Source organism: Phyllobates terribilis, unplaced genomic scaffold (assembly GCF_046119375.1).
Source record: "Phyllobates terribilis strain yellow unplaced genomic scaffold, ASM4611937v1 Scaffold_2__4_contigs__length_985480577, whole genome shotgun sequence".
NCBI classification, from domain to species: Eukaryota; Metazoa; Chordata; class Amphibia; order Anura; family Dendrobatidae; genus Phyllobates; species Phyllobates terribilis.
Genome location: NW_027362762.1, coordinates 947,525,772 through 947,586,719, shown reverse-complemented (window position 1 = coordinate 947,586,719; position 60,948 = coordinate 947,525,772). Strand labels below are relative to the sequence as shown.

Below are 60,948 nucleotides of genomic sequence, written 5' to 3'. Positions count from 1 at the left end.
TTTTGGGGGGGTCCCCCATTTTAATAGCTAGTAAAGGCTAGGTATTCAGCTGGGGGCTGATATAAGTAGCCTGGGAAGCTCCGTGGGTATTACCCCCTTCCCAGGCTTCAAACATCTGCCCCAGCTGTCTGCTTAACCTCCGCTAGAGCCTAAAATTACGGGGAACCCCACGCCAATTTTTTTTTTAATAAATCCTTTATTTTAACACTAAATGACAAGTACAGTATTCAACACTGTCACTGTACTTCATATATATGTGACTGACATGTTTCTATCTATCTAATCTATGTATGATTCTCTATTCCTTCTATTCTAAATTGTCGGGTACAGATGCTGAATTGCCGGCCGGCTTTTTTAAAGAGAAGGGTGCATGGAAACACTATTATATTTTTTAATAAATCCTTTACACTAAATGACAAGTACAGTAAGCAACACTGTCACTGTACTTCATATATATGTGACTGACATGTTTCTATCTATCTAATCTATGTGTGAAGCTCTATTCTTTCTGTTCTAAATTGTCGGGTACCGGTGTATGCCGCTGATGAAAATGGATGATAGTAATGTTGTTGTTGTATGCCTTATGTTTATGAGTGACAGTTTTCCTGCTATATACCTGCATGTCATAAGAATTTAAATTAAAAAAGGACCATGTTAAATTCAAATCTGTTTTTTTTTAATTTTTACCGGTGTTTGGTATGCGTTGGAAAAGGGGTAGTCTTATACGGTGAATATATCCTAAACTCTATATTTTAACAGTAAAGTAGGGGGGTCGTCTTATACACCAGGTCGTCTTATACGCCGGAATATACGGTAGCTTATATTCTGGGAGCTTAGAGTGTGGTTAATTACTCCTGCACAACCATACTGCAGACTAGGTGGAACTTCAGGTCCCAGTCACAATAGTACCTTAGGCTGGACAAAGCATATGCCGCCTAGACCATCTAGTCATGACATCTTCATCACCAGCACCACCCACAGAATGAATACAGCATTGCTGCTGCCAGAAGCAGATGTCACAGGAGCAAGTCTTGATGGGAATGTGACAATACCTTGAAGGGAATCTCCACCCAGACCTCCATGAAGGTGTCCAACTCATATATGTGGTGGTTTCTATTACTTTTAGATTTCCATTTCACTGGCCATAAAACACTAGTTTTTCAGTTACTTCCAGTTTGTGGATACGTCAGAGCTCTAGTGGGGAGTTCCCACAAACATTTAACTCTACTTCCTAAAAGATATAGTAATCGTCTACAATACCTGCTTTCTACAGTGTTACGGGCTCACCTGGTGTGGTAGATTCTCTAAGCCATATGATAAAGTGAAGGACATTTAGTATAATATAGTCAGTCAAAGACTTGCAGCAGTGTTGATAGAGTGAAAAGCTCAAGAGAAGTTTTTATTAGGCTGTGTGCCCACTATGCGTTTTTTAAGCGTTTACGCAGTGGCTCTTCCGCTGCAGAAACGCTTAAAAAAACGTTTGGTAGAAGGTCTGCCATGTTCCCCAATGATAATCCCCATGTGCTGTGCACATGCTGCGGAAATTTCCGCTGCGGATTATCATTGCGGAAAAATCCGCAGCACTACCAATTATTTTGCGGAAGCGCGGCGTTTTCGCCGCCATTGACTTGCATTGGAACACATGGAATCCGCATCACTGCATCTGTACATGCAGAATCCATGCGTTTAAATGTGCGGATGGTACCCAGGTCTGGAGAAGAGGAGACTCTCCTCTGGACCCGGGTACCATTGTACCTGTAAAAAAAAGAATAAATATACATTATACTTACCTTCTGATGGCCCCTGGTGTCCTTAGCGATGCGTCTCGGCTTGCCAGCAGCTCGCGATGGTCTGAAAAGGACCTGCCATGACGTAATTTAGTCATGTGATGGGTAACGCGACTGCTGACGTCGGCAGGTCCTTTAGTGTACCGCGAGCTGCCGGCAAGCCAGGATGCATCGGAAAAAGACACCGTGGGCCAATCGAAGGTAAGTATAATATTTATTTTTTATTTTTTACCATTCTTTCGGTCACACTATATAAATCCAGCTGTTTGCATGGATTTATATAGTGTGACCAAGTTGTCAAGCACTTTCCAAGTGATGCTAAAATCGCTTGGAAAGCGCTTGACAACCCACATGCGGAAATGCATATGAAGAACGCTTCACTTCCGCTTTTCCCTGGCAGGAAAAACGCATGTACAATCTGCATGCTTTTTTTCTGCCAGGGAGATGCAGAAACGCTCAGGAAAAATCTGGGAGCCTGGGAAGGGGGTAATACCCACGGAGCTTCCCAGACTACTAATATCAGCCCCCAGCTGAATACCTAGCCTTTACTAGCTATTAAAATGGGGGACCCCCCCAAAAAAATGACGTGGGGTCCCCCCTATTTTAATAGCTAGCAAAGGCTAGGCAGACAGCTGGGGGCTGATATTAATAGCCCAGGAAGGGTGCCATGAATATTGGCCCCCTCCCAGGCTAGAAACACCAGCCGTCAGCCGCCCCAGAAATGGCGCATCCTATGGATGCGCCAATTCTGGCACTTAGCCTCGCTCTTCCACGCTGCCCTGTAGCGGTGGCAGGGGGTAATAGGGCTGGGGTTCATGTCAGCGCCAGCTGCCATGAAGCCCAGGTTAGTAATGATGGGCGTCTATAAGACACCCCCATTACTAACCTACAAAGTGTTAAAAAGAAAAAACACACACTACACCAAGAAAAAAATAATTTATTTGAAATAAACCACACCATTTTATTTAATTCTTAGTTTACTAAAAAAAAATAGTTACCTGTCCACGTTCCTGCGCTGATCTCCCATGCACAGCTGTCACATCTGGAGATGGTGACAGCTGTGCATGGCTGCTGTAAGCTCACGCTGCCGGGAATACGTCCGCTCCCGGCAGCGGGAGCCACTGACTGAGGTCACCGGAGTGCATTCAGGCAGCGCAGCTCCGGAGACCTCCTTTACGGCACTGCTGTACCGTGGGAATTTCTCACGATACAGCAGGGCCGTAAAGGAGTTGACCGGAGCAGCGCTGCCTGAACTCCGGCGAACCCGCTTATGCAATGACGGGGCTGCTTTACGGCCCCGTCATTCTAGCGGCGGCAGCGGTTCAGAGCGGTCACATTCTATGTGGCTGCTCTGAACTGGAGATCTTCGTGGGACACTCGTGGACTACTACGGAGGGGTAAGGATAAGGTTGTGGTTTATTATTTTATATTTTATTACAGGAGCTCGATGGCTTCGGGGAATTAGGTGTCTAGGTGAGTATAGGTGTAGTTTTTTATTTTTTACTTTATTTTAGGTGGCGATCGGCGGGGACAGGTAATGTATGAACTAATTTATTGTAGGTAACCACTGGCCACCAATGACATGTATTTAACATTTATTGGGGACACAGTAGGGCAATTTATATAGCAGGATCAGGCTGATGGGAACTACTGCTCCCATCGAGCTGATCCTGCTGGCATGTGAGTTCATGCAATGCAGTCAAGCATGAACTCACATGAACCCTCCGAGGGCACCGCGGCTACTTCAAATGAACAGCTGATCGGCATCACCTGATACCTCAGCTGTTCATTTGAAATAACCGACGGGAAAGCGCAGCACAGAACGGGAAAGCCGGCGGTGAAGTCTTTTCACTGCCGGCTTCCCCGCCCGGGTCCTTCGCTCCCCGCTCCTTTGTGCTGCACTCCCCGCCCGGTCCTAACTTACGATCGGGATGGGAGGTGGCGAGGGGAGCGGAGGATCGGGGTGGGAGGCTACGGGGAAGCAGTATGGGGCTGTGTGATTGTTTAAAAGCCGGCGGCTTTTTACCGCCCGCCGGCTTTTAAACAATCAGGAGAATTCTCCCACGCTGGGATGGCATTCTGATGACAGGCTGGATCGCGCTGCCATCCAGCTTGTCATCCTTCAGAGACACTGCAGAGCGCAGGCATTATGGGAACTTCCGATTCCGGTATTCGATATTGTAAAAGTATCGGAATTAAGTATCGGAATTCCGATACCGCGAATATCGGCCGATACCCGATATTACAGTATCGGAATGCTCAACACTACTTGTCACAGAAGCGATGCGAACTTCCCAGCTCCGGACACAGCGCTGCGCTTCTGTGACAAGTGAAAGCTGTCGGCACAGAAGCCCTGCGCTGTGTCCGGAGCTGGGAAGACACTGTGATGTGTCAGAAAAGTTCGCTAGGTTCTGTCTGTCTCCGCTGCTGGGAATACGCTGCGCTGTGTCCCAGGCCTGAGAAGACACAGCGCAGCGATGTGTCAGTTTCAGCACAGAAGCGCTGACTATCTGGACCTACCGCCGCCGTATTTTAACTCCCTCCACCTTATATTAACTCCCACATGGCAGGGATACGGCCACGGCAGCTTATTAACACCCCCAGAGTATCCCCGCATGTCAATTTCTGAAAGTTCAAAAACATTACCGGCGTATAAGACGACCCCAGACTAGACAGAAGATTTTTCAGTCTTCAAAAGTCGTCTTATACGCCGGAATATACGGTAATTACAGTTTATACCTGCTCTGGTTCACTCTTGTTGTTCTGCTTTTGAGTCCTATTTCTGACTTCACCTCGTGTTTAGACTATTCTTCTGTGTGACAATTCTGCTCCTGTCCCTGATCTCCTGGTATTGGTTTGACTTTATGAGTCATTATGACCATTTACTGTCAGCCTGCTGCACCAGCCAGCAGCCACTCCAAGGATTCAACTCAGAGTCTTTGTGTAAATTCAAATCCCTGTAGGAAGGGGTGAAGGACAGGAACCTAATATATGGAGTTGCTGGCACAAAACCTGTCTGGGGAAGACTTATTTGGAGCTAACAAGTAGAGATGAGCGTTGTTCTACTCGAACTGTTCGTCAATCTCAAATTCGAGCTGTTTTGGGCGGTGTTCGAGCCGGTCGGCGAACACGAACAATTTGAGAAAAATTCGGCTGTTCGAGGTTATGTTCGATAACTGTTCGTGCACCAAAATCATAACTGGATTTTTTCTCAGTAATGATGAAAATTAATGTTAATACGCAGTTTGAGTGTACAGCGGGGTGGGGGGAGGGGCAGGGGATGGATCTCTGCAGGAACAATGAAGATCTCCATTTTTTTTTCTCTTTCCCGCATTTGCAGTGGGGAGGTGCAATCTGTTGCTGTGTGCGCTATACCTTGTTAATTTCAAGCCAATTTTCGCACAAATATACAGATAGCTTGGGAGTAGGGAATAGTTGTGATTGCAGTCCTTTTAAGGACTAGGTTACAGCATTTCCTACGACTTTTATCAGGCAGGTCTGTGCTCTTAAATAGATAGATTGTGGGAGTAAAGACTAATTGTAATTGGAGTCCTTTTCAGGACTAGGTTACATCAGTTCCTATCAGTTTTTGCCAGGCAGGTCTGTGCCAGTGCTGTGCAAGTTTTTTTCACAGCATTTGGCTGAATCTAGCAAAGCTAATCCTTTTTGGCCTATTGCAGAGTGTGTTAGTCAGTGGAGTAGCCTATCTGTGTTGCAAGATATACCACCTGTGTATAGAATACCAATTTTTTTACTGCACCTAGTGAAGTAAAATCTTTTGGGCATAGCATCATTCTATTAGTCCATCTATACAGACCTCCATCAGGTTGCAAACTGAATATAATTTTTTTCTGCATCTAGCTCTGAAAAAATATTTGGGCTTCTAGCGGTGTGTGGGACTTGGTCTATTAGTCCATCTATACTGACCTCCATCAGGTTGCAAATTAAAAATAATTTTTTTCTGCATCTAGCTCTGAAAAAATATTTGGGCTTCTAGCAGTGTGTGGGACTTGGTCTATTAGTCCATCTATACTGACCTCCATCAGGTTGCAAATTAAAAATAATTTTTTTCTGCATCTAGCTCTGAAAAAATATTTGGGCTTCTAGCAGTGTGTGGGACTTGGTCTATTAGTCCATCTATACTGACCTCCATCAGGTTGCAAATTAAAAATAATTTTTTTCTTCATTTATCTCTGAAAAAATATTTGGGCTTCTAGCAGCGTGTGGGACTTGTTCTATTAGTCCATCTATACTGACCTCCATCAGGTTGCAAATTAAAAATAATTTTTTTCTGCATCTAGCTCTGAAAAAATATTTGGGCTTCTAGCAGTGTGTGGGACTTGGTCTATTAGTCCATCTATACTGACCTCCATCAGGTTGCAAATTAAAAATAATTTTTTTCTGCATCTAGCTCTGAAAAAATATTTGGGCTTCTAGCGGTGTGTGGGACTTGGTCTATTAGTCCATCTATACTGACCTCCATCAGGTTGCAAATTAAAAATAATTTTTTTCTGCATCTAGCTCTGAAAAAATATTTGGGCTTCTAGCAGTGTGTGGGACTTGGTCTATTAGTCCATCTATACTGACCTCCATCAGGTTGCAAATTAAAAATAATTTTTTTCTGCATCTAGCTCTGAAAAAATATTTGGGCTTCTAGCAGTGTGTGGGACTTGGTCTATTAGTCCATCTATACTGACCTCCATCAGGTTGCAAATTAAAAATAATTTTTTTCTGCATCTAGCCCAGCCAATAGTTTTGGCCTAATACCACAGTTTGGCCACTCAGCTCTGCTCGGTTACCATCCATTGTTTTTTTGTGCAAACAACTCCAGAGTTGTGAATTAGTTAACCACCAAAATGAGTGGAAAAAAGCCTGCTGCTGGTGGAAAGGGGAATAGGCGTGTTGGGAAGGGGAAAAAAGGTTGTGTCCGTGGGGTAGGTGCAGAAGAAAGACCATCTTCCAGCCAAACTAAAATGTCTACTTCTTTTAGCGGACAATGTGATAAGATCCCTTTATTACGGCCACGCCAATCGCTACAAATTCCAGATGAGGCACAAAAACAGCAGGTGCTTCAACGGATATCAAGTGCTCCTTTAAGTGGGCTCTCCTCCACATCAACTTCAACATCACAAATACTCCAGTCCTCAAAGGTGTCACCCAAATCGCACTTGCTTCCTCACAGCTCCCAAATCTCCAGCTGCCCGTCTGAGTATGAGGTAGAACAGATGGTTGAGTCTGCAGAGCTGTTTACTCATACTATAGCCTGGGAATCAGAGGTCGACTCCAGCGCTTCTGTGAATCCAGACGAGGAAATGATCTGCACTGATGCCCAGAATCTTTATGAGTCGGATCCAGGACCAGACGCAGAAGGTTCTGACCATAATGTAGACCCTCATTCCCAAACTGTAACTCCTGTTGGTGGAGACAATGAGGAAGACGATGATAAGACTCAAATACCTGATTGGAGCGACAACTTTAGTTTTTTGTCAGGGCAGGAACAGGTTGGCTCTGAGGACGACGGGTGTGATAACGCACAGGGTGATGATGATGAGGTCGGAGATCCCACTTACTGTCAACCCACAGTCAGCCAAGAGATGAGGTCAGCAGAGGAGGTGGAGGAAGATGCTAGTGACGACGAGGTCAGGTTGCGCCTTCCTGGACAGAGACGTAGTACTGGAAGCACGTCAACAACTGCATCCTCAAACACAACTCTGCCTCTCACCACAAGTCGTGGTGGCTCTTCAGGTCGCATGGGTGCTAAGCCTTGCATAGCCTGGGCATTTTTTCAGATCGATAAAGATGACCCAACTCGTGTTATCTGTAACATTTGTCAGCAAAAGCTAAGTAGAGGCCAAAAAATACATAGTTTGAGTACTTCATGCATGAACCGGCACATGGACATGAAGCATAAGTTGCAGTGGGAAGCTCAGTGTGCTACAATGCGGCCTAGCCGGCCGGGCCAATCACCGTCTGCCATATCTTGTGCATCCGCGGCCTCTTCATCCTCTGTGACTGGGGGGACAGCAGTCACACCTGTTTTGGGGCGCAGACCTGCCACCTCTTTACCCGCAACAGCCAGCGTGATTGGCAGGTCATCATTTTCTTTGGAGGTGGTAACACCAGCTGGTGTTGAGCGCTGTCCGACATCGATAGCACCACCTTTGGATCAAGGCAACCTAACATGTCCGCCTGCATCTTCCTCACAGACCGGCAGTTTGCCGGGGACACCCTTATCAACCCCGTCTAAGCACAATAGCCAGCCCTCGGTCCCTCAGATGTGGACAAGTAAAAGACCATTTCCTCCTAGCCATGAGAAAGCTAAGAGGTTGAATTTCACCATCTGCAAGCTCTTGGCTACAGAAATGCTGCCTTTCCGCCTGGTGGACACAGAGGATTTTCGAGACCTTATGTCCGTCGCAGTGCCCCAGTACCAGATGCCCAGTCGGCACTACTTCTCAAAGAAAGGTGTGCCTGCGCTCCACCAGCATGTCGCACACAACATCACCGCTTCTTTGAGAAACTCTGTGTGTGACAGGGTGCATTTCACCACAGACACTTGGACGAGTAGGCATGGACAGGGGCGTTACATGTCGCTGACTGGGCACTGGGTAACTATGGTGACAGCAGGACAAGGGGCTGCTGTCCAAGTCTTGCCGTCCCCACGAGTTGTGCGTCAATCCTCTTTATGTCAAAGTTCCTCCACTGCTTCTGCCTCCTCAACCTCCTCTCGGTCTTCCACCTGCACCCAAAGCCTGTCTGGTCATGCCACAAGCTTTCTAACTGCGCAGAAGGGATCCTGCACACCTCCTTACTATGCTGGCAGTAGGGCTCAACGTCATCAGGCGGTTTTTACATTGAAATGTCTGGGAAATGTGAGTCACACAGCTGAGGAGTTGTGGTCAGCTCTGGAGAACCAATTTCATGAATGGTTGTCTCCACTGGACCTGAAACCAGGGAAGGCCGTGTGCGACAATGCTGCAAACCTGGGTGCGGCCCTTCGCCGGGGCAATGTCACACACGTGCCTTGTATGGCTCACGTGTTGAACCTGGTTGTCCAGCAATTTTTAGCCCACTATCCCAGACTAGATGGCCTTCTGCAGAGGGCACGGTCGCTGTGTGCTCACTTCCGCCGTTCGCATCCCGCAGCTCAGCGACTTACATCTCTACAGAAGTCGTTGGGCCTGCCACTTCACCGGCTAAAATGCGATGTGCCTACCCGGTGGAATTCAACTCTGCACATGTTGCAGCGACTGTGGCAGCACCGACAAGCCCTGGTGCAATACGTTCTGACGTATAGCCTGGGCCAACGAGATTCAGAGGTGGGGCAAATCACGCTGGAGGAGTGGTCTCAGATCAGGAACCTATGCACCCTTCTGCACAGTTTTGAAATGGCGACGAAGATGTTAAGTGCTGACGATGCCATTATCAGCATGACTATTCCGGTGATTTACATGCTGGAGCACATGTTAAACAGAATTCGGAGTCAGGTGGTGGCACAAGAGGAAGTGGAGGAAGTAGAGGAGGAGGAGTTGTATGCGGAAGGGCTAACATCTGCAAGGTCCAGACGGTCGGCAGCACCAAGGCGGCAGGCATGTGAGGGTGGGGGAGATGGTTTTACCAGGGCGCATGGTAGCAGCCAAACTAGTGAGGAAGGTGCAGGAGCCCAGGAAGAAGTGGAGGACGAACTGATGGAAGACTCATCAGATGAGGGAGACCTTGATCACATTTCTGTTGTGCGAGGTTGGGGGGAGAGGACAGAGGAAGGAAGCATGATTGTTACCTCGCCACCAACACAACAGGGACTTGGTGCTCCTGGATGCGCAACACACATGAGTGCCTTCTTGCTGCACTACCTGCAACATGACCCTCGAATTGTGAGAATTAGAAATAATCCTGACTACTGGGTTGCCACACTGTTAGATCCCCGGTACAAAAGTAAATTTGCAGAAATTATTCCTGCCATAGAAAGGGATGCACGCATGCAGGAGTATCAGCAGAGACTGTTGCAGAATCTTACATGTGCTTTTCCACAAAATACCAGTGGTGCACGTAGTGAATCTCACAGTTCCAACTTGCCAACCGTGGGACCGTCAAGTGTTCAGCACTCAAACCGTAACAGAACCACAGTATCTGCTGGTAACATCAATTTTGCGGAATCATTTCACCACTTTTTTAGCCCATCCTTTGCAAGGCCACAGGAGACAAGAAGTCTGACACATAGTCAACGCCTAGAGACGATGGTACAGGAGTATCTCCAAGTAAACATTGAAGCCACGACTGTGTCACTGGACCCTTGCTCTTTTTGGGCTTCCAATCTGGATAAATGGCCGGAGCTAGCCACTTACGCCTTGGAGATCTTGTCATGCCCCGCAGCCAGCGTTCTGTCTGAACGTGTGTTCAGCGCTGCTGGTGGTGTGCTGACAGATAAGCGCACGCGGCTCTCCACTGATAATGTAGACAGACTCACGTTCATAAAGATGAACAAATCATGGATCCGAAACGACTTTTCTACCCCTGTGTCATCCTGGGGAGAGTAAAAGCTTGATGATTGGTTAAAATCACCCTACCAACCGTTTTAAGCTTTCAAATTACTAATCATGTTTATCTGTATCTTGACTGGAAAATAATTTGGGCTTTGTAGCAGTGAGCAGCACTGATCCTATTAGGCCATCTATAATAAGCTTCACCAGATTTAAAATTAAAAATAATTTTTAGCTGCATCTAGCCCGGAAAATAATTTTGGGGCTCCGAGATGCGCAAGACACATAAGTGCCTTCTTGCTGCACTACCTGCAGCATGACCCTCATATTGTCAGAATTCGAAGTAATCATGACTACTGGGTTGCCACACTCTTAGATCCCCCAAACTTTTCGATCAACCTTTTCATTTTAATAAAGACCAAAAAAATGGTCATTTTTGAAATTATAAGCATTAGCAGGTTGTTAGAAACTGAAATCAAACAGTTTTCAACTCAAAACTTTATTCTAGGTGATGTTACATTTTCACATAGGACCCCTTGTTCGAAAGGAGCTTCTGAACTCTCTCGTCCATTGAATTTGTCAGGTTTTGGATGGTTTCTGCTTCAATTGTTTTGCATGAGGACAGAATACCCTCCCAGAGCTGTTGCTTAGATGTGAACTGCCTCCCGCCATCATAGACACTCCTTTTAATGATGCTCCAAAGGTTCTGAATGGGGTAGAGGTCAGGGGAGCATGGGGGTCACACCATAAGTTTGTCCCCTTTTATGCCCATATCAGCCAGAGATGCAGATGTTTTATGTGCAGCATGAGATGGTGCATTATCATGCAGAAAAATGATCTTGCTGTGAAATACACGGTTCTTCTTCTTGAACCATGGCAGGAAGTGCTGTTTGAGAAAATCCACATACATTATGGAGTTCATCTTTAGCGCCTTCAGGGATCCTAAAGGGGCCGACAATCTCTCTCCCCATGATTCCAGCCCAAAACATTACTCCACCTCCTCCTTGTTGGCGCTGTAGCCGTGTTTGCGTGGGGTGTCCATCAACCAGCCATCCTCCACTCCATTCATCTGGACCATCGAGCGCTGCACGGCACTCATCCGTGAACAAAACAGTTTTGAAATCAGTCTTCATGTAATGTTTGGCCCACTGGAGCCGTTTCTGCTTGTGTGAAGTGGATAGAGGAGGTCGACAGGATGGCATATGCACAGCTGCAAACCTCTGAAGGACCCTGCATCTTGTTGTTCGGGGGACGTTGGAGGCACAAGCAGCTTCAAAAACTTGTCTGCTGCTATGACAAGGCTTTTTTGCCGCTGCTGTTTCAACCTGACGTAATTGCCTGTAGGAAAGAGTCCTCAATTTGCCCTTATCAGCACGCACACGTGTGTACTGTGAATCAGCTACATACTTCTTGATTGCCAAGACACTTCATCCTGATCATCGCACAATGTTGATTGTAGTCATGCCTTGACCTAAACACTCCACAATTTGTTGCTTCTCAGCAGCCGACACATCCTTTTTCTTTCCCATTTTGGCAGAAAATGTAGGCTGCTTAATAATGTGAGAGAGCCTTCTTAAGTAGTCTTGCCTTTCATTGGACACACCTGCCAAACTAATTAGCACAGGTGTCTGCAATTGCTTACAGTGATATAAAGAGCCCTGACACACATCACCATCAATGAGTTTAACTGACAAACAAACAAATTCTTCCCTTATCACTCCTAAACACTTTTTGCATAATAATTTGGAACGCGGTGTACATGTGCTTTTCCACAAAACACCAGTGGTTCACGTAGTGAATCTTACAGTTCTAACTTGCCAACCGTGGTCTGTATGGAATTGTTCAATAAAGGGCCCAAAATTAAGATAACATAGATGGGAGAGGTCTCTATGAATAGGAATTCCTAAGTATTTGATACCCTGTGAGGGCCAGGCAAAGGGAAAGTTGGACTGGATGGAATCCTATATGGATTTAGGGAGGGAGACATCGAGGGCCTCAGACTTCGCTGCATTGATTTTAAAATTTTACCATGTAACAAAGTGATCTATTTCAGCCATAACAGCAGGGATGGATATATGTGATTGAGTGATATATACTAGGACATCATCAGCAAATAGAGAGCACTTGTACTCGGTGCCTCCCACCTCAATCCACCTAATATTGGGGTTATGGCGAATTGATGAGAGCAGGTGCTCCGTCACTAGGATGTATAAGAGAGGGGACAGAGGACATCCCTGCCTTGTCCCATTGGTGATTGTGAAAGGTGATGAAAATGTTCTGACGCACCCCCTGGGCCTTGGGACACCCGGAGCCGGACCCTTTTTGGTGGATGCTGGTGGTTGTAGTCTTCGTGGCGGCGATCCGGTTCCGTGGCTCAGGGCGGTCAAACCAGTGGCGGAACTATTTATGTGGTTTTGATGTTTAAATGTCCGACTACGCCACCCGTGGATTGCGGTCAGAGTGAACCGCCGCTACAGGGCAGACCGCTAAGGCTGGTGTTGTGGGTGCAGCAGAGCGTAGCATAACTCCCCACGGGAGGAGTATAGCCTCAGGGCAGTGTATGCGGAGGATGGGGGTGATGGTGCAGGGCAGCAGCAGTAACGACACGGAGTCAGTGATGCAGTTCAGGGCCTTTACTCACAGTTCTTATTATCCAGACCACGTCTGCAGGTAACGGCTGCCCACGTCGTACTGTGCTCACCAGGTGAGGGGCTCAGACAACTCCCAGATAACTTTGGAGCGCTTCACAGGACCCCCTTTGTGTGTCCTTTGTCTGGCCTTTCTTACCAACACTTCTGTCCGGCTGCCTCGGGCCTCCTCTTGGTAAACTTGGCGCCAGTTTCCCTGACCCTATGTGGTGCCTTCCTAGCGGGTGGAGCAAGGGGCTGCGCCACATAAAATGTCAGAGCCTCCGGTTTCTAGCTGAGGGTCGTTTCCTGCCTCCACTAGTTCGGGGACCGGTCTCCCCCTTTGGCCTGACCCCTCCACGCAGGTGGATTCGGGCGTGCGGTGGCGACTCGCCCGTCCGCACCCCTGGGATCCCTTCATTCCTCGTTCCTGGAGCCTTCTCCGCTCCTCTTCCTTCCTTCTCCCTCCTGCAGGCCTGGGCCTCTGTTACTAGGCCCGCCTCCGGAGCAAAGCTCATGCAGAGCCCCTGCTCCCTGCCACTTCTGCTCAGACTTCTCTGCACTGAACTAAGATGGTGCCCACCTTTTATACTCCCTTCTCAATGCACCCAGGAACTGCTTCCTCCCTGCTCCTGCACTGCAGGGTTCCCCTTCCTCAGTGTTCCCTCCCCCCACTCCAGCCAGGGACAGGGACTGTCGTGCCCATCTCAGGGGCATATTGGTCGCCCTGCCCCACGGCAATGTGGTGTAATGCATGCAGGTGTCGGGTCCTGATCCACACTCCATCCTTATCTGAGAGTGAGATATCACACCTCTGGGTGAGGTGCAATACGTCTGTAGCAACCGAGCCCTCGGTGCTACAGTTCCATTTATCTTCAGCCTAGGTGACGTATTGTGATACAGGGCCGTGATTTTGGCTATAAAAGGGTCCCCTAGACCCCTACCCCAAGCTTTTTAAGAGAATCATATATGGCGTGCCAGGAGACTCTATGGAATGCTTTCTCAGCATCCAACGAGAGTATCTACTTACAAATTTTTAACTGCATCTAGCCCAGGAAATACTTTGTGCCTAGTAGCAGTGTCTGCTAGTCAGCGGATTATCCCGGCTGTTAAGCAAGCTACACCACCTGTAGTTTGGACACTTAATTTTTTCAAAGGAAATGCTTCGGGACCACGGGATACTTAGTGAAGAGCATCAGGAGGCACCCCAAGGCATAGGGGCTGGGACTGGCACTAGGATGCCTTGCGGTGGACAGCCGAGCTCGATCCTTATAAAAGCTTTTTAACTGCAGCAGCTTTAGTGGACGCTACTGGAGCTGGAATTACGCGGCTGCTGGCATGAGACTTGCCCTCCAATAGATCCTTGTAAATGGATTTAAAGTGTATTCATTCAAATTAGAGGGACAATTTAAATTAAAAAGCTTAGAGCTGCCTCCACCACAGGGGGGCTCTCTCGACCCACCAGCGGACAGGCACCAGTATTGGGAGAGGGGGGCTGGCCGTCAGGGTTCACCGCGGCTCTGGCACAAACCCGGCGACACGGAGGTGGCACGGGCAGGAGCGGACTGGCCGTCTCGGCTTCTCACTTTTTGGATTTTAGAAGGGCATGACATGCCTATATCTGTGTCTCCCCCTCCTTTTACTCCTCCACCTCTTTTCTTTTCGCATGACTATATGTACTTGTCACTTTTCCATGTGTTAGTTGTGTCTTCTGAGCAGTTTGTCAGCTTTTGGACACCTTTGAAGGTGTTTTCTATGTGTTTCTATGTGTTTTTGTTTGCCTGCCATTGGTTTTAACGGTGTTCGAAGGTGTTCGACGAACAGTTCGACGAACAGTTCGGCGAACACACGGGTGTTCGACGAACCGAACCGAACTCGAACACTACGGGGGTGGCTCAACACTACTAACAAGCTACCACATTACAGGAACATTTACTTCCACATTGTGTACTGGAAACACCAACCAAAAGGTTTTTCATACAAATTATCCAGGTCAACAAATGAACTATTTACAGTAGAAACAATCACCCATAAAGGAACATCAGAAACTATTTCCTGTCCAGAGCTTTCTTCTGACAATGAGCGGTATTAAGAAACGTAGCTGCTGGTTGGGACTTCCCTATTCCATAAAGGTATTTTCCAAACATTTTCATCAAAACGTGAGAAAATGAATTCACATAAAAGCCCCCAAAGCTTATGATTTCAAACATTCCAGCTCTTTAGCAATTTTCTTTTACCATCCAGAGAAGATAGAACAGATTTGGCCAACATCTTATGTATGCAGAAGGACAGTGCCCCCCGTTAAAACTGAATGAGATTACATACAGCTACGCCATCTGCATAGTGTTTATGTGAGGTTTCTTCAACAGTAAATTCCTTCAACCATGCCTTAAAGAGAATATGTCATTATGTTTTAGCTAAGTAATCTGAGAGCTGCGTGAGGCTGAGAACCTGATTCCAGCGATGTGTCACTTATCAGGCTTTGTATTGCTGTTTCAATTAAATCAGTGTTTTATCAGCAGAAGATTATCACTACAGAACTAGTCTCGTGCCTCCTAGTCCTCTTGTTCTATGTAACCACTCCCCGCACCACTGATTAGCAGCTTTCTGCCAATAAACAGTGTACACAGAAAGTTGCCGGTCAGTTGTGTGGATGGGGTTATACAGAGCTCAGCATTCTGAGCATTCTGAACACTGCTACTTCTGCAGCAGAGAAAACAGTAATTGTATCAAAATGACAGCAAGCAGACCAGCAAATGATACATCGCCGGAATCAGGGTCTTAGCTAATACATTATGCTGCTCTTGAAGGAGGGTGGAGGGAGATGAAGATGCTGTGACAACAAAAGGGTTATGTGATTACGTGTGACGTGTTAATGCGTGATATTTATATAAAAGAGTGTTTTGTTTTATCCCTATGGCTGGTGTTGTGTGTTTGGTTCTCCTCTAGGCTTTGCCTTAAGGCTGTCCTGGGGAAAGCGGGAGGTCTGTCTACTAGGGGAACCATACAGTACATAGGGATACAGTTTTAGCCCACTAGTTGGGAGGGGTTAGGAGAGTTTTTAGAGAAAATGTTTTTCCGGGTTAGTGGTAAAGTTTAAGACTCAGCTCAGTGCAGGTTCAGGTTCGGTGAAAGAGAGTGGAGTGGAGGGAAGGAAGGCTAAACAACACAGAGAAACAGATTTTAGATGGTAGATACAGCAGAGCTGAAAGTGTTCCATCAGTGCAAGTTTTCTAATGGAATGAATACACTTCTAAAGCTCTATCTGGATGCCGGGACAGTCTTGGGCCTAAGGTCCGGAAGAGATACTGAGAAGCAGACCTCTGTCTCCCTGATGAGGAAGATATTGCAGGGGAAGAGGAAGATGGTGGATTGCATGACAGGATGGGGACAAAGACTGGTAAGACACAGAAGCAATGGAACATCACCACAAAAGGACTGTATGCTGCAGCCATGTGTAAATGAATTGCACAATAAAGCCGAACGTGTAAACCTGGACCCAAGGTCTCTTTTCTTGTTTGCAGCTGGAACTGGTCCCAAGGACAGGGAGCTAATGAGGACTCCTGAAGTAACAGTGAGTAAAGGATGAGCTCTACTACACAGTACACTCCACTCAAATTCCTGTTTAGAAGAGGGGTTTCAGGGCAAAGAGAACTCAGTTCCGGCCCACAGCAAACTGGCCATTTACCCTCCTTCACTCTCAGATTACATAGAAAAAAACTGATGCCAGATTGATTTTGATGGACCTTGCTTTGTGCACTGGGCACAGTCATAGGGAACAAAAAATGACCTTACCCAATCAGCTGGAAGCTACAACTGTCCACAAGGGGCGCGGGAGATTGCCATGACATACATGCACTGCATCAGTCGGGAAGTCCTTCCCGACTATGACATACAGTATATCTACTACAAATGTCGGGAAGGGTAAATACAAATTTTGTAATTGCTTAATTTTTTGAATAGCTAACCACTGGATACCAAAAAAGGGACAATTTTTTCCTCCTAGTTGAAAATACTACCCAAACAGGGATAATTGTTGCACTCTCCATCTTAAAAGCTGTGGCTAATTCCATTTGTACTGTATGTGTATAAACATCAGCAAGAAATGCATCTGCTCCCAAAAAGGGATAATTTTTGGACTGTTTATACTATTTAAATAGCCTACAACGTCTGAAACCTCACTGTGTTGTTAAATAGGATGTTGGTTACCACTGGTTAATATCTCTGCAAAGCTCAAAAACGGGTTCAATATACATCTCAACCAAGTGGAGTGCTAATGCACTTATTTTAATGGCAATTAGAGGCTTTTCATTCATGTGATTAACATTTTTGCAGGAAAATTCAGCAAAGACCGCTAATTTGAATTACAAATGATCTGCTCATCCCTAATCTCAACATTTTTTTTCATGTAGTACAGCTTCCCTGATCTCAAACCCACCAAAGTCTCTGGAAGGCACTGGCCTCTAGATGGCAGTACAGGGTCTTGCTTCTGAACTCCAGAGGAACTCGCTGTCAGAACTATGTGAGGCTTACAATGGAGAAGACGGTAAGATGTGAACTGGCTAAGACTTTTCTGTTTTTGTCGTAATTTTGTTTTCTGCTTTTGTTATTTTTTTGTAGTTTTGTGAGATAATGAAGCTGAACGATTGCGGAAAATGTCTGTAAGAAAAAAGTCTGCTTCATAAAGACTAGGAATGGAATTTATCACAAAGGGAATTTTTGAAACAACTTTTGCTTGGGGTGTGCTGCCCGTTACTTTTGTAAAATTTATCAAAGTATTACACTGACAAGTTTTGAACATATTTAGATATGAGACTTGTCTAAAAATGTTTAACCATTTATGACACCACCCTCCATGGGAGTGAGAATTGCAACTTTTTGTGTAACTTTTTAAAAAGTTGCAATTTATAAATCTAACTTAATAAACACTCTGACACTCCTATCCACATTTCAAAAGTGACAAAAATCGCAAATCAAACATTTTTTGCATAAAGTTTGACAACGTTTTTAACTTTTTGGTGCCAGCAAACTGATAAAAAAACATTATTTGAACAAATGTTACTTTTTAAATTAAATTTATAGTATTCACAATATGGAAAAGAATCAAAATAATTTTTGGTTAAAAACAACAGCCTGCAAAGCTTGTGATATTTCTTTTCTTCCATACATGCGATTTTAAGAGCTCTAATTTTTGTTCTCCTCGTTTTTGTTATTCAACTCGTTTTTGCCTCTTTTTTTTGTGATACATGGTGAGGCCTAACTTTTAGTTCATTTTTATATTTTTACTCTTTATTTTTTATTTCGATATTAGGGGACGATGTAAAGAAAGAATAGGAAATGTGTTTTTTCTTTCACTTTTTTTCTAAGTTTATTCTACACTAATTTATTATTTTTATTATATGGCACTGTATGAAATGCCCTGCAGATCGGTGGAGGATTAGGTTTTGAATCACCTGAGAATTGCTCAAAACATTTGTTTGATGTGCATTTCTCGGGAAGCAGGAGGACTAAGCTCCAACACAAACGTGCACACATATGTGTGTCAGTGTCTGTGTGTGCTCTCATGAAGAACACGCTTCCCAAGCGTTGCACATCTAACATGTGTTTTGAGCAATCAGTGGGGTCCCACCGATCTGCAGAGCATTTCATGCAGTGCCACGTAATACAAATAATAATTAGTGTAGGTTCCCTTTAAGACCACAAAAGTGGCAGTAAAATATTCTTTATCCTGTGTTCTATTAGAATATATGATGTAGATATGGTTTGTTCTTTCATGAAATGTGGGGCTCTAAATAGCATTTTGGATTGGCAGTGGCTATTTTTTATTTTTATGACTGATTTCCCCTGTACTTGGGGTTGGCATATTGGCCCCAGTTACAGGGGAAATAGAGATGAGGGAATCTCATTGCATTGCATTGAATCTATTCAGTGTGAATTTAATATGCAGTATTATCATCTGAAGTCTCTTCAGATCCAAGAGTATAGCAAACAGAGGTAAAAAAATATATACTCACCACTCCTGTGTCCTCACCTGTTACTCCACTCATCTCCTGTTTGGTTCTTCAGTATTCCTCTAGCTGCCACCAGTCCTCTTTCATGTGGTCTTTGATGCCTTCAGCACATATCATGACAGCACGAGGCCTAAAAACTAGGCCTCAAGCAAGGTCATGATGTATGATGGCGTACAACGCAAAGGCGTGAGGCCAAGTCAGTGGTTTAGGTGCTGAAGTTCACTGTGAAGATGGATGTCGACCAGTGGCGCCATGAAAAGGACCAGAAGGTACCTAAAAGAGAACTGAAGGATTGAGCTGAGAGCTATGTAGAGAGATAGATGACGACCTGGAAAGAGGTATTATCTTTTTTTTTCTTCACAACTTACCACCCTTTTAGAATCCAGCAATATTGCTGTCATCCTGTCTCCATTTTGCTGGATTAACCCCTTACTGACTTATGACTGACTATGTCCGTCATATGTCATCTCCCTGCCTTTGATGTCGGCTCACACGCCGAGCTCACATTTTTCACGGCAGATGATGGCTGTGATATTCAGCCATCATCTGCCTCTAACAGCCGCGGCCAGAGAAAAGCTCCACTCATGGCTGTTAACTAGTGATGAGCGAGTATGTTCTATTAATCCTTTCGCCGAGTATGCTCGGGCCGAGCTCCGAGTATTTACAGCTGCTCGGTGATATGGTTGAATCGCTCCCCGTGTGCATGATTTGCAACTGTTTGACAGCTTTAATACATGTGAGGAATCTCTATTTCTTACACATTCCTCACATGTAATAAAGCTGTCAAACAGTTGCAAATCATGCACACGGGAGCGATTCAACCTTATCACCGAGCAGCTATAAATACTCGGAGCTCGGCCCGAGTGTACTCGGACAGAACATACTCGCTCAACCCTACTGTTAACCTGCTAAATGATGCTGTGAATCTGTGACAGCGGCATTTAATGCTCGTTGGCAGGGGGTCGTGCCATTCTATCCCCTCATCAGTACTCCCGTGACGTGATTGCGGGATGTAGATGTGTTGCCATGACAGCCAGGGGTCTGCTGAAGACCCCTGTGGTCTGTCATTAATGTACACCTATGGCTGGCGTTCAAGGGAGGCCGTGATTTCTGCTATGTACAGCAATACTGTGGCATTACTGCATACAGCCCAAGAGATCAGATGACAGCAGGTTAAAGTTCCCTAAAGTGACTAACAAGTACAGTGAAAAGTAAACATTTTTTTTTAAAAAATATGAAAAAAAAAACAAAAAATATATAAAAGTTCAAGTCACCCCCCCTTTTCCCCCATTAAAAAGCAAGAAATTAAAAAAAAAATTGGTATTGCTGCATTCATAAAAGTCCGATCTATGAAAATCTAGAATAAATTAGTCGAATAGGTAATATAACAAACAGCGTAAAACTAAAACCACCAGAATTGCAGCTTTTCTGCCACTACAACAACAGAAAAAAAAATGATCAAAACATTGTATCTACCCCAAAAAATATCAATAAGAACATCAGCTCAGGGCCCAAAAAAACAAACCCCGACACAGCTCCATATCCGGAAAATTGATAACGCTACAGCTCTCGGAACATGGCAACACAAGCAAAAAAATTTCTTATAAATTCCTTAATTTTTTATTCACCGCTTAAATAAAACAAAAATTATACATCTTTAGTATCTGTGCAATCGTACTGATCTGGAAAATCATATTACTGGGTCAGTTTTACCATAAAATCAATTCTGTAAATTAAAAAAAAAAAAAAAAAAAAAAAAAATTGCATATTTTTTTTTTGCTATTTTGCCACATATTTAATTTTTTTCCCACTTTCCAGTGCATCATATGATAAATTGGATGGGGTCATTCAAAAGTATAACTTGTCCTGCAAAAACCAAGCCCTCACATGGCTATATGTTGACGTAGAAGTAATAAAAAAAAAAAGTTTGGGCTCTTGGAATAAATGGAGGAAAAAAACGAAAGTGCAAAATTGAAAAATCACCAGTCCTTAAGGGGTTAAACACATCGCAAGAAATTTCAGATTTCAGCAGATAAGAACTTTCTGTAAAATTTACAAATAATGGATTCACATTTCGCTTTTGTAGCTCAGACTTTTTTCTTCCGAAAACCACTGTAGAATATTTTATATGGAATCTGAGCTTTAGAAATGCTTCATTGTGAAATAATTTATTAAAATGTGTCAAAATACAATGGGAATAACTATTCTACATTGAGTATCAAGTAACCACTGACTTAAAAAATGTTAATGGTGTAATTTTTCATTTCACCTATGGGTGCGCTTCAGGGAAACTGAGCTCTCACTTGCTACTAGGTTCTACCATAGATTATGCTCCAATGTATAGTAATATTTGGTTCATATATAGTAAAATGAAAGGTACTTAATTATCAGGAATCCAGAATTATGGGAGAGATAAAAAAGTAAATAGAAGTTATCTGTAAGATTCAAGGACAGTAGCTCAGAAATGAAGAACTAACATAAAATCTGCGATCAATCAAGTTTCAGTGTTGGATTCATTACAGGATATTTCATATGGAATCTGAGCTTCAGAAATGATTCACGTGAGTTAATGGTGTAATTTTCCCCTTTACCTACGGGTGTACTTGCAGGGAAACTGAGTACTTGTCACTAGGTTCCATCATAGATTATGGTACCATACAGTGGGGGAAAAAAGTATTTAGTCAGCCACCAATTGTGCAAGTTCTCCCACTTAAAAAGATGAGGTCGGCCTGTAATTGACATCATAGGTCGACCTCAACTATGAGAGACAAAATGAGAAAACAAATCCTGAAAATCACATTGTCTGATTTGGAAAGAAAGTTTTTCAAATTTTGGTGGAAAATAAGTATTTGGTCAATTACAAAAGTTTATCTCAATACTTTGTTATATATCCTTTGTTAACAATGACAGAGGTCAAACGTTTTCTGTAAGTCTTCACAAGGTTGGCACACACTGTTGCTGGTATGTTGGCCCATTCCTCCATGCAGATCTCCTCTAGAGCAGTGATATTTTGGGGCTGTCGCTGGGCAACACGGACTTTCAACTCCCTCCAAAGGTTTTCTATAGGGTTTAGTTCTGGAGACTGGCTAGGCCACTCCAGGACCTTGAAATGCTTCTTACGAAGCCACTTCTTCGTTGCCCTGGCGGTGTGCTTGGGATCATTGTCATGCTGAAAGACCCAGCCACGTTTCATCTTTAATGCCCTTGCTGATGGAAGGAGGTTTGCACTCAAAATCTCACAATACATGGCCCCATTCATTCTTTCATGCACACGGATCAGTCGTCCTGGTCCCTTGGCAAAGAAACAGCCCCAAATCATGATGTTGCCACCCCCATGCTTCACAGTAGGTATGGTTTTTTTTGGATGCAACTCAGCATTCTTTCTCCTCCAAACACGACGAGTTGTGTTTCTACCAAACAGTTCTATTTTGGTTTCATATGACCATATGACATTCTCCCAATACTCTTCTGGATCATCCAAATGCTCTCTAACAAACTTCAGACAGGCCCAGACATGTAATGGCTTAAGCAGGGGGACACGTCTGGCACTGCAGGATCTGAATCCCTGGCGGCGTAGTATGTTACTGATGGTAGCCTGTGTAACGTTGGTCCCAGCTCTCTGCAGGTCATTCACTAGGTCCCCCCGTGTGGTTCTGGGATTTTTGCTCACCGTTCTTGAGATCATTTTGACCCCACGGGGTGAGATCCCGTGTGGAGCCCCAGATCGAGGGAGATTATCAGTGGTCTTGTATGTCTTCCATTTTTTAATCATTGCTCCCACAGTTGATTTCTTCACACCAAGCTGCTTGCCTATTGCAGATTCAGTCTTCCCAGCCTGGTACAGGGCTACAATATTGTTTCTGGTGTCCTTCGACAGCTCTTTGGTCTTCACCATAGTGGAGTTTGGAGTGTGACTGTATACTGATAACAAGTTCAAACAGGTGCCAGTACTACAGGTAATGAGTGGAGGACAGAGGAGCCAGTACTACAGGTAATGAGTGGAGGACAGAGGAGCCTCTTAAAGAAGAAGTTACAGGTCTGTGAGAGCAAGAAATATTGCTTGTTTGTAATTGACAAAATACTTATTTTCCACCAAAATTTGAAAAAAATTTCTTTCCAAATCAGACAATGTGATTTTCAGGATTTGTTTTCTCATTTTGTCTCTCATAGTTGAGGTCGACCTATGATGTCAATTACAGGCCGCTCTCATTTTTTTAAGTGGGAGAACTTGCACAATTGGTGGCTGACTAAATACTTTTTTTTCCCCACTGTATATAGTAATATTCAGTTAATATATAGTAAAATCAAAGGTACTGAATTATCAGGAATCCTGAATTACGAAAGAGTCAAGATCAGAAATAAAGGAATAACATAAAAAAGTTTCAGTGTTGGATTAAGTAAAAGAGATTATCCAGAGATTTAAAAATTGTTAATGGTGTAATTCTTCATTTCACCTGTGGGTGTGCTGCAGGGAAATTGAGCACTTGAAACTAGGTTCTACCACTACCATAGATTATGCTACCAAGTATAGAACAATTCTAATAATTAAATATGAAAGATGCTGAATTGTCAGGAATCCTGAATTATGGAAAAGTCAGCAAAGCAAATAAAAGTTACCTGTAAGATTCAAGGACCCCAAGGACAAAAGCTCAGAAATAAAGGACTAACATAAAATATGCAAGTAATCAAGTTTTAGTGTTGGATTCATTATAGAATATTTCATATGAAACCTGAGCTTCAGAAATGCTTCATGTGAGTTAATGTATTAAAATTTTTAAAAATACAACAGTAATAAATATTCAACATTGAGTAAAAGAGATTATCCAGTGATTTAAAAATTGTTAATGGTGTAATTCTTCATTTCACCTATGGGTGTGCTGCAGGGAAACTTACCTTGTATAGTAAAATGTAAATAATGAGATATGAAAGTTACTAAATTATCAGGAAATTTGGATTCTCAAAAAGTAAAAAACTTAAGTAAAAGTTACCTGTAAGATTCAAGGACCCCAAGGACAATAGCTCAGAAATAAAGGACTAACATAAAATCCACGATCAATCAAGTTCAGTGTTGGATTGGTTTACTTGAAAATAGGATTCTAAAGGGAGTTCAAACTCCGAAAATTTATAGGGTCATAGCAACAATAGTGCACATGGGGTCCAGCAATTAAAGGGGCGAAATCCAGTCCTATATATCCAGATGATGGGCTCCACATCTCATTTTCTCTGGTGGGCTCAAGGTTGTCTAATCTGACACTGTCAGGTTATGGATTCATTTCACTTTACTTTATGGATTGTAGATAAAAGTCTGTTTTATGGACCATTTAATTATTTATCTTTATTTATTTTTTCTTAGGGGTCATATTTTTTTTTTGTCTGGCTCCTGATTTTACTTTGCTTTGCCTGTGGTTCTGGTAAGTAGAAGACTTATCTATTTACATCCTTTGAGACTTTACTAGGCAGTTCAACAACTTGTAGGGTTTATTTACTGTATAAGTCATTTTTTTCTTGCCCCCCATTAATCTAACGCAAAAACTAAAGCAACTTATAGTCTTTACATCTCCTACTTTTTTGGGTCTATGCAGATCTACAGTATGTGTCTCCATGATTACAGACTACAAAGAAACCAAGTGTGTAGTGTGATCCTGCAGTCATCCCTTTAACTTCTGCTTTCTAAAGTTTTGTAAGATGGTATTAAACACACACTTTTACTGTTGTGATTTTTTTGGAAAAAGGCCTCAACAGCAAAAAATAACGCAAATATCTGTAAACAGGTAATTGTTCTTATTACTAACCACTTACCTCTTATATTCCCGTGGTTTGTATATCCAACAGATTTTCTGTAGTTATCCATCCCACATTTTTGGACCCTCAACAGTAAGATTATTTTTGGAGATAATGTATAATTTTTTTATTATATAAAAAATCTAATCTGTAAATTCTTTTCTATTTTATTTTTTCTCTTCTGTGGAAAGAGATTTGCTTTAATGAAGTGACATAAAAAAAAAAAAAAAAACCCTCGTTAAAGGGGAGTATCTCAGAAACACAACCTCTGTCCATGTGCCCTTTTAGGTAGCATAGATATTATAGAGGGGGGGTTCTCGGGAGAGCCGCATTGTAAAATCATCTAAATGGATGTCAAGTAGAGATGGATATATGTATTCAAGTGAAATTAAATTTTATTAGAATTTTACAAAAATCTGCAATCTGGAGAATGTGGATTTTTTTTTTTAATTGCTTGGCACAAATTCAGCAAAATGATCAGTAGAGAGCCAGAAAGAGATTAAAAGCTATAACATACTCACCTCACTGCTCACATTTTCGACCATCCCCACGGCTCCTTGCCCACTGTCGCGTTGCACCTATGGCCCAATATTCACTGTAGGCTTATGGCCGGAAGCAGACCCTGGAGTTCACTGCACATGTTCTGGGCCCTACTCGTGACCAGAAGCCCCTGCCTAGAGTAATACCGGTCTGGAGATGCGACGCTACCGAGGCGTGTTGGACCGTACAAGAAATAAGGAGCAGAGGAGATGGCCCGAAACGTATGTTTTTATTTTTACATTTTTGCCAGCCGCTTACTTCTTTAGCTGTCCCCACTCCTCCCTGCCCGGATAGAGGATGGAGGGAAGAGCTGTGCTATTGTCAATGGTGTGATCTTGTGTTATCGACCTTACCACCTTACCAAATTGCTTTCAAAAATATCTTTAAAATGAGTTTGAACCAGTACGTTATGTTCTGTCGAAAGATTCATATTATTGGGGTTGAGAAAAAAATCCTCTACCTTCCATTTGTAGCTCATTGTAGAACTGTATTACTGTTCATAGTTCCCTTTGTATCTGAAAAATTCCAAAAGAGAAGTTTTTGTTAATTTTGCAGTTGTGAAAATTGAAGTTGGGCCGGTGGAGTACGGGAAAAGTGTAACACTAAAGTGTATTCTACCTCCGACCTTTTTTGCCGTGCAAGTGACATGGACAAAGGTTGTAGACGGCAGAGAAACCACTGTAGCCACGTATACGTCAGACTCCGGAGCTGAAATCAGTGAAGGCTACAAGGATCGTGTCTGGATGAGCACTTCAGGCCTAAACGAGACGGCGATCACAATTAATAAAACCAGCATTCAGGATGAAGGTTGCTACCGATGTACTTTTACTAGCATCCTCAAAGAGTCATTAACGAAAGAAACTTGTCTTACTATTCCTGGTAAGGTTTCCTAGAGTTTTGTCAATGATTTTTCTTTTTAGACTATTTTTGTTTGTTCTGAAAAAAAAAATATACAAATGCATTTAAAGGGAACTTGTCAGCAGGTTTGTCCCATATGAGATAAGACCTGTACCTTTCATCCCTGATATACAGCATTCTATAATGCTGTATAAATGCCCCCAATCAGGCCTGCAAGACAAGAAAAGGACCTTCTATAATACTCACTTATGGGGTGGTTGGGTCTGTTAGGCGTTGCTGTCTTGGTCCGGTGCCTCCCTTCTTTTTGTGACTCTGTCCTCCTTCTGTGCTTTGTGTGGATGACACATCCTACATCATCCACATAGTGTCCACAGAATCGCGCTCCTACGCATGCATACTTCTATGCCATCGAGGGCAGAGTAAAGTACTGCAGTGCACATGCCCCGGGGCTCTTTGACCTTTCCCGGCTCATGCACACTGCAGTACTTTGCTCTTCCCTCAACAGGTCAGAGAAGCTGTCACGGGTGTATCAGGTTTGACAGACAATCGTTCTGGATCCGGCTGTAGAAGCTCAAGGCGCTTGGCTTTGCAGACACCTCCTTGATCCTTTCATCTCTATAGTGTAGTGGTATCCTTCTTTTGCTAGGACCCAGCATTGATCTCCCCCTTCTGCTGCTAATTGACACACCCTTTCTTGATATTTAAATAGCTGCAGTGTCTCCAGAGAGTCGCCGGTGATAGAACTATTTTCCTCTGTTCAGGCCTGGAGTACTAGAATTCGGCTAGTTTCTTCTTGGAGTTCCTTGGTGATTGTTGTCGTGATCTCTCTGGTGTCTTCTCAATGCTAAGTGTATCCCCTTGTCTATTTGTCTTGTTTGTCTTTAGTTGCAGTGTGGCTGACTAGTGCTCACCCCTTCTCCTCCCTACCTAGGTCCTAGCTCTAGGGTTAGTTAGGGATTAGGTATCCTGCTTGGCAATAGGTGTGGAACCTATTTAGATATGATAGGGGAGTCAGGGTGTTGTAAGATCTGTCTAGGGATCTCCACTCTCCCTTTCCCTAGTTGTTGGGCTTCCCCCACGTTTCCCTTCATTGTACACTTGGTCCTTCCCTTACCTAGCATGATAGAAGCATACAGGAGAGTGATGCCGGGAACACTGAAGGAGAAAGAGGACGGCATCGCAAGAAGAAGGGAGGCACCAGACCTCCCGGAAGTGACGCCATCGGACCCAACTGCTCCGTAAGTGATTATAATAAAAGGTCTTTTTCTTGTCTTGCAGGCTGGATTGGGGGCATTTATACAGCATATTAGAATGCTGTATATCAGGGCTGAAAGGTTTTATCTCAAATGGAACCAATCTGGTGACAGATTTCCTTTAAGATATTTCTAGTGTTGCGCTCAACCTTCTTCACACAAAGCTGAAGTAAAAAACCATGGGCCAAGCACAAAAATGGGGCTGTTTGCAGAGGATGGCGGCTTTGATTTGTAAAAGTAACGCACACCTGTTCATACAATGGTTTTCCTTGTTCTTAATGGAATGTGCACATTATAGATTCAGACTGAAGGCAGCAAAACCAAGGAGAGACACATATGGAGACAAGGACTAAAGAGACACATGTGAAACAAACTAGAATACCACCTTTTCTTCTGATGACCGCTTTACACCACCTTGGTATTCTTTCCAGCATCTTCATCAGATCATCACCTAGAATGGCTTCCAATGAACAGGTCACCTTGTCCAGACTTCATTTGTAGAATCACCGACCTTCAGAAAGTGTTTGTGATCATCAGGTGTGTCTTGCAGAAGCAGAGTTGGTCCACAGCTCCATACAGTGCTGCTGATTCCTATTCCGCAACTGTTCTATACCAGAATATGGCAAGAACTATCAACTATGTAAAAAGAAATGGCAGTCTACCATAATTTTAAGGCATGAAGGTCAATCAGTCCAGAGAATTGGTAGAACCTTGAAGGTAGCCTTTAGTGCAGTTATGACAACCAACAATCGCTATTATGAAACTGGCTGTCATGAGGAAAGAAAGTCCTAGAATGACCTCTGCTGCAGAGGATAAGTTCACTTGATGACATTTTAACCCCTTCACCTCAGGCCATTTTCCATACTCTCGTTTTCTTTTTTTCCTCCCCTTCTTTCAAGAGCAATAACTTGTTTATTTTTCTGTCAATATAGTGAAATGAGTGCTTGTTTTTTGAGGGACAATTTGTACTTTTGAATGACGCCATTCTTTCTACAACATTGAACTAGAAAACGGGCAAAAAAAAAGTGAATTCCATAATTGTTTTTTGCTTTTTTTTTATTTACTATGTTCACTATATGGTAAAACTGACCAGGCAAGATGATTCTCCAGGTCAGTACGAGTTTGCAGATACCAAACATGTATAGCACTTTTTTTATTTACGTGGTGAAAAAAAATGTGGAATTTTCTAAGGAAAAAGATCTTTGCTTTTGTCGCTATTTTTTGAGACCTGTAGCGTTTTCATTTTTCGAGATCTGAGACTGGGTGAGGGCTTATTTTTTGTGCCCCCCCCCCAAAAAACTATAGTATTAATTTGCATCATTTTTTATATTTTGTTTGTATTTTATGTTTTTTTTATTATTATTATTTTTTTTTTTTCCAAAATCTACGTTATATAAAAAAAAAATCATAAATTTATTGACCCCACAGGCGAGGTGTTCATCGAAAAACATCACATGGTGAGACTCCATCAACCCGTGACACTAAGGTGCATCAAAAGAAAAAAACCTGATGATAAAGAAACAAAAATTATACAAATATCGTGGCAGAAAAATGGCAAAAACATCGCAAATTACAATGATGGAGAGAACATTGAGCCAGAATATCGAGGATTCCTCAGTCTGACGATGGAAGACATGGACACGTCTTTGCTCACCCTGTTCAGGGTTAATGTGAACAATGAAGGAAATTACAAATGTCTGTTCAATATCTTTCCTGGAGGATCATCGGCAGCGGAGACATCCTTACAAGTCTACGGTATGAGAAATCACAAAAGGGATTTTTTTTTTATTATTCTTTTGGCTTATTAAAAACAAATGCTAAATTTATAGAGTAAATGTTTTAATTTTTATTTCATAAATCAATAGTGCACATGAAAATAAGCAACTTTGTAATATATCTTATCAGAGAAATCTGCTTCTTTCTCCTCCTGGACTGATCTTTCACTCTTAATTCATGGGTAAAATCCGTATTCAGTGAAGACAGACTTTTCCATTACTGAGATAAGAGATGACAGTTGGTGCTTTTCAAATTCTATAGAGGGGAGGAGCTAGAGGAATACACAGACATTCTATGGAGGGAGGAGCTAGAGGAACACACAGACATTCTATGGAGAGGGAGGAGCTAGAGGAACACACAGACATTCTATGGAGAGGGAGGAGCTAGAGGAACACGCAGACATTCTATGGAGGGGAGGAGCTAGAGGAACACACAGACATTCTATGGAGGGGAGGAGCTAGAGGAACACACAGACATTCTATGGAGAGGAGGAGCTAGAGGAACACACAGACATTCTATGGAGGGGAGGAGCTAGAGGAACACACAGACATTCTATGGAGGGAGGAGCTAGAGGAACACACAGACATTCTATGGAGAGGGAGGAGCTAGAGGAACACGCAGACATTCTATGGAGGGGAGGAGCTAGAGGAACACACAGACATTCTATGGAGGGGAGGAGCTAGAGGAACACACAGACATTCTATGGAGGGAGGAGCTAGAGGAACACACAGACATTCTATGGAGGGGAGGAGCTAGAGGAACACGCAGACATTCTATGGAGGGGAGGAGCTAGAGGAACACGCAGACATTCTATGGAGGGGAGGAGCTAGAGGAACACACAGACATTCTATGGAGGGAGGAGCTAGAGGAACACACAGACATTCTATGGAGGGGAGGAGCTAGAGGAACACGCAGACATTCTATGGAGGGGAGGAGCTAGAGGAACACACAGACATTCTATATAGGGGAGGAGCTAGAGGAACACACACACAGATATTCTATAGAGGGGAGGAGCTAGAGGAACACACAGACATTGTATGGAGGGGAGGCGCTAGAGGAACACACAGACATTCTATGGAGGGAAGGAGCTAGAGGAACACACAGACATTCTATATAGGGGAAGAGCTAGAGGAACACACACAGACATTCTATAGAGGGGAGGAGTTAGAGGAACACACAGACATTGTATAGAGGGGAGGCGCTAGAAGAACACACAGACATTCTATGGAGGGGAGGAGCTAGAGGAACACAGACATTCTATGGAGGGGAGGAGCTAGAGGAACACAGACATTCTATGGAGGGAAGGAGCTAGAGGAACACACAGACATTCTATAGAGAGGAGGAGCTAGAGGAACACACAGACATTCTATAGAGGGGAGGAGCTAGAGGAACACCGACATTCTATGGAGGGAAGGAGCTAGAGGAACACACAGACATTCTATAGAGAGGAGGAGCTAGAGGAACACAGACATTCTTTAGAGGGGAAGAGCTAGAGGAACACACAGACATTGTATGGAGGGGAGGAGCTAGAGGAACACCGACATTCTATGGAGGGAAGGAGCTAGAGGAACACACGGACATTCTATGGAGGGGAGGAGCTAGAGGAACACACAGACATTCTTTAGAGGGGAAGAGCTAGAGGAACACACAGACATTGTATGGAGGGGAGGAGCTAGAGGAACACACACATTCTATGGAGGGGAGGAGCTAGAGGAATACACATACTTTTTATGGAGGGGAGGAGCTAGAGGAACACACAGACATTCTATGGAGGGGAGGAGCTAGAGGAACACACAGACATTCTATGGAGGGGAGGAGCTTGAGGAACACACAGACCTTCTATGGAGGGGAGGAGCTAGAGGAACACACATACTTTTTATGGAGGGGAGGAGCTAGAGGAACACAGACATTCTATGGAGGGGAGGAGCTAGAAGAGCACACAGACATTCTATAGAGGGGAGGAGCTAGAGGAACACACAGACATTGTATGGAGGGGAGGAGCTAGAGGAACACACAGACATTCTATGGAGAGGAGGAGCTAGAGGAATACAATGACATTCTTTGGAGAGGGAGGAGCTAGAGGAACACAATGACATTCTATGGAGAGGGAGGAGCTAGAGGAACACAATGACATTCTATGGAGAGGGTGAGCTAGAGGAACACAGACATGGCATTATACATTACCCCAACCTTTATCTAAACAGCGCAAAAAACAACATACTCGACACATTGATTAGATGGAAAACAATTGGCCACGGCCTTTATTTAAATATTTTAAATATTAAAAACTTATAAATGTAAGTATAAACCAATAAATATTTCAACTTTATTAAAAACCAAGTTCAAACCTTTATTAACCCGCAGCTTAGCCATAAGGCTCAAGCCCGTTAACCAAAATTACCTGTCCATCCAGATCCCTGGACGACTAACCCCGGCAGTGACTAAACGCATAAAATAGGGGAGGGAGGGTGGGGCAGCTCCCAGGTATGACAGCGCCAGAGAACAAACACACATCTCCGGCGCTGCCCACTTATATCACCCTGCACTTCCCCGGTAACCAAAGTCCAGACCAATCAGGGGCAGTTACCAGGGCAAAAAATACTGTCTGCCCTACTACTGACCCCTGAGTGGCCGGACCCACTCACCAATCACTTAACTCTATCACCTTGTTGACGTGACCTACGAAAATTAGCGGGAAAACATCTTCCCTCCATTTAACCCCTTCAGTACCAGAGGAATACAAGGCACCAGATAATGCCATGTATTCCCCTCCTGAAGGTCCGGGGAAAATCATTCTATTGAGGGGGGGAGCTAGATGAACACACAGACATTCTATGGAGGGGAGGAGCAAAAGGAACACAGACATTCTATGGAGGAGAGGAGCTAGAGGAACACACAGACATTCTATGGAGGGAGGAGCTAGAGGAACACACAGACATTCTATGGAGGGGAGGAGCTAGAGGAACACCCAGACATGCTATGGAGAGGAGGAGCTAGAGGAACACAGACATTCTATGGAGGGGAGTAGCTAGAGGAACACACAGACATTCTATGGACAGGAGGCGCTAAAGGAACACATAGACATTCTATGGAGAGGAGGAGCTAGAGGAACACATAGACATTCTATGGAGGAGAGGAGCTAAAGGAACACATAGACATTCTATGGAGAGGAGGAGCTAGAGGAACACAGACATTCTATGGAGGAGAGGAGCTAGAGGAACACACAGACATTCTATGGAGGGGAGGAGCTAGAGGAACACACAGACATTCTATGGAAGGGAGGAACACAGAGACATTCTATGGAGGGGAGGAGCTAGAGGAACACACAGACATTCTTTAGAGGGGAGGAGCTAGAGGAACACACAGACATTCTATGGAAAGGAGGAGCTAGAGGCACACAGACATTCTTTAGAGGGGAGGAGCTAGAGGAACACACAGACATTCTATGGAGGGGAAGAGCTAGAGGAACACACAGACATTGTATGGAGGGGAGGAGCTAGAGGAACACACAGACGTTCTATGGAGGGGAGGATATTCTACTGTAAATTCCATGGAACTTTATGAGCACTGACAGTCATCTCCTATCTCAGTAATGGGAAAGTCTATATTCACTGAAAACAGATTTCACCCACAAATTTAAAATTCTGAGAATGTAAGATCAGTCTAGGAGGAGAAAGAAGCAGATTTCTCTGATAATTTATATTACAAAGTTTCTCATTTTCATGTGCACTATTGATTTATGAAAAAAATAATTAAAATAAAACACAGCTTCTCTTGTTGCTCTTCACAACTATGTCCACCTCACAACAAATTTTACTATAAAGTGTAAAAAAACTTTGCAAACTTTACCTGAACTAAAAAAAAACTATTGTAGATAGAGATGGGAAAATCGATTCAAAGTTGAACAAATTTTTGTTAAAAATGTTCAGAAATTACTGATTTGTGAGTTACTTTGTATATAAACTGGACATACAGTTAGGTCCATATATATTTGGACAGAGACAACATTTTTCTAATTTTGGTTCTAGACATTACCACAATGAATTTTAAACAAAACAATTCAGATGCAGTTGAAGTTCAGATTTTCAGCTTTCATTTGAGGGTATCCACATTACAATTGGACGAAGGGTTTAGGAGTTTCAGCTCCTTAACAGCTTAGACACAAATATAAGGTGAAAAAGCTATTAAAAACTAAATAAACAGTACAGATGTGTGTGACAGCACAACTGGGAAGATTAGTAACTGCCGAATAGAGAATAACACCATACACATTTTTCAGGGCATTTGGAAGCTTTGAAATAATTTTGATTTACAGCAAATCAATAAATGGGTTTTCTCTAAAAAAAATAAATAAAAATAAATCACTGATTCCGGCAAATTTGACTTTCAAAACATTTGCTCATTTACAGATGTTGTGCCTAAACATAAGTTCCAGTCCTACTTCTTACTCACATACATTTAGTTCGTAGGTAAATTTAAAGAAGACCTTTCACTTACTCCAAAAAACTGAGTTAAAGAACCAATCGGCGCCTCTTTTTTTCACCACTGGATTGTTATCACTAGTGCATGTTCCCTGCCCCTAGAATTATACTTCTTCTGCTATTCCACTCCTGTCCCGTTCCGCCATCTTGTGACCACAACATCTGACTGCCCGGAAGTCAGAGGTAATGGCCACAAGCTCTCAATGTAAGTCTATGAGAACAACCGGCGAGACCTCCAGCTCTACAAGCAAACACTGGAGCAATCCGGTGGGTCACAACCTGCAGAAGACGACCAAAGCAGCACCAAGAACAGGAGAAGATGGCAGCTGGTAAATATATTACTAGGGGTAGGGAACTTATATTAGTGATACCACTCCGATGGTGAAATAAAAAAAAAAGCATTGAAGTTTTAAATATCTTGCAAAAAAATCCCTGATTATGGGACTCTTTTCCTTTTTGCTCTGTGTCACTCCATTGCAGAGATATTCACATTTGTTTCTCCTGGAGTGCAGTATGTGAAATCTCCACTTTGCAGTTCAACTGGGTGGTTCTTCATAGTCTTCTCTAAGGGCGTGCACTTTCACTTCCTTCCCATATGCTGCCAATTACAGCTCAGCAGTGTCTGAGACTGTTAGATCAGATGCTGAAGTATCAGAATTACCCCCAAATCAATTAAAATATCAGCACAGGCTGCAAAAAAAACTTGCTCTAACTAAGCTCAATAGACAAAAAAAAAAAAGAAGCTACAGGTCTCAAAAAATTGTAATACAAATCAAATATTTTTTTTACAGAATTCAGATTTTTTTGAACCACTAAAATAGTTTGATATCACCATAATTGTCCTGACCTGGAGAATCATGAAGCGGGGGCATTTTTATCACACACTGAATGCCGTAAAAATAAAACCCAAAAAGCAATGATGGAATTGTGTTATTTTCACAATTTTACCGCACTTGGAACTTTTCCTGTTTTTCAGTACAATATATCGTAAAATAAATAATGTTATTCAAAAGTACAACTCGTTCCATAAAAAACAATCTCTCATACAGTAATGATCTGTCTAAAGCAGGGGCGGGCAATTAATTTTCCCGAGGTGTCATATGAGAAACCGTGACTGTTGTGAAGGCCGAGCCAATAGGCTAAAATTAATTCTGCCCCCTATATACAGTATGAATGACCCTCACCTTCCTATATTCAGCATGAGCCCCCACATGGCCCCCTATATACAGTAGAAATGCCCCTTATCTTCCTATATACAGTATAAGCCCCCTCATAGCGCCACCTATATTTAGTATGAGACCTCCATATACAGTATGAAACCACACACAGCTCCCATATACAGTATGAGCCTCACACAGTCCCCCTATATAAAGTATGAGCCTCATTCAGTCCCCCAATATACAGTATGAGCCCCACACAGTCCACCTATATACAATATGAGCCTCACACAGTCCCCCTATATAAAGTATGAGCCTCATACAGTCCCCCAATATACAGTATGAGCCCCACACAGTCCACCTATATACAATATGAGCCTCACACAGTTCCCCTATATACTGTATGAGCCCCACATGGCCCCTATATACTGTGTTAACCCCCATATAGACTCTCTATATGCAGGATGAGCCTTCTTGTAGCCCGCTATATACAGTGTGAGCCCCTACATAGATATATAGTATGAGCCCTCCCATTGCCCCCTATATAGAGTATGAGTCCCCACATAGTCTCGTTATATACAGTATGAACGCCCACACAGCCCCTATATACAGTATGAGCCCCAATTAGCCCTTTACATACAGTGTGAGCCCTCCCATAGCCCCCTATATACAGGCACACATCCCATACACATATTTAAAAAAAAAAAACACCCCATGCACACCTCGTTCCCGTCTCTCCGATACTCTGCTCTGGTCTCCGGTGCACTGACTCACCGCAAAGCAGACGCAATGAAATGACGTCATCGAGTCTGCTGGCTCAGTCGCACACGCTGATTGGTGGAAGAAGGAGCTGGCGGCTCTGTCCTTCAGCAATGTGTTCACCACTATCCTGAGGATGCAGATAGCGATAATACTGGGATGCAGGTGACGCGCCCCCTGGGCCAGTGTTGTTTGGGGGATACCCGGAGCCGGATCAGATGGGGGTTGTAGTCTCCGAGTGGCGGTGACCCGGTCCGTGCCCAGGGTGTCAAGCTCAGTGTGTGGCAGTCCTACAGATGTTACTGGATGTTCTTTAGTGTCGACTACGCCACCCGTTGATTTGCGGTCACTACGGCCGCCGCTGCAGCAGGGTCCGCTGAGGCTGGTGGTGTGTGTGCAGCTCAGGTAGTATAACCCCCAACGGGAGGGGTATAGCCTCAGGGGGTCAGTTGTAGAGGGTGGTGGTTGTGGTGGTGCAGTGAGAGTGGTAATAAGACTCCGAGTCGGGCTGTGCAGTTCAGGGTTTTACTTACTGCTTTTGTGTTGGTCACTCCGGCCTTGAGTGACCACCCGAGCCGTGCTGCGTCCACCAGGTCCTGGACTCGGCCAACCCCCAGGTGATTCTGGAGCGTGGTCCTGAGCTCCCTTTCTGACTTGTCCTTCTCTCTGGCCTTCCCCACCAGGGATCCACCTAAGTCCGGCTCCCTCGGGCCTCTTGTTGGTAAAACCCTTGTCTCTGGGTTCCCTGACCCTATTCTTGGTTTGCCTTCCGGGTGGATTTAGTGGGTGGTCGTGGCAGATCCTGCCCACGACCTCCGGTCTCTGGCTAAGGATTAGGGCCCTCCACCAGCTTGGGATCCGGTACCCTTGTGCCAACTCTTCACCCTCTGGTCTAATTTTGGGTTCTTGGAGTTCCCTCTTCTCCCCCTCTGGGTCCTTCTTTCTCCTCTCTCTCTCTCTTGGCCTTGGAGCTGGCTGAGCTGCTCTGCTTCTCTGACTCAACTCTGACAGACTGACCTCTCTCTACAAAAGACCCTGTCCTAAGATGGTTCCCACCTTATATACTCCCTCTATGTGTGAGCTCAGGTGACCAGCACCCAATGAGCTCCTAGCATTACCCAGACTGCTCCCCCTATCTGCCCCAACACTACTGGGATGTTCCACCCCCCTCCCACTCCAGCCAGGGACAGACACTGTCGTACCTGCACATTTCTCTAGTGGGAGTACCATTGGTCTGTCCCCCGGAAATGGGATGTATGTAGTGCATGCAGCCTACTGAGCTCAGTTCCACACTCCATCCTTACCCGGGAGTGGAATACCACACCTCTGGCTTGAGGTGTAATACCCCTGTAGCAGCCGAATCCTCAGGGTGCTACACAGGCAGCGGAGGGCATTTCGCGACCCGTGAGCCACTGTTTTCAGCCTTTCGATTGTCTCAGTCCGCGGGCCGCACTTTGCCCAAGTCTGCTCTATGGTCACATGACTTAAAAAGTTGATTCTCTGTTTTTTCTTCTAGAACCTTTGAACGTAACAGTGTCGAAGGATCATGACACTGGGTGTCTTAAAATAACATGTGTGGCCCGTAGTTGGCCTCGTCCTGTGATTTCTTGGGTGGATGTAGATGAGGGAACCCTCAATGGCACCAACAATGATGGACTCCTGACGGTTACAAGCTGGGTACTGATAAGAAGTCCGGACACTCAGCAGATAAAAATGCCAAAGTGCAAAGTCACCTACTCAGGAGAAGAATCCACATTCGGGGTGTCTGCAGGTAAGGAGAAAACCACAAAATCCCATACAAGTCATCTCATATCTGCCAAGGAAAGGTTGTTGGCAGCAATAGGATGCCGCTATGCCTGCAACTGTGTAACTACGACTGATGGATTTCCATGTGTCACCTCCAGCAAAGTCCCCAAAGTCCCCTAGTTGATAGTAAAGCCAGAAGTCTGAGCTTCTGGCCGTGGCTTAGCTAACATTGTGACTTTTTAGGGTGTTGCGCTTTAATTAATTGATAGCTAGAAAGGTAAACCTTTTTTTTAATTAATATTCCAAAAATGCTGGTGGTGTGCTTTCTTTCCATGACAAAAATTTCAACTCCTGCATCCCACATATTCAGAGCTATAATAGGTGCATTATTGTCAGCACCTATAGGGAATGTGTAACTGGAAAATTACTTATTGTTTAAATCAAGTTTAATGTGTTTATAAAATGTAAGTACATTTTTTAACAATTTTTTTATTTTATTTTCCATATCACTATTTCTATATATATTTCTTGCAATTTCTTGCAACTTTCACACTGTTCACACTGTTCAATAGGACTAAAGCTATATCCACACTTCCTGTTCTGTTCTCAGTCTCATTGGGTGCAGAGGCATATCTTGGGGGGGGGTTGGCAGGCGGGGCATGTGTCCCGGGCGCAGCCGGCGGGGGGGGGCACAGTCAGGCCACCTAATGCGGCAGTCCGAAGTGTCTCCCCTGGCAGCAGTGTTCTGCTGCCGCCCTGACTGTAAGCCAGCAGTTCTCTGAGCTGACTGTCAAGCTGACAGTCGGCTCCCAGAATGTGCAACGCGCCGGCTCCTAGTGCTGAGTTCTCAATTGTACTCACGTTCGAGTGGAAATTACTCACTGTTAGGTCACGGCACCACTATCAGTATTTGGTCAGTATTCGGTCAGTATTTTTTCTCAGGAGTGGGAGCCAAAACCAGTTGAGGAACAATCAGAGAAAAGGTATAATAGAAACAAGTCATTAATTCTGCATTTATCACCCACTCCTGGTTTTGGCTCCCACTCCTGAGAAAAAATACTGACCGAATACTGATAGTGGGGCCGTGGCCTTAGGATTCAGCTCTCCTTGCAGGTTCCAACCACTTCACTCATATGCTATTTTCAATCTTACATGACAGCGAGCTTTTCTTCCTGCTTTTCTCGGTGTTTCACTGAACATTGAGCGAATTTGGGAAAGCAGCTTGTCGGTATGTGACTAAGTGTGCAAATCACATATGCGCTTTGAGGAGGGTGGGCGCCAAACTGAATTCTTGCCCTGGGTGCCAGAAAACCTTACACCTCTGGCTGGGTGAGTATAATTTTTTTGTTTTACCTATGCTGATCATAGAGAGACCTCAGAGCATAATAATTTACATTGGATCCACATCAAATAAATTTGATACAAATCAAATGTCACTGCCTCATTTCAGCGAATCTGCTCAATTAGAATTTTGTCAGATTCGCTCTTCCTTATGATCCATTTACCTATCGTAGCTGAGCAAGGAGGAGGTAAAGGGCTGCGCTGATTCAAGTCTCCACATACAAATAACCAGATTAGATTACCTCTTGAAGCTCATCAAGAGAATGCCAAGAGTGTGCAAAGCAGTCATCAAAGCAAAAGGTGGCTACTTTGAAGAACCTAGAATATAAGACATATTTTCAGTTGTTTCACACTTTTTTGTTAAGTATATAATTCCACATGTGATAATTCATAGTTTTGATGCCTTCAGTGTGAATGTACAATTTTCAAAGTCATGAAAATACAGAAAAATCTTTAAATGAGAAGGTGTGTCCAAACTTTTGGTCTGTACTGTATATCCTAAAAAAAGAATTGTGGCAGACACGGGGTTCGCTATAAATAAACTGGAATATTCTGATGACAAAACTGCAAAAACCTCCGCCTAGTAAGGGAATAGTGGTTGTTTATTACGTTACCGCTGCAGTTCATTTCCTTTCTTTTCTTGTCTTCTAGGTTCTCAGTGCCGACTCCATCCCGTCATAATTGGTCTTCTGGTCTCAAAAATGATTTTTCTCTAAGAGCTTTTAAAAAGGGCACCATGATGTGTGCATAGTAATAAAAAGCATTTACTTCACTACAGACAAAGGGATGATTGAAGAATGAATGAATAATAAACAAATGGATGTATAGACAAACAAATAAGGGGATGGATAGATGAATTAATGATTGAATGAATGAATGATTGAATGAATGAATGAATGGCCAAATTTATCTATAAATGAACTTATAGATTGATAGTGATGATGGAGGAGCAGATAAGTAAATGAATGAATGACCAAATTAATAAATAAATGGGTAGGTAAATGAATAAATGGTTGAATAGTTGAATGAATGCATATAACCAATCGTTCATTTGTTCATGGATGAATGAAAAAAAGAGCAAACAAATTGAATTGAATGAATGGATGATTATTAAATGTATGTACTGGCAAAATAGCAGATCAATTAATAAAAAAAAACACATGTACGATTGAATAAATAAATACACGGAGGAATGAATGGATGAATAAATAATGGATAATGAATTAATATAGAGATGGATGAATGAATGACTAATATTTAAATGAATAAATTAATGGATAGATAGAGAGGATGGATGGGAAAATGAATGAATGAATAGATGGATTATTAAATATAGACATGGATAGATGAATGAATGAACAATAGAATGTATGTGAAGAGATGGATGAATAAACAGATGAGCAAAGAAATTGATATATGGATAAATGAATGAAGTAATGAATGAATATGTGAATGATTAATATATCGATGCATGGGAAAAAGAACAAATCAATGAATAAACAAAAGAAATGCATGAATGAATGAATGAATACTTGGAGGAATGATTGATGGACACGGGGATCAATGCAAGTGCAAATTGTGAACAAGATTTTTTCAAAAACTAGAGACCAAAATGCGCTGACAGTGATATGTGTCGGCATCTTGAAAAAATATATGCGCCCCAATGATCCCTGATCTCTGTGCCCTGATGTTTCTACAATTCAAGTCCATAATCGAGTGTCCCACACGATGCTGCTACAATAGTTACCGAGCAATGAAAGGTCAAGAACACTGGATCGTCCTATGTGTATTTATTCTACCTTTATATTTTATTCAACTTTTTTGTCTATTCCATGTGAAAAGTGTACAATGTCTTAATAAAGTTACTGTTCTTTCTGTAATAATGCCGAAAATTCTGTGCCGGTTAAAGTAATATCTGTTCTATAATATATAGTAACCACAACTACGAGATCACACTACATACCGATTGATACAGCCACCACTAGAGGGAGCTCACTACATACAGAATTATAGAGCCACCACTAGGGGGAGCTCACTACATACAGATTTATACAGCCACCACTAGAGGGAGCTCACTACATACAGATTTATACACCCACCACTAGGGGGAGCTCACTACATATAGATTTGTAGAGCCACCACTAGAGGGAGCTCACTACATACAGATTTATACAGCCACCACTAGGAGGAGCTCACTACATATAGATTTATACAGCCACCACTAGAGGGAGCTCACTACATATATATTTATAGAGCCACCACTAGAGGGAGCTCACTACATACAGATTTATACAGCCACCACTAGGAGGAGCTCACTACATATAGATTTATACAGCCACCACTAGGGGGAGCTCACTACATACAGATTTATACAGCCACCACTAGGAGGAGCTCACTACATATAGATTTATACAGCCACCACTAGGGGGAGCTCACTACATACAGATGTATACAGCCACCACTAGAGGGAGCTCACTACATACAGATTTATACAGCCACCACTAGAGGGAGCTCACTACATACAGATTTATACTGCCACCACTACAGGGCGCTCACTACATACAGATTTATACAGCCACCACTAGAGGGAGCTCACTACATACAGATTTATACAGTCACCACTAGAGAGAGCTCACTACATGCAGATTTATACAGACACCACTAGAGGGAGCTCACTACATACAGATTTATACAGACACCACTAGAGAGAGCTCACTACATACAGATTTATAGAGCCACCACTAGAGGGAGCTCACTACATACAGATTTATACAGACACCACTAGGAGGAGCTCACTACATATAGATTTATACAGCCACCACTAGGGGGAGCTCACTACATACAGATGTATACAGCCACCACTAGAGGGAGCTCACTACATACAGATTTATACAGCCACCACTAGAGGGAGCTCACTACATACAGATTTATACTGCCACCACTACAAGGCGCTCACTACATACAGATTTATACAGTCACCACTAGAGAGAGCTCACTACATACAGATTTATACAGACACCCCTAGAGGGAGCTCACTACATACAGATTTATACAGCCACCACTAGAGGGAGCTCACTACATACAGATTTATACAGCCACCACTAGGGGGAGCTCACTACATACAGATTTATACAGACACCACTAGAGGGAGCTCACTACATACAGATTTATACAGCCACCACTAGAAAGAGCTCACTACATACAGATTTATACAACCACCACTAGAGAGAGCTCACTACATACAGATTTATACAGCCACCACTAGAAGGAACTCACTACATACAGATTTATACAGCCACCACTAGGGGGAGCTCACTACATACAGATTTATACAGACACCACTAGAGGGAGCTCACTACATACAGATTTATACAACCACCACTAAAGAGAGCTCACTACATACAGATTTATACAACCACCACTAGAGGGAGCTCACTACATACAGATTTATACAGCCACCACTAGGGGGAGCTCACTACATACAGATTTATACAACCACCACTAGAGAGAGCTCACTACATAAAGATTTATACAGCCATCACTAGGGGGAGCTCACTACATACAGATTTATACAGCCATCACTAGGGGGAGCTCACTACATACAGATTTATACACCCACCACTAGAGAGAGCTCACTACATAAAGATTTATACAGCCACCACTAGGGGGAGCTCACTACATACAGATTTATACACCCACCACTAGAGAGAGCTCACTACATATAGATTTATACACCCACCACTAGGGGGAGCTCACTACATACAGATTTATACAGCCACCACTAGGGGAGCTCACTACATACAGATTTATACAGCCATCACTAGGGGGAGCTCACTACATACAGATTCATACACCCACCACTAGAGAGAGCTCACTACATACAGATTTATACACCCACCACTAGGGGGAGCTCACTACATACAGATTTATACAGCCACCACTAGGGGAGCTCACTACATACAGATTTATACAGCCACCACTAGGGGAGCTCACTACATACAGATTTATACAGCCACCACTAGGGGGAGCTCACTACATACAGATTATACAACCACCACTAGGGGGAGTTCACTACATACAGATTTATACAGCCATCACTAGGGGGAGCTCACTACATACAGATTTATACCCCCACCACTAGGGGGAGCTCACTACATACAGATTATACAACCACCACTAGGGGGAGTTCACTACATACAGATTTATACAGCCATCATTAGGGGGAGCTCACTACATACAGATTTATACAACCACCACTAGGGGGAGCTCACTACATACAGATTATACAACCACCACTAGGGGGAGCTCACTACATACAGATTTATACAACCACCACTAGGGGGAGCTCACTACATACAGATTTATACAGCCACCACCAGAGGGAGCTCACTACATACAGATTTATACAGCCACCACTAGAGGGAGCTCACTACATACAGATTTATACAACCACCACTTGGGGGGGCTCACTACATACAGATTATACAGCCACCACTAGAGGGAGCTCACTACATACAGATTTATACAGCCACCACTAGAGGGAGCTCACTGCATACAGATTTATGCAGCCACCACCAGAGGGAGCTCACTACATACAGATTTATACAACCACCACTAGGGGGAGCTCACTACATACAGGTTATACAGACACCACTAGAGGGAGCTCACTACATACAGATTTATACAACCACCACTAGGGGGAGCTCACTACATACAGATTATACAGCCACCACTAGAGGGAGCTCACTGCATACAGATTTATACAGCCACCACTAGGGGGAGCTCACTACATACAGATTTATACAGCCACCACTAGAGGGAGCTCACTACATACAGATTTATACAGCCACCACCAGAGAGAGCTCACTACATACAGATTATACAGCCACCACTAGAGGGAGCTCACTACATACAGATTTATGCAACCACCACTAGGGGGAGCTCACTACATACAGATTATACAGCCACCACTAGAGGGAGCTCACTGCATACAGATTTATACAGTCACCACCAGAGGGAGCTCACTACATACAGATTTATACACCCACCACTAGAGGGAGCTCACTACATACAGATTTATACAACCACCACAAGGGGGAGCTCACTACATACAGATTATACAGCCACCACTAGAGGGAACTCACTACATACAGATTATACAGCCACCACTAGAGGGAGCTCCCTGCATACAGATTTATACAGCCACCACCAGAGGGCACTCATTACATAAAGATTTGTACACCCACCACTAGAGTGAGCTCCCTACATACAGATTTATACAACCACCACTAGGGGGAGCTCACTACATACATATTATACAGCCACCACTAGAGGGAGCTCACTACATACAGATTTATACTGCCACCACTACAGGGCGCTCACTACATACAGATTTATACAGCCACCACTAGAGGGAGCTCACTACATACAGATTTATACAGTCACCACTAGAGAGAGCTCACTACATGCAGATTTATACAGACACCACTAGAGGGAGCTCACTACATACAGATTTATACAGACACCACTAGAGTGAGCTCACTACTAGTGTTGAGCCACCCCCGTAGTGTTCGAGTTCGGTTCGGTTCGTCGAACACCCGTGTGTTCGCCGAACTGTTCGTCGAACTGTTCGTCGAACACCTTCGAACACCGTTAAAACCAATGGCAGGCAAACAAAAACACATAGAAACACATAGAAAACACCTTCAAAGGTGTCCAAAAGCTGACAAACTGCTCAGAAGACACAACTAACACATGGAAAAGTGACAAGTACATATAGTCATGCGAAAAGAAAAGAGGTGGAGGAGTAAAAGGAGGGGGAGACACAGATATAGGCATGTCATGCCCTTCTAAAATCCAAAAAGTGAGAAGCCGAGACGGCCAGTCCGCTCCTGCCCATGCCACCTCCGTGTCGCCGGGTTTGTGCCAGAGCCGCGGTGAACCCTGACGGCCAGCCCCCCTCTCCCAATACTGGTGCCTGTCCGCTGGTGGGTCGAGAGAGCCCCCCTGTGGTGGAGGCAGCTCTAAGCTTTTTAATTTAAATTGTCCCTCTAATTTGAATGAATACACTTTAAATCCATTTACAAGGATCTATTGGAGGGCAAGTCTCATGCCAGCAGCCGCGTAATTCCAGCTCCAGTAGCGTCCACTAAAGCTGCTGCAGTTAAAAAGCTTTTATAAGGATCGAGCTCGGCTGTCCACCGCAAGGCATCCTAGTGCCAGTCCCAGCCCCTATGCCTTGGGGTGCCTCCTGATGCTCTTCACTAAGTATCCCGTGGTCCCGAAGCATTTCCTTTGAAAAAATTAAGTGTCCAAACTACAGGTGGTGTAGCTTGCTTAACAGCCGGGATAATCCGCTGACTAGCAGACACTGCTACTAGGCACAAAGTATTTCCTGGGCTAGATGCAGTTAAAAATTTGTAAGTAGATACTCTCGTTGGATGCTGAGAAAGCATTCCATAGAGTCTCCTGGCACGCCATATATGATTCTCTTAAAAAGCTTGGGGTAGGGGTCTAGGGGACCCTTTTATAGCCAAAATCACGGCCCTGTATCACAATACGTCACCTAGGCTGAAGATAAATGGAACTGTAGCACCGAGGGCTCGGTTGCTACAGACGTATTGCACCTCACCCAGAGGTGTGATATCTCACTCTCAGATAAGGATGGAGTGTGGATCAGGACCCGACACCTGCATGCATTACACCACATTGCCGTGGGGCAGGGCGACCAATATGCCCCTGAGATGGGCACGACAGTCCCTGTCCCTGGCTGGAGTGGGGGGAGGGAACACTGAGGAAGGGGAACCCTGCAGTGCAGGAGCAGGGAGGAAGCAGTTCCTGGGTGCATTGAGAAGGGAGTATAAAAGGTGGGCACCATCTTAGTTCAGTGCAGAGAAGTCTGAGCAGAAGTGGCAGGGAGCAGGGGCTCTGCATGAGCTCTGCTCCGGAGGCGGGCCTAGTAACAGAGGCCCAGGCCTGCAAGAGGGAGAAGGAAGGAAGAGGAGCGGAGAAGGCTCCAGGAACGAGGAATGAAGGGATCCCAGGGGTGCGGACGGGCGAGTCGCCACCGCACGCCCGAATCCACCTGCGTGGAGGGGTCAGGCCAAAGGGGGAGACCGGTCCCCGAACTAGTGGAGGCAGGAAACGACCCTCAGCTAGAAACCGGAGGCTCTGACATTTTATGTGGCGCAGCCCCTTGCTCCACCCGCTAGGAAGGCACCACATAGGGTCAGGGAAACTGGCGCCAAGTTTACCAAGAGGAGGCCCGAGGAAGCCGGACAGAAGTGTTGGTAAGAAAGGCCAGACAAAGGACACACAAAGGGGGTCCTGTGAAGCGCTCCAAAGTTATCTGGGAGTTGTCTGAGCCCCTCACCTGGTGAGCACAGTACGACGTGGGCAGCCGTTACCTGCAGACGTGGTCTGGATAATAAGAACTGTGAGTAAAGGCCCTGAACTGCATCACTGACTCCGTGTCGTTACTGCTGCTGCCCTGCACCATCACCCCCATCCTCCGCATACACTGCCCTGAGGCTATACTCCTCCCGTGGGGAGTTATGCTACGCTCTGCTGCACCCACAACACCAGCCTTAGCGGTCTGCCCTGTAGCGGCGGTTCACGCTGACCGCAATCCACGGGTGGCGTAGTCAGACATTTAAACATCAAAACCACATAAATAGTTCCGCCACTGGTTTGACCGCCCTGAGCCACGGAACCGGATCGCCGCCACGAAGACTACAACCACCAGCATCCACCAAAAAGGGTCCGGCTCCGGGTGTCCCAAGGCCCAGGGGGTGCGTCAGAACATTTTCATCACCTTTCACAATCACCAATGGGACAAGGCAGGGATGTCCTCTGTCCCCTCTCTTATACATCCTAGTGACGGAGCACCTGCTCTCATCAATTCGCCATAACCCCAATATTAGGTGGATTGAGGTGGGAGGCACCGAGTACAAGTGCTCTCTATTTGCTGATGGTGTCCTAGTATATATCACTCAATCACATATATCCATCACTGCTGTTATGGCTGAAATAGATCACTTTGTTACATGGTAAAATTTTAAAATCAATGCAGCGAAGTCTGAGGCCCTCGATGTCTCCCTCCCTAAATCCATATAGGATTCCATCCAGTCCAACTTTCCCTTTGCCTGGCCCTCACAGGGTATCAAATACTTAGGAATTCCTATTCATAGAGACCTCTCCCATCTATATTATCTTAATTTTGGGCCCTTTATTGAACAATTCCATACAGACCACGGTTGGCAAGTTAGAACTGTAAGATTCACTACGTGAACCACTGGTGTTTTGTGGAAAAGCACATGTACACCGCGTTCCAAATTATTATGCAAAAAGTGTTTAGGAGTGATAAGGGAAGAATTAGTTTGTTTGTCAGTTAAACTCATTGATGGTGATGTGTGTCAGGGCTCTTTATATCACTGTAAGCAATTGCAGACACCTGTGCTAATTAGTTTGGCAGGTGTGTCCAATGAAAGGCAAGACTACTTAAGAAGGCTGTCTCACATTATTAAGCAGCCTACATTTTCTGCCAAAATGGGAAAGAAAAAGGATGTGTCGGCTGCTGTGAAGCAACAAATTGTGGAGTGTTTAGGTCAAGGCATGACTACAATCAACATTGTGCGATGATCAGGATGAAGTGTCTTGGCAATCAAGAAGTATGTAGCTGATTCACAGTACACACGTGTGCGTGCTGATAAGGGCAAATTGAGGACTCTTTCCTACAGGCAATTACGTCAGGTTGAAACAGCAGCGGCAAAAAAGCCTTGTCATAGCAGCAGACAAGTTTTTGAAGCTGCTTGTGCCTCCAACGTCCCCCGAACAACAAGATGCAGGGTCCTTCAGAGGTTTGCAGCTGTGCATATGCCATCCTGTCGACCTCCTCTATCCACTTCACACAAGCAGAAACGGCTCCAGTGGGCCAAACATTACATGAAGACTGATTTCAAAACTGTTTTGTTCACGGATGAGTGCCGTGCAGCGCTCGATGGTCCAGATGAATGGAGTGGAGGATGGCTGGTTGATGGACACCCCACGCAAACACGGCTACAGCGCCAACAAGGAGGAGGTGGAGTAATGTTTTGGGCTGGAATCATGGGGAGAGAGATTGTCGGCCCCTTTAGGATCCCTGAAGGCGCTAAAGATGAACTCCATAATGTATGTGGATTTTCTCAAACAGCACTTCCTGCCATGGTTCAAGAAGAAGAACCGTGTATTTCACAGCAAGATCATTTTTCTGCATGATAATGCACCATCTCATGCTGCACATAAAACATCTGCATCTCTGGCTGATATGGGCATAAAAGGGGACAAACTTATGGTGTGACCCCCATGCTCCCCTGACCTCTACCCCATTCAGAACCTTTGGAGCATCATTAAAAGGAGTGTCTATGATGGCGGGAGGCAGTTCACATCTAAGCAACAGCTCTGGGAGGGTATTCTGTCCTCATGCAAAACAATTGAAGCAGAAACCATCCAAAACCTGACAAATTCAATGGACGAGAGAGTTCAGAAGCTCCTTTCGAACAAGGGGTCCTATGTGAAAATGTAACATCACCTAGAATAAAGTTTTGAGTTGAAAACTGTTTGATTTCAGTTTCTAACAACCTGCTAATGCTTATAATTTCAAAAATGACCATTTTTTTGGTCTTTATTAAAATGAAAAGGTTGATCGAAAAGTTTGGGGGATCTAAGAGTGTGGCAACCCAGTAGTCATGATTACTTCGAATTCTGACAATATGAGGGTCATGCTGCAGGTAGTGCAGCAAGAAGGCACTTAAGTGTCTTGCGCATCTCGGAGCCCCAAAATTATTTTCCGGGCTAGATGCAGCTAAAAATTATTTTTAATTTTAAATCTGGTGAAGCTTATTATAGATGGCCTAATAGGATCAGTGCTGCACACTGCTACAAAGCCCAAATTATTTTCCAGTCAAGATACAGATAAACATGATTAGTAATTTGAAAGCTTAAAACGGTTGGTAGGGTGATTTTAACCAATCATCAAGCTTTTACTCTCCCCAGGATGACACAGGGGTAGAAAAGTCGTTTCGGATCCATGATTTGTTCATCTTTATGAACGTGAGTCTGTCTACATTATCAGTGGAGAGCCGCGTGCGCTTATCTGTCAGCACACCACCAGCAGCGCTGAACACACGTTCAGACAGAACGCTGGCTGCGGGGCATGACAAGATCTCCAAGGCGTAAGTGGCTAGCTCCGGCCATTTATCCAGATTGGAAGCCCAAAAAGAGCAAGGGTCCAGTGACACAGTCGTGGCTTCAATGTTTACTTGGAGATACTCCTGTACCATCGTCTCTAGGCGTTGACTATGTGTCAGACTTCTTGTCTCCTGTGGCCTTGCAAAGGATGGGCTAAAAAAGTGGTGAAATGATTCCGCAAAATTGATGTTACCAGCAGATACTGTGGTTCTGTTACGGTTTGAGTGCTGAACACTTGACGGTCCCACGGTTGGCAAGTTGGAACTGTGAGATTCACTACGTGCACCACTGGTATTTTGTGGAAAAGCACATGTAAGATTCTGCAACAGTCTCTGCTGATACTCCTGCATGCGTGCATCCCTTTCTATGGCAGGAATAATTTCTGCAAATTTACTTTTGTACCGGGGATCTAACAGTGTGGCAACCCAGTAGTCAGGATTATTTCTAATTCTCACAATTCGAGGGTCATGTTGCAGGTAGTGCATCAAGAAGGCACTCATGTGTGTTGCGCATCCAGGAGCACCAAGTCCCTGTTGTGTTGGTGGCGAGGTAGCAATCATGCTTCCTTCCTCTGTCCTCTCCCCCCAACCTCGCACAACAGAAATGTGATCAAGGTCTCCCTCATCTGATGAGTCTTCCATCAGTTCGTCCTCCACTTCTTCCTGGGCTCCTGCACCTTCCTCACTAGTTTGGCTGCTACCATGCGCCCTGGTAAAATCATCTCCCCCACCCTCACATGCCTGCCGCCTTGGTGCTGCCGACCGTCTGGACCTTGCAGATGTTAGCCCTTCCGCATACAACTCCTCCTCCTCTACTTCCTCCACCTCCTCTTGTGCCACCACCTGACTCCGAATTCTGTTTCACATGTGCTCCAGCATGTAAATCACCGGAATAGTCATGCTGATAATGGCATCGTCAGCACTAAACATCTTCGTCGCTATTTCAAAACTGTGCAGAAGGGTGCATAGGTCCCTGATCTGAGACCACTCCTCCAGCGTGATTTGCCCCACCTCTGAATCTCGTTGGCCCAGGCTATACGTCAGAACGTATTGCACCAGGGCTTGTCGGTGCTGCCACAGTCGCTGCAACATGTGCAGAGTTGAATTCCACCGGGTAGGCACATCGCATTTTAGCCGGTGAAGTGGCAGGCCCAACGACTTCTGTAGAGATGTAAGTCGCTGAGCTGCGGGATGCGAACGGCGGAAGTGAGCACACAGCGACCGTGCCCTCTGCAGAAGGCCATCTAGTCTGGGATAGTGGGCTAAAAATTGCTGGACAACCAGGTTCAACACGTGAGCCATACAAGGCACGTGTGTGACATTGCCCCGGCGAAGGGCCGCACCCAGGTTTGCAGCATTGTCGCACACGGCCTTCCCTGGTTTCAGGTCCAGTGGAGACAACCATTCATGAAATTGGTTCTCCAGAGCTGACCACAACTCCTCAGCTGTGTGACTCACATTTCCCAGACATTTCAATGTAAAAACCGCCTGATGACGTTGAGCCCTACTGCCAGCATAGTAAGGAGGTGTGCAGGATCCCTTCTGCGCAGTTAGAAAGCTTGTGGCATGACCAGACAGGCTTTGGGTGCAGGTGGAAGACCGAGAGGAGGTTGAGGAGGCAGAAGCAGTGGAGGAACTTTGACATAAAGAGGATTGACGCACAACTCGTGGGGACGGCAAGACTTGGACAGCAGCCCCTTGTCCTGCTGTCACCATAGTTACCCAGTGCCCAGTCAGCGACATGTAACGCCCCTGTCCATGCCTACTCGTCCAAGTGTCTGTGGTGAAATGCACCCTGTCACACACAGAGTTTCTCAAAGAAGCGGTGATGTTGTGTGCGACATGCTGGTGGAGCGCAGGCACACCTTTCTTTGAGAAGTAGTGCCGACTGGGCATCTGGTACTGGGGCACTGCGACGGACATAAGGTCTCGAAAATCCTCTGTGTCCACCAGGCGGAAAGGCAGCATTTCTGTAGCCAAGAGCTTGCAGATGGTGAAATTCAACCTCTTAGCTTTCTCATGGCTAGGAGGAAATGGTCTTTTACTTGTCCACATCTGAGGGACCGAGGGCTGGCTATTGTGCTTAGACGGGGTTGATAAGGGTGTCCCTGGCAAACTGACGGTCTGTGAGGAAGATGCAGGTGGACATGTTAGGTTGCCTTGATCCAAAGGTGGTGCTATCGATGTCGGACAGCGCTCAAGACCAGCTGGTGTTACCACCTCCAAAGAAAATGATGACCTGCCAATCACGCTGGCTGTTGCGGGTAAAGAGGTGGCAGGTCTGCGCCCCAAAACAGGTGTGACTGCTGTCCCCCCAGTCACAGAGGATGAAGAGGCCGCGGATGCACAAGATATGGCAGACGGTGGTTGGCCCGGCCGGCTAGACCGCATTGTAGCACACTGAGCTTCCCACTGCAACTTATGCTTCATGTCCATGTGCCGGTTCATGCATGAAGTACTCAAACTATGTATTTTTTGGCCTCTACTTAGCTTTTGCTGACAAATGTTACAGATAACACGAGTTGGGTCATCTTTATCGATCTGAAAAAATGCCCAGGCTATGCAAGACTTAGCACCCATGCGACCTGAAGAGCCACCACGACTTGTGGTGAGAGGCAGAGTTGTGTTTGAGGATGCAGTTGTTGACGTGCTTCCAGTACTACGTCTCTGTCCAGGAAGGCGCAACCTGACCTCGTCGTCACTAGCATCTTCCTCCACCTCCTCTGCTGACCTCATCTCTTGGCTGACTGTGGGTTGACAGTAAGTGGGATCTCCGACCTCATCATCATCACCCTGTGCGTTATCACACCCGTCGTCCTCAGAGCCAACCTGTTCCTGCCCTGACAAAAAACTAAAGTTGTCGCTCCAATCAGGTATTTGAGTCTTATCATCATCTTCCTCATTGTCTCCACCAACAGGAGTTACAGTTTGGGAATGAGGGTCTACATTATGGTCAGAACCTTCTGCGTCTGGTCCTGGATCCGACTCATAAAGATTCTGGGCATCAGTGCAGATCATTTCCTCGTCTGGATTCACAGAAGCGCTGGAGTCGACCTCTGATTCCCAGGCTATAGTATGAGTAAACAGCTCTGCAGACTCAACCATCTGTTCTACCTCATACTCAGACGGGCAGCTGGAGATTTGGGAGCTGTGAGGAAGCAAGTGCGATTTGGGTGACACCTTTGAGGACTGGAGTATTTGTGATGTTGAAGTTGATGTGGAGGAGAGCCCACTTAAAGGAGCACTTGATATCCGTTGAAGCACCTGCTGTTTTTGTGCCTCATCTGGAATTTGTAGCGATTGGCGTGGCCGTAAGAAAGGGATCTTATCACATTGTCCGCTAAAAGAAGTAGACATTTTAGTTTGGCTGGAAGATGGTCTTTCTTCTGCACCTACCCCACGGACACAACCTTTTTTCCCCTTCCCAACACGCCTATTCCCCTTTCCACCAGCAGCAGGCCTTTTTCCACTCATTTTGGTGGTTAACTAATTCACAACTCTGGAGTTGTTTGCACAAAAAAACAATGGATGGTAACCGAGCAGAGCTGAGTGGCCAAACTGTGGTATTAGGCCAAAACTATTGGCTGGGTTAGATGCAGAAAAAAATTATTTTTAATTTGCAACCTGATGGAGGTCAGTATAGATGGACTAATAGACCAAGTCCCACACACCGCTAGAAGCCCAAATATTTTTTCAGAGCTAGATGCAGAAATTTTTTTTATTCAATTTGCAACCTGATGGAGGTCAGTATAGATGGACTAATAGACCAAGTCCCACACACTGCTAGAAGCCCAAATATTTTTTCAGAGCTAGATGCAGAAAAAAATTATTTTTAATTTGCAACCTGATGGAGGTCAGTATAGATGGACTAATAGACCAAGTCCCACACACTGCTAGAAGCCCAAATATTTTTTCAGAGCTAGATGCAGAAAAAAAATATTTTTAATTTGCAACCTGATGGAGGTCAGTATAGATGGACTAATAGACCAAGTCCCACACACTGCTAGAAGCCCAAATATTTTTTCAGAGCTAGATGCAGAAAAAAATTATTTTTAATTTGCAACCTGATGGAGGTCAGTATAGATGGACTAATAGACCAAGTCCCACACACCGCTAGAAGCCCAAATATTTTTTCAGAGCTAGATGCAGAAAATTTTTTTATTCAATTTGCAACCTGATGGAGGTCAGTATAGATGGACTAATAGACCAAGTCCCACACACTGCTAGAAGCCCAAATATTTTTTCAGAGCTAGATGCAGAAAAAAAATATTTTTAATTTGCAACCTGATGGAGGTCAGTATAGATGGACTAATAGACCAAGTCCCACACACTGCTAGAAGCCCAAATATTTTTTCAGAGCTAGATGCAGAAAAAAATTATTTTTAATTTGCAACCTGATGGAGGTCAGTATAGATGGACTAATAGAACAAGTCCCACACGCTGCTAGAAGCCCAAATATTTTTTCAGAGCTAGATGCAGAAAAAAATTATTTTTAATTTGCAACCTGATGGAGGTCAGTATAGATGGACTAATAGACCAAGTCCCACACACCGCTAGAAGCCCAAATATTTTTTCAGAGCTAGATGCAGAAAAAAATTATATTCAATTTGCAACCTGCTGGAGGTCAGTATAGAAGGACTAATAGAACAAGTCCCACACACTGCTAGAAGCCCAAATATTTTTTCAGAGCTAAATGAAGAAAAAAATTATTTTTAATTTGCAACCTGATGGAGGTCAGTATAGATGGACTAATAGACCAAGTCCCACACACTGCTAGAAGCCCAAATATTTTTTCAGAGATAAATGAAGAAAAAAATTATTTTTAATTTGCAACCTGATGGAGGTCAGTATAGATGGACTAATAGAATGATGCTATGCCCAAAAGATTTTACTTCACTAGGTGCAGTAAAAAAATTGGTATTCTATACACAGGTGGTATATCTTGCAACACAGATAGGCTACTCCACTGACTAACACACTCTGCAATAGGCCAAAAAGGATTAGCTTTGCTAGATTCAGCCAAATGCTGTGAAAAAAACTTGCACAGCACTGGCACAGACCTGCCTGGCAAAAACTGATAGGAACTGATGTAACCTAGTCCTGAAAAGGACTCCAATTACAATTAGTCTTTACTCCCACAATCTATCTATTTAAGAGTAGTGTTGAGCCACCCCCGTAGTGTTCGAGTTCGGTTCGGTTCGTCGAACACCCGTGTGTTCGCCGAACTGTTCGTCGAACTGTTCGTCGAACACCTTCGAACACCGTTAAAACCAATGGCAGGCAAACAAAAACACATAGAAACACATAGAAAACACCTTCAAAGGTGTCCAAAAGCTGACAAACTGCTCAGAAGACATAACTAACACATGGAAAAGTGACAAGTACATATAGTCATGCGAAAAGAAAAGAGGTGGAGGAGTAAAAGGAGGGGGAGACACAGATATAGGCATGTCATGCCCTTCTAAAATCCAAAAAGTGAGAAGCCGAGACGGCCAGTCCGCTCCTGCCCGTGCCACCTCCGTGTCGCCGGGTTTGTGCCAGAGCCGCGGTGAACCCTGACGGCCAGCCCCCCTCTCCCAATACTGGTGCCTGTCCGCTGGTGGGTCGAGAGAGCCCCCCTGTGGTGGAGGCAGCTCTAAGCTTTTTAATTTAAATTGTCCCTCTAATTTAAATGAATACACTTTAAATCCATTTACAAGGATCTATTGGAGGGCAAGTCTCATGCCAGCAGCCGCGTAATTCCAGCTCCAGTAGCGTCCACTAAAGCTGCTGCAGTTAAAAAGCTTTTATAAGGATCGAGCTCGGCTGTCCACCGCAAGGCATCCTAGTGCCAGTCCCAGCCCCTATGCCTTGGGGTGCCTCCTGATGCTCTTCACTAAGTATCCCGTGGTCCCGAAGCATTTCCTTTGAAAAAATTAAGTGTCCAAACTACAGGTGGTGTAGCTTGCTTAACAGCCGGGATAATCCGCTGACTAGCAGACACTGCTACTAGGCACAAAGTATTTCCTGGGCTAGATGCAGTTAAAAATTTGTAAGTAGATACTCTCGTTGGATGCTGAGAAAGCATTCCATAGAGTCTCCTGGCACGCCATATATGATTCTCTTAAAAAGCTTGGGGTAGGGGTCTAGGGGACCCTTTTATAGCCAAAATCACGGCCCTGTATCACAATACGTCACCTAGGCTGAAGATAAATGGAACTGTAGCACCGAGGGCTCGGTTGCTACAGACGTATTGCACCTCACCCAGAGGTGTGATATCTCACTCTCAGATAAGGATGGAGTGTGGATCAGGACCCGACACCTGCATGCATTACACCACATTGCCGTGGGGCAGGGCGACCAATATGCCCCTGAGATGGGCACGACAGTCCCTGTCCCTGGCTGGAGTGGGGGGAGGGAACACTGAGGAAGGGGAACCCTGCAGTGCAGGAGCAGGGAGGAAGCAGTTCCTGGGTGCATTGAGAAGGGAGTATAAAAGGTGGGCACCATCTTAGTTCAGTGCAGAGAAGTCTGAGCAGAAGTGGCAGGGAGCAGGGGCTCTGCATGAGCTCTGCTCCGGAGGCGGGCCTAGTAACAGAGGCCCAGGCCTGCAAGAGGGAGAAGGAAGGAAGAGGAGCGGAGAAGGCTCCAGGAACGAGGAATGAAGGGATCCCAGGGGTGCGGACGGGCGAGTCGCCACCGCACGCCCAAATCCACCTGCGTGGAGGGGTCAGGCCAAAGGGGGAGACCGGTCCCCGAACTAGTGGAGGCAGGAAACGACCCTCAGCTAGAAACCGGAGGCTCTGACATTTTATGTGGCGCAGCCCCTTGCTCCACCCGCTAGGAAGGCACCACATAGGGTCAGGGAAACTGGCGCCAAGTTTACCAAGAGGAGGACTGAGGCAGCCGGACAGAAGTGTTGGTAAGAAAGGCCAGACAAAGGACACACAAAGGGGGTCCTGTGAAGCGCTCCAAAGTTATCTGGGAGTTGTCTGAGCCCCTCACCTGGTGAGCACAGTACGACGTGGGCAGCCGTTACCTGCAGACGTGGTCTGGATAATAAGAACTGTGAGTAAAGGCCCTGAACTGCATCACTGACTCCGTGTCGTTACTGCTGCTGCCCTGCACCATCACCCCCATCCTCCGCATACACTGCCCTGAGGCTATACTCCTCCCGTGGGGAGTTATGCTACGCTCTGCTGCACCCACAACACCAGCCTTAGCGGTCTGCCCTGTAGCGGCGGTTCACTCTGACCGCAATCCACGGGTGGCGTAGTCAGACATTTAAACATCAAAACCACATAAATAGTTCCGCCACTGGTTTGACCGCCCTGAGCCACGGAACCGGATCGCCGCCACGAAGACTACAACCACCAGCATCCACCAAAAAGGGTCCGGCTCCGGGTGTCCCAAGGCCCAGGGGGTGCGTCAGAACATTTTCATCACCTTTCACAATCACCAATGGGACAAGGCAGGGATGTCCTCTGTCCCCTCTCTTATACATCCTAGTGACGGAGCACCTGCTCTCATCAATTCGCCATAACCCCAATATTAGGTGGATTGAGGTGGGAGGCACCGAGTACAAGTGCTCTCTATTTGCTGATGGTGTCCTAGTATATATCACTCAATCACATATATCCATCCCTGCTGTTATGGCTGAAATAGATCACTTTGTTACATGGTAAAATTTTAAAATCAATGCAGCGAAGTCTGAGGCCCTCGATGTCTCCCTCCCTAAATCCATATAGGATTCCATCCAGTCCAACTTTCCCTTTGCCTGGCCCTCACAGGGTATCAAATACTTAGGAATTCCTATTCATAGAGACCTCTCCCATCTATGTTATCTTAATTTTGGGCCCTTTATTGAACAATTCCATACAGACCACGGTTGGCAAGTTAGAACTGTAAGATTCACTACGTGAACCACTGGTGTTTTGTGGAAAAGCACATGTACACCGCGTTCCAAATTATTATGCAAAAAGTGTTTAGGAGTGATAAGGGAAGAATTTGTTTGTTTGTCAGTTAAACTCATTGATGGTGATGTGTGTCAGGGCTCTTTATATCACTGTAAGCAATTGCAGACACCTGTGCTAATTAGTTTGGCAGGTGTGTCCAATGAAAGGCAAGACTACTTAAGAAGGCTGTCCCACATTATTAAGCAGCCTACATTTTCTGCCAAAATGGGAAAGAAAAAGAATGTGTCGGCTGCTGAGAAGCAACAAATTGTGGAGTGTTTAGGTCAAGGCATGACTACAATCAACATTGTGCGATGATCAGGATGAAGTGTCTTGGCAATCAAGAAGTATGTAGCTGATTCACAGTACACACGTGTGCGTGCTGATAAGGGCAAATTGAGGACTCTTTCCTACAGGCAATTACGTCAGGTTGAAACAGCAGCGGCAAAAAAGCCTTGTCATAGCAGCAGACAAGTTTTTGAAGCTGCTTGTGCCTCCAACGTCCCCCGAACAACAAGATGCAGGGTCCTTCAGAGGTTTGCAGCTGTGCATATGCCATCCTGTCGACCTCCTCTATCCACTTCACACAAGCAGAAACGGCTCCAGTGGGCCAAACATTACATGAAGACTGATTTCAAAACTGTTTTGTTCACGGATGAGTGCCGTGCAGCGCTCGATGGTCCAGATGAATGGAGTGGAGGATGGCTGGTTGATGGACACCCCACGCAAACACGGCTACAGCGCCAACAAGGAGGAGGTGGAGTAATGTTTTGGGCTGGAATCATGGGGAGAGAGATTGTCGGCCCCTTTAGGATCCCTGAAGGCGCTAAAGATGAACTCCATAATGTATGTGGATTTTCTCAAACAGCACTTCCTGCCATGGTTCAAGAAGAAGAACCGTGTATTTCACAGCAAGATCATTTTTCTGCATGATAATGCACCATCTCATGCTGCACATAAAACATCTGCATCTCTGGCTGATATGGGCATAAAAGGGGACAAACTTATGGTGTGACCCCCATGCTCCCCTGACCTCTACCCCATTCAGAACCTTTGGAGCATCATTAAAAGGAGTGTCTATGATGGCGAGAGGCAGTTCACATCTAAGCAACAGCTCTGGGAGGGTATTCTGTCCTCATGCAAAACAATTGAAGCAGAAACCATCCAAAACCTGACAAATTCAATGGACGAGAGAGTTCAGAAGCTCCTTTCGAACAAGGGGTCCTATGTGAAAATGTAACATCACCTAGAATAAAGTTTTGAGTTGAAAACTGTTTGATTTCAGTTTCTAACAACCTGCTAATGCTTATAATTTCAAAAATGACCATTTTTTTGGTCTTTATTAAAATGAAAAGGTTGATCGAAAAGTTTGGGGGATCTAAGAGTGTGGCAACCCAGTAGTCATGATTACTTCGAATTCTGACAATATGAGGGTCATGCTGCAGGTAGTGCAGCAAGAAGGCACTTATGTGTCTTGCGCATCTCGGAGCCCCAAAATTATTTTCCGGGCTAGATGCAGCTAAAAATTATTTTTAATTTTAAATCTGGTGGAGCTTATTATAGATGGCCTAATAGGATCAGTGCTGCACACTGCTACAAAGCCCAAATTATTTTCCAGTCAAGATACAGATAAACATGATTAGTAATTTGAAAGCTTAAAACGGTTGGTAGGGTGATTTTAACCAATCATCAAGCTTTTACTCTCCCCAGGATGACACAGGGGTAGAAAAGTCGTTTCGGATCCATGATTTGTTCATCTTTATGAACGTGAGTCTGTCTACATTATCAGTGGAGAGCCGCGTGCGCTTATCTGTCAGCACACCACCAGCAGCGCTGAACACACGTTCAGACAGAACGCTGGCTGCGGGGCATGACAAGATCTCCAAGGCGTAAGTGGCTAGCTCCGGCCATTTATCCAGATTGGAAGCCCAAAAAGAGCAAGGGTCCAGTGACACAGTCGTGGCTTCAATGTTTACTTGGAGATACTCCTGTACCATCGTCTCTAGGCGTTGACTATGTGTCAGACTTCTTGTCTCCTGTGGCCTTGCAAAGGATGGGCTAAAAAAGTGGTGAAATGATTCCGCAAAATTGATGTTACCAGCAGATACTGTGGTTCTGTTACGGTTTGAGTGCTGAACACTTGACGGTCCCACGGTTGGCAAGTTGGAACTGTGAGATTCACTACGTGCACCACTGGTATTTTGTGGAAAAGCACATGTAAGATTCTGCAACAGTCTCTGCTGATACTCCTGCATGCGTGCATCCCTTTCTATGGCAGGAATAATTTCTGCAAATTTACTTTTGTACCGGGGATCTAACAGTGTGGCAACCCAGTAGTCAGGATTATTTCTAATTCTCACAATTCGAGGGTCATGTTGCAGGTAGTGCAGCAAGAAGGCACTCATGTGTGTTGCGCATCCAGGAGCACCAAGTCCCTGTTGTGTTGGTGGCGAGGTAGCAATCATGCTTCCTTCCTCTGTCCTCTCCCCCCAACCTCGCACAACAGAAATGTGATCAAGGTCTCCCTCATCTGATGAGTCTTCCATCAGTTCGTCCTCCACTTCTTCCTGGGCTCCTGCACCTTCCTCACTAGTTTGGCTGCTACCATGCGCCCTGGTAAAATCATCTCCCCCACCCTCACATGCCTGCCGCCTTGGTGCTGCCGACCGTCTGGACCTTGCAGATGTTAGCCCTTCCGCATACAACTCCTCCTCCTCTACTTCCTCCACCTCCTCTTGTGCCACCACCTGACTCCGAATTCTGTTTAACATGTGCTCCAGCATGTAAATCACCGGAATAGTCATGCTGATAATGGCATCGTCAGCACTAAACATCTTCGTCGCCATTTCAAAACTGTGCAGAAGGGTGCATAGGTCCCTGATCTGAGACCACTCCTCCAGCGTGATTTGCCCCACCTCTGAATCTCGTTGGCCCAGGCTATACGTCAGAACGTATTGCACCAGGGCTTGTCGGTGCTGCCACAGTCGCTGCAACATGTGCAGAGTTGAATTCCACCGGGTAGGCACATCGCATTTTAGCCGGTGAAGTGGCAGGCCCAACGACTTCTGTAGAGATGTAAGTCGCTGAGCTGCGGGATGCGAACGGCGGAAGTGAGCACACAGCGACCGTGCCCTCTGCAGAAGGCCATCTAGTCTGGGATAGTGGGCTAAAAATTGCTGGACAACCAGGTTCAACACGTGAGCCATACAAGGCACGTGTGTGACATTGCCCCGGCGAAGGGCCGCACCCAGGTTTGCAGCATTGTCGCACACGGCCTTCCCTGGTTTCAGGTCCAGTGGAGACAACCATTCATGAAATTGGTTCTCCAGAGCTGACCACAACTCCTCAGCTGTGTGACTCACATTTCCCAGACATTTCAATGTAAAAACCGCCTGATGACGTTGAGCCCTACTGCCAGCATAGTAAGGAGGTGTGCAGGATCCCTTCTGCGCAGTTAGAAAGCTTGTGGCATGACCAGACAGGCTTTGGGTGCAGGTGGAAGACCGAGAGGAGGTTGAGGAGGCAGAAGCAGTGGAGGAAAAATGACATAAAGAGGATTGACGCACAACTCGTGGGGACGGCAAGACTTGGACAGCAGCCCCTTGTCCTGCTGTCACCATAGTTACCCAGTGCCCAGTCAGCGACATGTAACGCCCCTGTCCATGCCTACTCGTCCAAGTGTCTGTGGTGAAATGCACCCTGTCACACACAGAGTTTCTCAAAGAAGCGGTGATGTTGTGTGCGACATGCTGGTGGAGCGCAGGCACACCTTTCTTTGAGAAGTAGTGCCGACTGGGCATCTGGTACTGGGGCACTGCGACGGACATAAGGTCTCGAAAATCCTCTGTGTCCACCAGGCGGAAAGGCAGCATTTCTGTAGCCAAGAGCTTGCAGATGGTGAAATTCAACCTCTTAGCTTTCTCATGGCTAGGAGGAAATGGTCTTTTACTTGTCCACATCTGAGGGACCGAGGGCTGGCTATTGTGCTTAGACGGGGTTGATAAGGGTGTCCCTGGCAAACTGACGGTCTGTGAGGAAGATGCAGGTGGACATGTTAGGTTGCCTTGATCCAAAGGTGGTGCTATCGATGTCGGACAGCGCTCAAGACCAGCTGGTGTTACCACCTCCAAAGAAAATGATGACCTGCCAATCACGCTGGCTGTTGCGGGTAAAGAGGTGGCAGGTCTGCGC

The 60,948-nt window shown here is 44.9% G+C and overlaps 1 protein-coding gene across 1 annotated transcript; it reads left to right on the top strand.

The window, feature by feature from the left end:
* Nucleotides 1-17,306: 17,306 nt before the first annotated feature.
* LOC141239338 (hemicentin-2-like) lies at nucleotides 17,307-40,480 on the top strand. Its single transcript, XM_073668532.1, has 6 exons — nucleotides 17,307-17,440; nucleotides 24,259-24,316; nucleotides 25,782-26,105; nucleotides 28,766-29,092; nucleotides 37,027-37,281; nucleotides 39,249-40,480. Exons 1-6 carry the CDS (start codon nucleotides 17,429-17,431, stop codon nucleotides 39,311-39,313), a joined length of 1,041 nt encoding a protein of 346 aa, XP_073524633.1. The 5' UTR covers nucleotides 17,307-17,428; the 3' UTR covers nucleotides 39,314-40,480.
* The last annotated feature ends 20,468 nt before the right edge of the window (nucleotides 40,481-60,948 follow it).

What these genes read in the sequence shown, in the direction of transcription:
- LOC141239338 (XM_073668532.1), top strand. An exon ending in AACTTGTCTTACTATTCCTG is followed by an intron (nt 26,106 to 28,765) that starts GTAAGGTTTCCT and finishes TTGACCCCACAG; the next exon opens with GCGAGGTGTTCATCGAAAAA. An exon ending in CACATTCGGGGTGTCTGCAG is followed by an intron (nt 37,282 to 39,248) that starts GTAAGGAGAAAA and finishes CTTGTCTTCTAG; the next exon opens with GTTCTCAGTGCCGACTCCAT.